The 72,089-nt window shown below is 43.8% G+C and overlaps 1 protein-coding gene across 2 annotated transcripts; it reads left to right on the top strand.

Annotated features, from left to right (window-relative positions):
- The first annotated feature begins 779 nt into the window (after positions 1–779).
- SMIM29 (small integral membrane protein 29) lies at positions 780–37,237 on the top strand. Of its 2 annotated transcripts, none has more exons than XM_075850620.1 (5): positions 780–875; positions 22,506–22,669; positions 23,541–23,566; positions 31,125–31,224; positions 34,907–37,237. In XM_075850620.1, exons 2-5 carry the CDS (start codon positions 22,559–22,561, stop codon positions 34,973–34,975), a joined length of 306 nt encoding a protein of 101 aa, XP_075706735.1. In that variant the 5' UTR covers positions 780–875; positions 22,506–22,558; the 3' UTR covers positions 34,976–37,237. The 2 variants fall into 2 exon arrangements, with proteins under 2 accessions (XP_075706735.1, XP_075706736.1); XM_075850621.1 differs by having other exon boundaries at positions 850–871.
- The last annotated feature ends 34,852 nt before the right edge of the window (positions 37,238–72,089 follow it).

Here is a 72,089-nt window from a genome sequence, read left to right on the forward strand (position 1 = left end):
CGGCGCGTAAATAGACGCCCGCGTAGAAGAAGTGACCTGTCACTTCTTTGGCCGTAATTGGAGCCGCTATTCATTGACTCCGATGAATAGCAGCGCTAATTACGGCCGTAATTGACGCGGCGTTCAAGCGCCTGCACATGCCGGTACGGCTGAAATTACGGGGATGTTTTCAGGCTGAAACATCCCCGTAATTTCAGCCGTTACGGACCCCCGCCGTGTGAACATACCCTAAATGTTTTTTTTTTGCTTCTTGTTTTGTTCATATATCTGCGTCAGGGGCTCTGTTAAGAGCATGCAATGCTATTTTGTCCAGCAATATGACGGAAACCATGACATAAAACCTGACGGAATCCATTAACTTCAAATGATTCTGTTGGGCGCTGTTGGAGTCTGTCATGTGACAGATGACAGAACATAAAAATGGAAATATTGACGCAAGTGTGAACAGGGCCTTATTTGAATAGATATTTAGGCTCCATATTGTTGTATAGTATATTTGGATTCATTTTCCGCAGCCCTCAGGGACCCCACATGCACATCTTTGTCAGCCTAGTAGCTTGAACCTGTGAAATCTGAATCCAACCCCACCCGCATTTGATCTATTGGGAACATTGTGCTGCATATAAAAATGCAACACAATGACTCTCTACGGTCTACTGGTATTTGCCGCGTAGCCTACCCTTTCTATAACACATCTGGCCCTTATAGTTAGATTTTATACCGTCACATACTGGATGGCACCTCTATCTGGGGCAACGTCACTCCCGCCACCGAGCGACCAGCAATAAGCCCCGCCCCCTGCCGCTTATTGGCTGCCGTTTGTGACATAGTCTTCCGGGTACAAAGGCACGGGCTGAGAGGAGAGCTGAGTGTGGGTGAGGCTGCCGTGACTGCATGCTTTGTGTCCTTATGCCATTGCTGTTGTGTTTCCTCCATGATGTTTATATTTGTGATGCTTTGTTTCCGGACTGACGGACCTTCACGACTCTAGTTCTCGGTTTCTGACATTTATCAGTCATGTCGAATTCTTGCTGTCCATTGCTGCTTGCCTTTCTCCCTCTGCTGGCCTGGCCCCTAAATGTTTGTGTTTTATTGTCTCCCCATCAGAAGGGTCGTGCTGTGGAAATAGACCTGCTTTGAGAGAGATATATATATATATATATATATTTTTTTTTTTTAATTCTACTGGGAAGGAGGGATCCTGTAAAGAATTGTCTGCTTTCCAGAAAGTCCCATAAACCATAGGATGTGTAATGTCAACCAAGTTATATGGGATCTTCTCGTTTCTACCTGCACTTTGACCAATGTCATAAAATTACTAGCACACTTAGTAAACCTGTCATACTGATCACCGTAAAGATCTCCTCTACCATTGTTTATGCAGCCAATATGGCGCTGTGCACTTATACATGGATTTCCTAGCTCTGGCGTACACCTATAGCTGCTTAAAGAGGCTCTGTCACCAGGTTATAAGTGCCCTATCTCCTACCTAATCTGATCAGCGCTGTAATGTAAAACCATAGTGTAAATGTTAATAAGTTGACCTGCGGTGCGAAATTAAATTCCGAGGCATGTCCCTTTATGCTGCTGCATTTTTTTTGTTGTGGTTTTCCCCACTGAATTCAATGGGGATGCAACACCCGCAACTGAAAGTCAAGTGTTGCAACTTAGATTACGTCGCAATTCTGCATAAAAAAAAATACCCAGAACGCACTTTTTCCTGCAGCACGGCCTCCTGGGATGACATTTCATTCCATGTGACTGCTGCAGCCAATCACGTGGCCTGCAACGTCATTGGAGGGGGTAAGTATGAGCGCTTTTTTACACAGCGGAAATTCCGTCCGAAAAACCGCACCACAGTGCGCTTGCTCTGCTGTAAGTCCCACAGAAACATTACCGAAGTGTCGGGATTGTGAATAGACATCCTGTTCTGGCTGGAAGGAATGTCTATTCACTGTTTGAACACTTTAGTAATGTTAATATGTCAGTATAAGACAGCACATAGTGATCTAGCAGGATCCCTATGCGCTGAGGAAATGAATGGAGAGGAGTGCATGACGCTGATTGGTCACTCCTCTGTACAACGGCCACTTGGTCTAAAGTAAAAACACGCCCACTTAAGTTATTATCATAAAGTGAAAATAGCTAATAACGTGGTAAAAATAGATAGTTTTTCTAAATAAAAAGCACTGCTGTCACCTACATTACTGCGCCCATCTCCTTATGTAGGCGATAGGGCACTTATAATGTGGTGACAGAGCCTCTTTAAAAATGATAGTTTTTCAAAATAAATACCACTGCTGTTCTCTACATTACAGCGCTGATCAGATTATGTAGGAGATAGGGCATTTATAATCTGGTGACAGAGCCTCTGTACGGTCATGAACTTGAACATTTTACATGCTAATGGAGGCCTGTAGAGTCTGAGATGTAGCTCTTGAGCATTGCACGGTCTGACCTTGGGTTGAATTTGCTGGATGTCCATCCACTCTTGGGAAGATTGTCAACTGCCTTGAATGTTTTCCACTTGTGAATAATCTTTCTCACTGTAGAATAATGGACTTAAATTGTTTGGAAATGGTCTTACAACCCTTCCCTGAATGATGGGCAGCAACAATTTCTTCTCCAAGACCATTGTCTTTCCTTCTTGGCATTGTGTGAACACACGCCTGAATTCTCCAGACCGGCGATCTGCCAAAACGTCTGCTTTTATAGAGGTGGTCACACTTACTGATGATCATTTAATTAACTGGCTGCTACTTACTGCTTCCATAGGAATTAAGAGGGTAAGGCTGGGTTCACACAACCTATTTTCAGACGTAAACGAGGCGTATTATGCCTCGTTTTACGTCTGAAAATAGGGCTACAATACGTCGGCAAACATCTGCCCATTCATCTGAATGGGTTTGCCGACGTACTGTGCAGATGACCTGTCATTTATGCGTCGTCGTTTGATAGCTGTCAAACGACGACGCGTAAAAATACAGCCTCGTCAAAAGAAGTGCAGGACACTTCTTTCAGACGTAATTTGAGCCATTCTTCATTGAACTCAATGAAGAGCAGCTCAAAATTTACGGCTGTCAGAGAAGCCTCGCAAAATGCGAGGAGGAGCATTTACGTCTGAAACGAGGCAGCTGTTTTCTCCTGAAAACAGTCTGTCTTTTCAGCCGTAAAAGCCTGCTATCGTGTGCACATACCCTAAGGGTGTACTTAGTTTTTCAACACATGGCTTTTCCATTTTGGCCTAGTTTTTGTTAAATAATGAGATGCTGTAATTTGTCATGTGAGAAACTCAACCGAGAAACTAATTTTAAGACCTAGATATAATTGAATTTTGGCTAATAATGGCAACCTCTCTAACCCCTTCCGACGTTTGATGTACAGTCATGCCATATCCGGGGAGGGTGAGTACAGAGTGGGTTTACGGGCTGAACTCTCAGCAGGTGTTGGCTGTATGTTACAGCCAACCCCTCACCGCAACTGCCGGGATCGGAGATAACTCCAATGCGTGCGTTTAGCCACTTAGATTCCATGTTCAATAGCGTCTGTGGCATCTAAGTCGATGGAAAGAAGGGGACACCCCCTCTGTCATGCCATCAACTGCCTCACAACGTGATGGTAGGGTGCCAATGGTTGTTATAAAGCCCCAGGTTTGGGGCTACCATCTTTGTGCTCCTATTAAGCTGTGCCAGAGGCAGGGCTTAATAGGAGATGGTAAAAAACACGACATTCTACAATACATTAGTATTGCAGTATATTATGGAAGCGATCCAAGGATCGCTTGTTCAATTCCCCTAGTGCGACTATTAAAAAAAAAAAAAATGTAAAATCAGTTAGGCCCCATGCACACGAACGTAAAAACGCCCGTAATCACGGGCCGTAATTACGGGCCCATAGAATTCTATTGGCCACGGGTATCTCCCCGTATGCTTACGAGAAGGTGCCCGTGCCGTTGAAAAATATAGAACTTGTCCTATTTCAGGCCGTAATTACGGCACGGGCAGGCCCATAGAATTCTATGGGGCTCCCGTAATTACGGGTGACTACGTGTGTGCACCCGTAATTACGGGAGGGTTGCTAGGCGACGTCAGGGGATAGTCCCTGTCCAGGGTGCTGAAAGAGTTAAACGATCGGCAGTAACTCTTTCAGCACCCTGGACAGTGACTTCCGATCACAATATAGATCAGCGTGTAAAAAAAATAAATAGAAGTTCATCCTTACCCAGAACTCCCTGCTCCTTCCTCCAGTCCGGCCTCCCGGGATGACGTTTCAGCCCATGTGACCGCTGCAGCCAATCACGGGCTGTAGCGGTCAGATGGACTGCCGCGTCATCCAGGGAGGTCGGGCTGGATGTCGAAAGAGGGACGCATCACCAAGACAACGGCCGGGTAAGTATGAATTTCTTTTACTTTTTACTACGGAAAGGGCTGCCCCTTCTCTTTATACTGCACTGATAGAGAGAAGGGGCTGCCGATTAGTGCAGTGCAATTTTTGCAGCGAAAACGTGCCCGTAAATACGGGTGGAATACTGGTGACACCGGACCCGTATTTACGGGCACGGGTCCGTAAATACTGGTGCAATACGGGTCGAACACGTGTGACCAAGGACCCGTATTTATGCCAGTATTTACGGGAGGAAAAAAATAAGTTTGTGTGCATGAGGCCTTAAATTAAGTTTATATAAAAAAAAAATATAAGTTTAACCCCTTGGAGTCACAACCAGTTTTGGCCTAGTGGTCACAGCCTATTTTTTTTTCAAATCTGACGTGTCATTTTATGTGGTAATAACTTGGTAATGCTTTTAACTTATCCAAGCGATTCTGAGTGTTTTCTCCTGACATACTGTACTTTATGTTAGAGAAAAAATGTAAATGATAAATTCAATATTTATTTGTGAAAAACACCAAAATGTTTCCAAAATTTGGAAAAATTAGCATTTTTCTAAATTTAAATGTATCTGCTTGTAAGACAGATAGTAATACCACACAAAATAGTTTCGTTTTATATTTCTCTCAGGTCTACTTTACGTTTGCATTGTTTTTGAAGGTCCTTTTGTTTACCTAGGATGTTACAAGGCTTAGACTTAGAACCTTGGCAGCAATTTCTCACATTTTCAAGAAAATTTCAAAAGGCTATTTTTTCAGGGACCGGTTTAGAAGTGGCTTTGAGGGCCTTATATATTAGAAAGTCTCCATAAATCACCCAATTTTAAAAATGGCACCCCTCAAAGGATTCTAAACAGCAGGAAGTGACTTAACCATTTAGGCGTTTTACAGGAAACGGAGGTGACATTTACAAATAATTTTTTTTTAATGAAATTAATTAGTAATTTCACTGTAACACAGAAGGTTTTACCAGAGAAACGCAACTCCAATATTCCCCAGATTCTCCAGTTTTTAGAAATATCCTACGTGTGGCCCTATTGTCCTAATAGATTACAACACAGGCCTCTGAAGCAAAGGACCACCTAGTGAATTTTCAGGCCTTCCTTCTATTAGAAAATATTTTAGGCACATCATGTTTGAAAAGGTATTGTGGTGCCAAAACATAGGGAAAAACCCTCAAAGAAACCATTTTGGAAGCTACACCCCAAGGAATTAATCTAGGGGTATAGTGAGCATTTTCATCCCACAGTTTTTTGTTTTATTTTTGCTAAATTTCTTTGAATTAAGCCATAAATATGAAAATCTAAATTTTTTTTATACTGAAACATACTCTGTTTTCATTTTTACAAGGGCTAAAGGAGAAAAAAAAACAATAATTGGAAAGTAATTTCTCCTGAGCACGGCAATACCCCATATGTGGTAATAAACTGCGCTTTGGACACACGGCAGGGCTCAAAAGGGAAGGAGTGACATTTGGCTTTTGAAGGTCATGTATCCTGGAATAGGTCTTGGGTGTCATGTCACAGTTGCAAAGCCCCTGAGAGACCAAGACCGTGGAAACCCCCCAAAAGTGACCCCCGTTTTGGAAATGAAAGCACTAAAGAATTTATCGAGGGTTATAGTGAGCATTTAGACCCCACAGGTTTTTTGCTGAATTTAGTGGAAATTAATATCAACATTTTTTACACTAAAACTTTGAATTTTTCAATTTCCACAAGAATAAAGGAGAAAAAGCCCCCCAACATTTGTAAATCAATTTTTCCCGATTACGGAAATACCCCACAAGTGATCATAAACTGTTGTTTGGACACACGGCAGGGTTCAGAAAGGGAAGAGCGCTATTTGGAATACTGATTGCTGATTTGATTTTTGGGCGCCATGTTGCATTTGCAAAACCCTGACGTTCCAGAGTACAGTGGAAGCCCCTAAGAAGGCATTTATCATTTGCCTGGACAAATGACAGGGCTCAGAAGTGAAGAGCACCATGCGGATTTGAGGCCTATTTTGGTGATTTTCACAGCATTGGCCCAAAATTTCAGGGCTCTGAGGTCAAATAGTAAAACAAACCCCCAAGTAGCGACCCCTATCTTGGAAACTACACCCCGTAGGGCATATTAAGGGCTGTAGTGAGCATTTTCACCCCACTTGTTTTTTCATTATAAATGATTGCGTAGCGGATGGTGCAAAGTAAAAATTGCAATTTTCCACTGAAATTCCATTTTAGTGAACAATATGTTGTGCCCAGTTTGTGCCACTGTAGACAAATACCTCCTAAAATGTTAAGTGGGTTCGCCCGGCTATGGCGATGCCATATTTGTGGACGTAAACTTCTGTTTTGGCACACTGTAGGGCTTAGAACGAAGGGAGTGCCATTTGGCCTTTGGAGCGCAGATTTAGCATGGTAGTTTTTCTGTTTGGGGTATTGCTGGTATTTCAGTTTATAATGTGGTGGCATATGTAAGCTGTGCGGAGTACATCAGGGCGTATGTAAGTTGGGCAGAGTACATCATGGCATAAGAGGGTATAATAATGGGATAAATAATAATTCATAGATATATGGCCCGTGTCTCGCTGATAAATGGTGCCCAATTTTAGCCGCTTTTGGAACACTGCACATTTTGCGTTGCCATATTCTGAGAGCCAGAACTTTTTTTTATCTTTTTCTCTCCTGGAGCTGTGTGAGGGCTTATTTCTTGTGGGATAATCTGTCATCTTCATTGGTACCATTTTGGGGTACATGCATTTTTTTTATTTTTTTTTTATTACATTCTTTTGGCAAGCAAGGTGACCAAAAACAATCAATTCTGACGTTTTTTTTGTTTTTGTTTTACAGTATTCACCGTGCGCTATAAATTACATTCTACTTTTTTCTGCCGGTTGGTACGATTACGGTGATACCATATGTATATATTTTTTTTAATATATATATTTACAGCATTTGCACAATAAAAAATAGAATTTTTCATAAAACAGCTGTGTAAGGGACGGGTTGTAGTTTTTATTGGTACTATTTTTGGGAACATTCGGCTTTTTGATCATTTTTTATTCCATGTTTTGTGAGGGGTGGGGACCAAAAAAAAGCGATTCTGGCTGTGTTTTTTTTTTTTTTTATTTATTTTATTTGCGATGTTCACTGTGCGGGAAAAATAAGATTATAGTTTTACAGTGTGGTGTTATAGGTAAGAGAATCAAAAGTAGGTTACTAGGAGGTAATTTCATAACTCCCTCTGACACAGAAGATACATCTGATTTGCATAGGAAATGCAGATCTTTGGCCATCAAAGGATGTCCACTGTCTGACAAATGTTTAATTGGCTCTTTCCTCACCAAGGTGCGAGATGTGCTGATTAAGGATTTGTCACTAGGGCTGACCAAACATCCTGACCAAACATCTAAAGCTATGCAAATGGATGCCTGTGGTGTGTCTGTCTGTGGACCAGGAGAAACATGGGAGAATGGCATGGTGTTCAAAGAAAGTATGATACATCAAGGCAAACCCCGTCATAATTTATATTTGTAATGACGCACATAGCTAGTTATGATCAGGGAAAATAGCCCTCATATATATGTCAAATTCAGATCCCTACACTCAGAGGAACTACCTGGGATTGGCTATTGGCTAAAAACATGGGCCTATTATAGTGGTGTTTGATATGCCCTGGTTGGTAAATGTCTGCACAGGTGAATGCAGGTAATATTATATTTCTAGAGGATTCCTGCAAGGACACATGATCACTTTTATGTTTCTCTATAGAAATACAACTGTGTAATGGGAGGAGTACCCTTCATTATCATATGAACAGCCTCCTCTCAGTGACATCACCAGCCAGTGAACTGGAGGGAAAAAACTGGGTTTAAAATGCCATGAGGAGTGAGGGTCAGTGTCAGTTGTTGGGGATCCATATCTCGGTTGGAGTGACTGCCCATATTTTCAGCTGTCCCCACAGCCAGGATATCGCCGCTGTACATCAGTAAGGTTTTGTTCTGTTTCTTTTATCCCTTTTATTTTCATAAACTGTTTGATTGCATTGTAACTGTATGTATATTTTTTATCTTTTATTCTGACAACTATTTTATGTATTGCACTGCACTATTGTGTATTAAATCTGAAATATTTATAAGTCTCTTCCTTGTAGTCTTACAGAACTTAATCTTCCGAAGGTGAGGAACGTTACCTGTATTTTATGTTCAATTTAGATAACCTGTGTTATAGGAACTGGTGTTAAGGGAACATAGAGACTTAGGCCCCTATTGCCTAGATAAGTATAGGTGGTGGTAGCATACTGTGGTATAAATTATTGGGGTGTTGGAAACTACGGGAGTAATTTAGCATAATCCTGTCATCTAGAGTAGGTGGGCGTGGATTTATGAGGTAAATTAATAAACTCAGTAGTGTAGTTCACCCCTGTGAGGTGACCTGAGATCGGCGATCGTCACATACAGTTTGAGCCGTTACAGACACGCTGATACCAAATATGTGTACTTTTTTAAACGGTTTCATTTTTTCCCCTATAATATAAGGACTTCTAGGAAAAAAGGCAGTGTTTGTTTTTTTTTTAACTCGAAACTTTTATGTTTACATTTTTATTCAACATTTTAATTTACTTTTTTTTTTGTCCCACTAGGGGACTTGAATACCTGCACCTCTGATCTTTACTCTTATGCCTTATTCACACGACAGGGTCCCGCCCGAGTGTCGGCCGATAAAATCGGCCGGTTTGCGTTAGTTTTGCATCCATTCCGGGCCGGGCAGATCTGGACAGTGACATCAGGGGCAACTCCTGAAGGGGAATCCCCATGTGGCCAGTGATTCCACTTCAGGAAAAGCGCCTGTCGTCTGTGTCCATATATGCCTGGTGTGGAATCCCCGGTCACAGAGTGTTCGGGGATTCCGCTTCAGGAGTTTCCCCTGATGTCACTGCCCAGATATGGACAGAGACATCAAGCGCTCTGTCCAGGAGCGGAATCCCCGAACACACGGGGATTCTGTTCCTTCAGGGAACTAAAGTGGGGCTAGCACATAGCAGTGCAGGGAGATACCTCCCAGCTCTGCTATAGTGGCGTCGCTACAGCAGTAGCAGCAGCTGCTAGCGGCGCCATCAGCCATGGACGCCGGGCCAGGGCGCTTTTAAAACAAGCAGGGGAAGGGAGCCAGCGCAGTGCTCCCTTCCACCTGCTGTACATCCCGGCCCTGCCACACAGTGTATAAACTTACCTCCAGCGTACAGCCATTCGTCCAAATGGCATAAACTCCTCCTCCTCACATGCACTCTGCGCTGTGAGGAGGGAGCGAGCGACTGAATACATGGCCATCACTCGGGACACATTCCGGTGATGGCTGTGTATTACCCGGCCCCATAGACTTCTATGGGAGCCGGGCGGCCAGGTAAACGGCCGAAAATAGGGCATGTCCCATTTTTTGACGGCCAGGTTTCCCGGGCCGTCAAAAAATCGGTCGTGTAAATAGCCCCATTAGGGGTCTATTGTTCCAACTGCAGGGCTTAGGCCTCATTTACACGACAGGGTCCGAGTGTCGGCCGATAAAAACGGCTGATTTTCCCGGCCGGTTTGCATCTGTTCCGGGCCGTGTTGCAGTTTTCCCGGCGGGTTTGCATCCGTTCCGGGCCGTGTTGCCGTTTTTAATGGGCAATTTTGCATCTGTTTTTTTCCCTGTCCATTTTAAAAACCGGATGAATTTCATTTAAATTTGTTGCCACACACAGCCCCCTGGTAGGTAATGCCACCCTGCCCCCCTGTATGTAATGCCACCCTGCCCCCTGTATGTAATGCCACCCTGCCCCCTGTATGTAATGCCACCCTGCCCCCTGTATGTAATGCCACCCAGCCCCCTGTAGGTTGCACCCATCCCCCCTTCCAGGAGAAGTCACTAACGTCAATGTCCATATATGGGTAATGCCACCCAGCTCCCTGCAGGTAATGCCACACAGCCCCCCGGTAGGTTGCACCCATCCCCCCCCTTCCAGGAGAAGTCACTGACTTCAATGTCCATGTATGGACAGTGTAGTCACTGACTTCTGGAGAGGAATTCCTTGCCACAGGTCGGGGATTCCGCTTCAGAAGTGAGTGACGTCGCTGTGTCCATATATGGACAGTGTAGTCATTCACTTCTCCTGTAGCGGAATCTCGGCCGGGGATTCCAACTCCTACTGGGAGCAAAAAAAGACCCTCCTCCTCCTCCTCCTCACATGCACTCTGCACTGTGAGAAGGAGGAGGAGAGAGAGAGCGCGAGCGACGGAATACATGGCCATCACTCGGGACACATTCCGGTGATGGCCGTGTATTACCCGGCCCCATAGACTTCTATGGGGGCCGGGTAAACGGCATGTCCCATTTTGTGACGGCCAGGTTTCCCGCGCCGTCAAAAAATCGGTTGTGTAAATAGCCCCATTAGGGGTTTATTGTTCCTAATGCAGACGTGTGACTGATGATTTATGAACGGCCGTCACCCGGCCGGGAAACCCTGTCGTGTGAATAAGGGCTAATACATTGCACTACCCACATAGTGCAATGCATTAGAGCTACCAGTTATTCACGGTCAGTTAGGTCCCTCCGGGCGGGGCCTAGTGGGCTTCCACATGTTGCAGACCCACAGGCCATTGTTAGTCCTCCGGTTGCCGTAGCAACTATCAGCAACCCTGCGATCACATCGAAGAGATGCCGATCGGCTTCAAACCACCAAGATGCCGCCATCACTTTTGATCGTGGCATCTAAGCGGTTAATGGCAGGGATCGGAGCTAGCTCCATTCCCTGCCGTTACAGCATGGTGTCAGCTGTAACATACAGCTGACACCGGCAGTTGATGTCGCAGGCTCCGCTTCTGAGCCTGCGCGATCTTGTTTCCTCGGACGGAAGCCCTTTAGTCCCCACCTCAGAGTGGGACCTAACCGGCTCCCGTACTTGGCAGACAGGAGGCCATTGTTAGCTGCTTTGGCAGACCGGAGGCCTATCGGAACCCCGTGATTACATCGCTGGGTTCCGATCTGCTGGTAAAACCCTATAGATGCAGCGCTCGCTTTTGAGTGCTGCATTTAAGGGGTTAATCGGCCGGATCGGAGGCTAGCTCCAGTCCTGGCCATACAGCAGGGTGTCAGCTGTAATATACTGGCGATGGCTTCTGAGCCCGCACCATCAACATCGCGTACTATTATGTTGCTTTGCCTTAAGACATTGGGGACAGCAACGTAATAAACCTGTATTACAATAAACAAGTCGCAAGTAAACCTGTATCAGAATATGGCGACACCAACTTTTTAATTTTTTTTAGCAATTCGTTATATCTTTGCAAAAGTAGAAAAACATAAAAAACTTTATTTGGTTTTGCCATAATTCACCTGCAAAATAAAGTTCACATGTAGTTTTACCGCATGGTGAGCGAAATAAAAGCTGCATGTGGAGCGCCGTAAAAATGACTCCATAACATGCAGTCAGCATGTTAAAGAGCAGGAAAAACTGAGAAAGATTGACATCTAGTAGGAAGATAATCTAGTAGTTTTTTAACTTTTTAAACCTCTTCTCTTTTGGAGTCTGTTGGGCGGTGTCACTCAATGATTGATTTCTCATGCATTCTTCTATATGGAGGGCTGTCAATCATTGACTGAGAACCGCTTACAGACTCAGTGTAAGGCTTCATTCAGACGAACGGGAATTACGTCCGTGCAACGAGCGTGATTTTCACGAGCGTCGCACGGACCTATATTAGTCTATGGGGCCGTGCGGACATGTGCGTGATTTTTACTCAGCATGAGTCCGCTGAAAAAAAAAGTCACGACATGTCCGTTCTTTCTGCGTTTTGCGCGAATCACGCACCCATTGAAGTCAATGGGTGCGTGAAAACCATGCATGCCGCACAGAAGCACTTCCGTGCGAACTGCGTGATTCGCGCAACAGCTGTCAAAAGGATGAATGTAAACAGAAAAGCACCACGTGCTTTTCTGTTTACAAACATCCAAATGGAGTGTCATAATGATGGCGGCTGCACGAAAAGCACGCAGCCGTGCATCATATGCTGTTGCCACATGGAGCTGTTTAGTGGTTTTTGCGCACGCAAAACGGCACGCTCGTGTGAACCCAGCCTAAGTTAGGATTAAAATCCATAAATTACAAGTTAGGCTATGCTCACACTGCCATCAGAGACTCTGTTTGAAATATCCAGCAGCAGTCTTGGCAGATTTGATGAGGAGCATAATAGCGCTTTATACCCATCAAAATGACAGACACTGACAGACCTCATTGACCCCCATCTTACCTGCTGTCTGGGTTTTTCAGTAGCAGCCAAGTGCGCTTTGTTACGGTGTTTTTGGAACTCCCATAGTAGTGAAAGGAAGTTATGGAAATCACTTAATACAGCGAGCTATGCTGTTTTCGGAACTTAGGAGCTACGTAAACAGTGTAGCTTTCAGTGTTACGCTGTTTGCGGAACTATTCGCTTCTATAGGAGTTTCGGACGGTGTAGTCAAATGTGCTCGGCTGTTTCCGGAAAACTTGACCACCTCAAAAGGCAGTGAATGGAACGCAGTGGCAGAAGGTAGGATGGGAGTCAAAGGGCCTTGTTTTAGAGATAGGTACAAGCCCAGCGGGGGGAACTGCATCTATCAGACATTGGTATATCCTGTGGATATGCCATGAATGTCCAAGATGGGAATACCCCTTTAAGTTATCAGGATGTATGCTAAATAGCTTTAATATAGTTCTGAATAAGCGTATCGTAAAGGGTATTCTCAATTTAGACACTTATGGCATATCCACAGGATATGGGATGGGGCCTGCACCCATATTGCGAACGGGGCTCAGCTGACGCCCGTTTCAACTGGTCATGCGACCACGAGCTGATAGAACCCATGTCTATTAGACATGGATGGCATATGCTGTGGATACACCATAAATGTCCCTAAGTTAGGAATACCCCTAATGTGCCTTATTTAGGCCTTGTTCACACAATACAGATTGTGCGTGTATTTTTAAAGCTAAAACCATGAATCGAATCTAAACACAAGAAATGTATATAGGAAGGCCTTAAGTGTCTGCTCTTCCGGATCCGATCCTGGTTTTGGCTTTAAAAATACAGGCAAAATCTGCAACTCTGCACTGCCTGAACAAGACCTTAGGCTGCAGTCACATGGGGCAGATTTTGTTGCAGAAATCCATGAACCTGCTGCAGAAACAACCCCATTCAGACTAATAAATTGACAAAATCTGCCGCATGTGACTGCATTCTTACAACCATTTTGTTTCCCTGAAGCAAATTTGTAAAAGCCATACATTTTTTTTCAACATAACGTAACGTATTTATTTATTTATGTATTTTTTTTGCAGGCTGAGTTGCAGTTTTTAATGGCTCAATTTAATTTACCTATTAATGTACTGAATATCTTTTACAAATTATTTTTGTTTATTTTGTTTTTGTCTTTATGATGTTCTCTGAGCGGTAAAAATGACATGTTAACTTTACTCTGCAGGTCCATAAAATTAGGGTAAGTTCACAAGTAGCATAAATACTGCAGATTTTCCGCAACTTATTTTGTTGCAGAAAATCCACTTCATAATATTGTAGCAGCGTACTGGATGAGATTTGAAAAAAAATCTCATCCACACGCTGCGTAAATGATGAGCGCAAAAAGAGCCGCTCCGAAATAGCATGCAGTGCTGGTTTTTCCGCAGCGTGTCAGTTGTATTTGCGTAATTGTTGATTTATTTTTTTTTGCTGCGAGTTTTCCCCATTGAATTCAACGGGGAGGTAAAATCCGCAACAAATAGCAGATGCTGCGATTTCTGCGACCGAACAGCTGTGATTCTGCCGCAAAAATCACAACTCAGAAAAAAATCTTATACTTACACGGAATTCTGTTCTTCTTCGTTCACGCCAGCCTCCTGGGATGATGTTTCATACCATGTGACCGCTGTAGCCAATCACAGGCTGCAGCGATCACATTGGATGATACGTCATCCCAGGAGGCCGGGCTGCAGGATGGCAGAGGGTAAGGCCTCATTCACACGGCAGGGTTTCCCGGCCGGGTGCCGGCCGTTCATAAATCGGCCGGCACCCGGCTGCATTAGGAATAATAGACCCCTACTGGGGCTATTCACACGACCGATTTTTTTGACGGCCGGGAAATCCGGCTGTCAAAAAATAGGACATGCTCTATCTTCGCCCAGGTACCCGGCCGCCCGGCTCCCATAGAAGTCTATGGGGCCGGGTATTACACGGCCATCACCGGAATGTGTTCCGAGTGATGGCCGGGTTTCCCGGCGCTTGCGCTCTATCTCCTCCTCCTCACAGCGCAGAATGCATGTGAGGAGGAGGAGTTGATGCCATTCTGACGAATGGCATCGCTGTACACTGTGTGGCAGGGCCGGGGTGTACAGCAGGTGGAAGGGAGCGCTGCGCTGGCTCCCTTCCCCTGCTTGTTTTCCTGGCCCGGCGACACCTTCGATGGCGCCGCTATTAGCAGCAGCTGCTGCTGCTGCGGCTGCTACTACCGTAGCGACGCCACTATAGCAGAGCGGGGAGGTATCTTCCGGCTCTGCTATGTGCTAGCCGCACTTTAGCTCCTTGAAGGAGCGGAATCCCCGTGTTTTCGGGGATTCCGCTCCTGGACAGAGCGCTTGATGTCTCTGTCCATATCTGGGCAGTGACATCAGGGGAAACTCCTGAAGCGGAATCCCCGAACACATGGGGATTCCCCTTCAGGAGTTGCCGCTGATGTCACTGTCCGGATCTGCCTGGCCCGGCACGGATGCAAAACTTTATGCAAACCGGCCGAGCAGAATGGCCGATTTTACCGGCCGGCACTCGGGCTCGGGAACGACCCGTTCGTGTGAATCCCGCCTAAGTGTATGGTAATAGTACATGGCTTAGGATAAGGGTATGTTTACCCGGCCTATTTTCGGGCCGTAAACACCCGAAAAACGCCCAAAAAATCGGAAGCAGAACGCCTCCAAACATCTGCCCATTGATTTCAATGGGAAAACGGCGTTCTGTTCGGATGGGCCATTTATTTTATGCAGCTGTTTTGAAAAATGGCCGCGTAAAAAAAACAGCCGCGAAAAAGTAGTGACTGACACTTCTTGGGATGTTATTGGAGCTGTTTTTCATTGACTATTGAAAAAAGCTCCAAAAAGGTCCGTAAAAAACGCAGCGAAAATCACGAGGGGCTTAAAAAACGTCTGAAAATCAGGAGCCGTTTTCGCTTGAAAGAAGTTTTTAGTCTAGTGTATGCACATACACGAAGTATAAAACTTTTTTTTTTTCTACTTGCAGTTTTCCATAGTGGACATTCTGACCTAAAAACTCCACAATTTGGTGCGTTTTTTTTTTTTGGTCCGTATTCCCTTTGGCGACCAGGGCGGATACACGATGTGCTTTTACGCAGCGTATCCGCCCTGTGTGAACATGGTTTTGGTTTGTTTTTTTAAAGTTTTACTATTACAAAACAAAAAGCTATTTGTTTAAAAAAAATATATATTGTTTTGTGTGGCCGTATTCTGAGACAACAATAATGATCTGCAACTCCTCTATTTCAAATACTAGTGTGAAGCAGCTTCGCTCTGCTGCCTAAGTGCCTGTACATATCAGCGTTTGATTTTTGTTCCGTCTGAGGTTTCCGTCGGGTGAACCCCGCAACGGAAAGTTAAACTGAAACCACAGCTTCCGTTTCCGTCATCCTTGATATCAATGGTGACGGAAACCTTGCTAATGGTTTCCGTTTGTCACCATTCCGGCAGGTTTCCGTTTTTCCGACGGAATCAATAGCGCAGTCGACTGCGTTATTGATTCCGTCGTTAAAACGGAAACCTGCCGGGAAACCTGTAGGGAGTGCCGCACAGCCCCCTGGTAGGGAGTGCCGCACAGCCCCCTGGTAGGGAGTGCCGCACAGCCCCCTGGTAGGGAGTGCCGCACAGCCCCCTGGATTGGACTTTTATATATTTTGTACTGTTGACATAATGGATTCATCTTTCTGAAAAATAAATATAAAAACAAAATAAAAAAAACAATATTGCATGTTACATAGTATATATAGTTACATAGTTAGTACGGCTGAAAAAAGACACATGTCCATCAAGTTCAACCAAGGGAAGGGAAAAGGGAAGGAAAAATTTCTACACATAGGAGCTAATATTTTTTTGTTCTAGGAAATTATCTAACCCTTTTTTTAAAGCCATCTACTGTCCCTGTGTTATGCTTTTTTTTTTTTTTTTTTTTTGTTAGTGCCATAATCTGAGACCCATGACTTTTTATTTTTTATTTTTTTCTGTCGGTGCTGTGTGAGGGCATGATTGCAGAGTGAGCTGTAGTTTTAAGTAATACCATTTTGGGGGACACGCGACTTTTTGATCACTTTAAAGCCCTGTTCACATCGTGTAGTTGACATGTTTTTTGGCGCGTTTTACGTGGCAAAAAATTCATGATTTAAGTTTGTAATTGACATCAATGGGAAAGCGCATTGCTAGTTCATACAACGCGCTTTTTTTTTGTGCAAGTCTATTTTAAAAAAACGCATCGTGTAAAAAAAGGATCAGATGTGTTTTGGGTGCCAAAGAATTGCTCTAATTCCCATAGTCAATGGGAGTCCTAATTGCGCGCCAAAAAAGTGCAGAAAGCACACACAAAACGTGACGAAAATACTAAAAAACGCCTGTATCTTAAAAAGCACTTTACAAAAACGCTACAATTTTTGACATGTTTACATGTCTGTGTTTTTTGAGCGCTGTCTGAACAAGGCCTAAAATCCATTTTCTTTTGGGAGTAAGGCCGGATTCACACGAGCGTGTGCGTTTTGCGCACGCAAAAATCATGGTGTTTTGGGTGTGCAAAAGGCACTTAACAGCTCCGTGTGTCATGATCATATGGTGCCCGGCTGCGTGATTTTTCGCGCAGCCGCCATCATTATGACACTCCGTTTGGATGTTTGTAAACAGTGTTTGTTTTCATTCATACTTTTCACTGCTGTTGCGCGAATCACGCGCGTCCCACGGAAGTGCTTCCGTGGGGTGCGCGTGATTTTCATGCACACATTGACTTCAATGGGTGCGTGATGCGCGAAATACGCACAAAGAATGGACATATCGTGAGTTTTACGCAGCGGACTCACACTGCGTAAAAATCACGGGCTGTCTGCACGGCCCCATAGACTAATATAGGTCCGTGCGAAACACGTGAAAATCACGTGCGTTTAACGGACGTATATCCCGTTCGTCTGAATAAGCCCTAAAGGTGAGAAAAAAAAAGCAACACTTTGGAGAACTATGAAACGTGTTTTCTTTAAGGCCCCATGCACGTGACCGTAATTTTGATTCGCAATTCTAGATCCGTAATTGTGGATCAAAGTACTGATCCATTCATTTCTATGGCCCACTGACACCTTCCCATATAATTACGGGCAAGTGTCCGTGCCATATAAATGACCTAAAAAAATAGGACATGTCTGTTTTTTTATTTTGCGTACAGTGCTCCTATACTTTACTTTATAATGGGAGCATGGCCCGCAAGTGCGGGTAACAGTCTGCAGCCATCCGTACCCGTAATCACAGACCGTGCACGCAGCTACGGCCCTGTGCAGGGGGCCTAAGCAATGGCTTTTTTCTGGCCACTCTTCCGTAAACTCGCTCTGTGGAGTGTACAGCTTATAGTGGTCCTATGGACATATACTTCCATCTCGGATGTGGATATTTTGGATCTCCTTCAGTGTTAGGGTATGTTCACACACCTTATTTATGGACGTAATTCGGTCGTTTTAGCCCCGAATTACGTCCGAAAATACGGCTCCAAAGCGGCAGCAAACATCTGCCCATTCATTTGAATGGGTTTGGCGATGTTCTGTGCCAACGGTCATTTTTTAAAAAAGACGCCCGCGTCAAAGAAGTACCTGTCACTTCTTGAGACGTAATTGGAGCCGTTTTCCCTTGACTCCATGGAAAAACAGCTCCAATTACGTCCGCAATGGACGCAGCGAAAAGCGCCTGCACATGCCATTACGTCTGAAATTCCGGAGCTGTTTTCTCCTGAAAACAGCTCCGTAATTTCAGGCGTAACGGAGGCTGCCGTGTGAACATACCCTGCTTATTTTTGGGCGTTTTTCGGGCCGAAAAATCAGAAGCAGAACGCCTCCAAACATCTGTCCATTGATTTCAATCGGAAAAACGGCGTTCTGTTCCGACGGGGCGCTTTTTTACGCTGCCGTTTTAAAATACGGTCACGTTAAAAAAATAAAAAGACGCCTGCGAAAAAGTGCATGTCACTTCTTCAGCCGTTTTTCATTGACTATAGAAAAAACGCTCCAAAAACGGCTTTGAAAAAACGCGAGTTTGAATAAAAAACTGCTGAAAATCAGGAGCTATTTTCCCTTGATAACAGCTCTGTATTTTAAGAAGTTTTTTAGTAAGTGTGTGAACATACCCTTAGGGCAAAGCCCCACGTGGCGGAAATGCTCTTGAATTCCGCTGCGGACACTCCGCAGCGTTAATCCGCAGCGGAGCCGTTTCTCCATTGCCTTCCACTTCTTTTTAGTAGGCTTCGTTTAGACGTGGCTGAAAATTCCACTGCGGAGCATAGGCTGCGGTGCGGAATTTGGTGTCCGCAGCATACAATGGATGTTGCGGACTGGTTGCGGACTCATTGCGGAAGTTCTCCATTGACTTCAATGTGTGCTGCGGATGCGTCTTGCTTTTTTGACATGACATTTCTTCATTCTGTCTGGACCTATGTATTTCTAGGTCTACAGCCAGACTGAGGAAGTCAATGGGGCTCCCGTAATTACGGGAGCATTGCTAGGAGACGTCAGTAAATAGTCACTGTCCAGGGTGCTGAAAGAGTTAAAGGATCGGCAGTAACTGTTTCTGCACCCTGGACAGTGACTACCGATCACAATATACAGCAACCTGTCAAAAAAATAGAAGTTCATACTTACCGAGAACTCCCTGCTTCTGTCTCCAGTCCGGCTTCCCAGGATGACGTTTCAGTCTAAGTGACGACTGCAGCGGTCACATGGACTGCCGCGTCATCCAGGGAGGTCGGGCTGGATGCCGAAAGAGGGACGCGTCACCAAGACAATGGCCGGTACCGGTAAGTATGAAATTAGTTTACTTTTACTAGGGAAAGTGCTGTCCCTTCTCTCTATCCTGCACTGATAGAGAGAAGGGAAGCACTTTTACCGCAGTCCGCAGCAGCTAGTCCGCATCAGTTTACTGCACGTTTTGGGCAGATCCGCCGCAGAATCTGCAACACAGATTCTGTGCGGCATTGATGCGGACAGCTGCGGAGGAAAACCGCCACGTGGGGCCATGCCCTTATAGTTGGTGTCTTTGTTGAATCTCTGATTAATGCCCTTCTTGCCCGTATGTGAATTTTGGTGGGTGGCCTTCTTCTGTTTTTTCCATTTTGTTATAATGGATTTAATGGTGCTCCATGGGAAGATCAAAGTTTGGGATATTTTTTAGTTTTTTGTATCCTAACCATGATCTATACTTCTCCGCAACTTTGTCTCTAACCTCTTTGGAAAGCTCCTTGGTCTTCATGTTGGTTGCTCAGTAGTGTGTTAGGCCTCATTCACACAACAGGGTCCGAGTGTCGACCGATAAAAATGGCTGTTTTGGGAAGTTTTTCCTGGCCAGCTTGCATCCGTTCCGGGCCGTTTTTCCCGGCCGATTTTGACCCCTTTTGCATCCGTTTGTTTCCCTGTCCATTTTAAAATCGGATGAATTTCATTTAAATTTGTTGCGACACACAGCCCTCTGTAGGTAATGCCACCCAGCCCCCCTGGTAGGTAATGCCAACCAGCCCCCCTGTAGGTTGCACTCATCCCCCCCCCTTCCAGAAGAAGTCACTGACTTCAATGTCCATATATGGACAGTGTAGTCACTGACTTCTCCTGGAGAGGAATTCCCTGCCACAGGTCGGGAATTCCGCTTCAGAAGTGAGTGACGTCACTGTGTCCATATATGGACAGTTTGGTCACTCGCTTCTTCTGTAGCAGAATCCCCGGCCACAGGGTCGGTGATTCCGCTTCAGAAGTGAGTGACGTCACTGTGTCCATATATGGGCAGCGACGTCACTCACTTCTCCTGTAGCGCAATCCCCGGCCACGGGGTCGGGGATTCCGCTTCAGAAGTGAGTGACGTCGCTGTGTCCATATATGGACAGTGTAGTCACTCACTTCTCCTGTAGCGGAATCCCCAATCCCCAGCCGGCCCCATAGACTTCTATTACCCGGCCCCATAGACTTCTATGGGAGCCGGGCGGCCGGGTAAACGGCCGAAAATAGGGCATGTCCCATTTTTTGACGGCCAGGTTTCCCAGGCCGTCAAAAAAACGGTCGTGTGAATAGCCCCATTAGGGGTCTATTGCTCCTAATGCAGACGTGTGACAGACTATTTATGAACGGCCGTCACCCGGCCGGGAAACCCTGTCGTGTGAATAAGGGCTTACAGACTCGGGATCTTTCAGGACTGGTGTATTTATAGCAACATCATGTGACATTTTGACTGTACACAAGGGACTTTCTTTCACTAATTTTGTGACTTCTGAAGTTAATTGGTGTGACCAGACCTTAGGCTGGGTTCACATGGTGTGTTTGTTGTGTATTTAGCATGCATTTCTTTTATTTATTTTTTGGTTGATAAACTCCCATGTCTCAATGGGAGTTGATCTACTAAAACAAAAAAGAAAGCATGATAAAAAATTCACCATGTGAACCCAGCCTTATCGAGGGTTTTTATTTCAAACTGGGTGAATACATATGCACTCACAGCTTTTTCATTTTTTTTTTTATTTCACTAAGAATTTGGACTATTTTGTTAGGTCTATTATGTAAAATCTATTTGAAATCCAGGTTCTAATGCAACAAAATAGGGCGAATGCTAAGGGGATAATTACTTTCGCAAGACACCGTATAATGCAGTTTAGTAGCACCCAGTTCTTTTAGTAAATTAAGTTCTCTGTTTTGTACATTTTATGGGAACAGTATGGCATGTCTGGGTAAAAACAGCTTTTCTATTGCTATTCTCTGCTGTATTTATTTTTTTATTTTATTTATGTTTCTTAATTGTTTTTCACATTATCTAAGTCCATGTTTTCTGCTGTGGATTTTTAGAAATTCTGTGGCTGACATTTATATTTCTTCCATGGATTGGCCACTGGATCCGCAAGCTGATTGGTTTCGTTGTAAGGCTATGTTCACACGCTAAGGCCTTATTTACACGAGTGTATTTCACGTCCGTGATACGCGCGTGAAAATCACTGGGGCCCATTCAGACATTCTGTGTTTTTCACGTAGCGTGTGTCCGTTGCGTGAAACTCACTGCATGTTCTATACTTGAGCGTTTTTTGCGCATCATGCACCCATTGAAGTCAATGGGTGCGTGAAAATCCCGGACAACACACGGACGTACAGCCGTGTGCTGTGTGTGATTCGCGCAACAGTTGCTCAAGAAATGAGGGGAAAAAGAAAACCACCTCCTTCATTTCACTTTGTAAACGTCAAAACCGCATAACATAAGGATGCCATAATAAAATCACCAAACACTGATGACACACGGAACTGCAACAAGCGTTTTTTACGGCTGTTTTTGGAGCGGTTTCTCTAAATAGTCAATAAAAAAAAACTGCTCAGGAAGTGACATGCACTTCTTTTTTGCGGCCTTTTTTTTTACGCAGCTGTTTTTCAAAACGGCTGCATAAAAAAAACACCCCGTTGGAACAGATCGCCGTTTTTTCCTGTGAAATCAATGGGCAGATGTTTGGAGGAGTTCTACTTCCGATTTTTCGGCTATTTACGGCCCGAAAAAGTCAGAAAATAAGCCGTGTGAACATACCCTAATTCAGTTTGGTTTTTCAGTGTAAAATCCTCACCAAATGTAAATGATTCTAAAATCCTCAGCACATTCATTACTCTGCGCAGATCTATTGTTGGGCGTGTGAATGGGGTATAAAATCCCCTATTTACATGCATTGCAGGCAGAATGGAGACGAATCCACACCTAAATCTTGGTAGAATCTTGAATGTGTGAACATCGCCTAATAATCCCTGTATGTTGCCTGCAGCCATATGCCCTTTATTACACTGTATTCTGTTTGTTAATTCTTCTCCCTCTGTTTATACTACAGTTTTGTCTGCTGCACTTCCTCCTTATCACCCTCATGCTCCCCTCACTGCCACGATGAGTAACTCTACGGACCCTGGATCAAGTAATATGAATGCTGACTCTATGGGAGGAATTGTTTTGGTACCTTTCTTCCTTATCACTGTGATTGGTGTTGTTGTGGCTGTGGTGAGTGTTCATTGCGTACTCATTATTTTATAGCCCTGAACAAATCTTAGCCATGTCTAGCCGCCAGCTCAAAGTTAGAAGCCAGCAATAACTTGCTGGGGGATCCCCGTTGAGGAGCTTTTGCTGTACATTTAGGCTGGGTTCACACGAGCATGTTCGGTCCGTAATGGACGGAACGTATTTCGGCCGCAAGTCCCGGACCGAACACACTGCAGGGAGCCGGGCTCCTAGCATCATAGTTATGTACGATGCTAGGAGTCCCTGCCTCGCTGCAGGACAACTGTCCCATACTGTAATCATGTTTTCAGTACGGGACAGTAGTTCCACTGAGATGAAGGGACTCCTAGCATCGTACATAAGTATGATGCTAGGAGCCCGGCTCTCTGCAGTGTGTTTGGTCCGGGACTTGCGGCCGAAATACGTTCCGTCCATTACGGACGTAATGTGCTCGTGTGAATCAAGCCTTAAAATATAAAACCAACGCGTGATGTGAACATGGCCTAAACTACGTAAAAGCAGCTCTGCCTAGGAGGAGCGGTCTTTTAATTGCTCCTTCCTTCAGACAGAGTTGGATTCCCTCCGTGATTACATCCAGTTTCGTGCAATTGGCACTGGGTGGAATCGCCCGGCCACCAAATGTATAAAGTAAGGATTTAGTCCAGCCGTGTTTATATTACAGATCACACCTCTTCTGTAAGAATTTCCATGTACAAATCTTATTTTTGCGTTTTGTATCATGAATCTGGTACTCTGTACTGTTTTTACAAGCACTGCTATGAAAATCACTAATATTCTGCTTAGAATAAGTCTCTTGATTCTATTTTGCATTTTGTTGATCACCGTGTACTATTTCTTCTTTCTTACTTTACAGATCATGTATGTAAAGAAGAGGAAAAGGTAATAACAATAAATAAAGAAAACAAAGTTCTGGGATCCCTTAACCCATTAATGACTGGCCTATTTTGGCCCTTACAGGCTATGTACACCTTTTTGAAAACGTGTGTTTTTTTCCACCTGTTATCGATCACCTCTAAGTTACAAACTTAGATGTGATCGGTAACGGCTCGATGACCCGCTGACACGGAACCAGTCAGTCCTGCTGACCTGACGGATACAGGTTTCAGCGCTAGATAAAGCTGCTCTGTATACAGGATACAAAGTAGCTGTATCTCAAAGTACAAATTATTTTCAATAATTTATTACATTTATTATTTTTACACCAAACACACTGATACACATTTTTATTAAAAGCTAAATTTTAAAAGGTGTACATAGCCTTTAACCCCTTCACGACAGTCATACGGCTACATACATTCCAACTGCCGATGCCCTGTGGCAGCCTGGAACGGGGGGATTAATGTGTACAGTGCTGCTTCAGTGTAAGCAGTGCTGCACTTTCATGTCTGCCGGGGCTTTGAGATGCCTGGAATACACCCCCCCCCTGTAGATATCGCACACCCACCTGTAGATCGTGCCACACACAACCCACCTGTAGTTAGCGCACCCCCCCCCCTCTGTAAATCGTGCAATACACCACCCCCACCCTGTGCAAACCCGGCTGTAGATAGCGTCACCTAAGCTCCCTTTGACTATCGGCGCGCTCTGGCCGGGGATTCTGCTCCTAAAGGGAGCTTAGGTGGTGCTATCTACAGGGCGGGATGGTGCTATCTACGTGAGCGGTGTTTCACTATATGGGCAGGACCTACAGGGGACAATGTCTGCTCATAATGAAAATTAAAAACATAGAATTTATTAAGTTAATCTAGAAAATGAAAGCCTCATAAATCTTGTTAAAAAAAAATATAAGTAAAAATAGTTATGATATTCAATGCGGTTTCAAAGACCTTGTTTAAAGAAGTGCATATCAGAAATGGAAAATTTGACATGGACACCAGGGCATCAATGACGCTTGGTCATGAAAGGGTTAATGACAAAGCAATTTTTTCCTGTGTTTTTTTATTTATTTTTTTATCGTCTCATTTAAAGAGCCATAACTTTTTTTTATTTTTCCATCAGCATAGCTGTATGAGGGCTTGTTTTTTGTGGGATGATTTGTATTTTTTAGTGTCACAATTTTGAGGTACATGTTGTTTCACTGTTAACTTTTTTTGGGGGGATTAAAAAAACCAAAACAGCAATTCTGTCATTTTTTTGCATTTTAAATGTGTGCCATTCACTGTGCACCGTAAATAGCATGTCACTTTTAATCTATGGATCGATACATTTACGTCGGTTAAATATGTATCTTTTTTTTTTTTTTTTTTTATGTTTTACTACTTTTGCACAATAAAACCTAAAAACACTTTTAACCCCTTTTTGACATTTGACGTATGATTACGTCATAGCTGGCAAGGTGAATTATGAAGCGGTCTTACGGGCTGAGCCTGCTCCACACTAAGCATTGTCTGCTGTTTGTTACAGCTGACACTTCACCTCAACCAACGGGATCCCAATAGTTTAACCAATCAATATGGTAAATGAGTCAATTAATGTGCCATGAAAAATTACAACTCTTCCCTGCAAAAATCTAGCCCTCATACAGCTTTATGGACTGAAAAATAAAAAAGTTATGGCTTCTTGAAGATGGGAAGAAAAAAAACAAAAATTACAAATGGCCGGTTAACCCCTTAGTGACCAGCCCATTTTAGGCGCTAATGACCAAGCTATTTTATTCGTTTTTCTATAGTCGCATTCAAAGAGCTATAACGTTTTTATTTTTTCGTCTACATAGCTGTATGAGGACTTGTTTTTTGCGGGATTAGTTGTGCTTTTTAATAGCACCATTTTTGGGTACATATAATTTTTATATTAACTTTTATTAACCTTTTTGGGGGGGATTATAAAAAAAAACTGAAATTCCGCCATTGTTCTATGCGTTTTTAAATTGACTCCGTTCACTATGCAACGTAAATAACATGTTACCTTTATTCTATGGGTCGGTACGATTACGGCGATACCACATATGTAGAGGTTTTTTTATGTTTTACGACTTTTGCACAATAAAAACACTTTTGAACTAAAATTATTTGCTTTTGCATCGTCGCTTTCCAAGAGCCGTAATTTTTTTTATTTTTCCATCAATGTAGTGATTTTTTGGGCTGGTTTTCTGCGGGACAAGACGTAGTTTTGAATGGTACTATTTTGGGGTACATGGGACTTATTGATTCATTTTTATTATGACTTTTTTGGGGGGCAATGGAAAAAAATTGCAATTTCGCCATGGTTTTTTGCGTTTTTTTTTTACGGTGTTCACTTTGCGGTTTAAATTACATATTAACTTTATTAATGGAGTCATTACGGTCGCGGCGATACCACATATGTGTACTTTTTTTTTTTTTTTTTTTTTACACTTTTACTAAATAAAACCACTTTTTATGGAAAAAAAATGGTTTGATTTATTTTTTTACTGTACTTTTTATTAATAATCTTTATTTCACTTTGATGACTTATTTTATTAGTCCCACTAGGGGACTTTACTGTGCGATATTCCGATCGCTGCTATAATGCTCTGGTATACTTCGTATACCAGAGCATTATTGCCTGTCAGTGTAAATCTGACAGGCAATCTGTTAGGACGTGCCTCCGGCGCGTCCTAACAGGAATATGTCCATGGCAGACCTGGGGGCTTTTATCAAGCCTCCGGCTGCCATGACACCCCATCGGAGACCCGCGATTTCATTCGCGGGCCGCCGATGGGTGACAGAGGGAGCGCACTCCCTCTGTAAACAAAGTTAAATGCCGCGGTCGCTATTGACGGCGGCATTTAACGGGTTAAACGGCCGCGATTGAAGTAAACTTCGGGCGTTGGGGCAGGAGCTCAGCTGTCATCAGACAGCAGAGCCCCGGCTCCTGCCTGCACGGGAGACCCGTGCAGGACTTAGACTAGGCTGACGTGAAAAGGCGTCAGCCTAGCCTAAAGCCCATTAGTGACTCACGTGAAAAGGCGTATTAGTGGTCACTAAGGGGTTAAAGATAATAATTTGTTTTTGCATCGCCACTTTCCAAGAGCCATAACTTTTTTTTTTTTTTTTTTTGTTGACCTAGCCATATGTTGGCTTGTTTTTTGCGAGACAAGATGTTTTCATTGGCACCATTTTGCAGTACCGAGGACTTGTTGATTACATTTTCTTAAATTTTTGGGGGAATGGGGATGAAAAAAAAATCAAAGACCGTTCAGTCATGTGTTTTTTCTTTTGCCGTTCGCCATGTGGTTGACATTTAGTGTTCACTTTATTGTGCGGCAATACCATATATGTATATGGTTGTTTTCTTGTGTTTTTATATATTGATAAAATAAAACTTCTTTATATGGAAAAAAAACGTTTTGCTTTTTCTTTGTTTTTTTACCGTTCACTTTTTTTTTTCAATTATTTTTACTTGACTTTTTTTTTTTTTTAGTCCCACTAGTTGGCTGCCTGTTGGTATAAAACTGATATTGCACGTCTTATGGGCCTCTGCTAGGCCTCAAGCTGCCATGGCTACCCATCAGCGGTCCGCGATCACATTCATGGGGTACCAATGGGTGACAGAGGGAGCCCCCTCATTCTGTAAAACCACTTAGCTGCCACGGTCATTGACTTACTTAACCTCTAGACCTAGAGGATACCCCCTTGTTAAAGTTATAGTCTTGGGTATAAATAGAGCATGAGAGAGATCTCTGTATTGACCTTTTAGATTTTATTTTTGCATAGTTTTTTAGGTCAGCCGTCTCTTTTCCTCTAAATAAGTGGTAGAACTACAATGCAAGTAGAGAGGAAAAAAAGCCGCACTCACCCGGTCTGACGTAGAAAATTCTTTAATACTTGTAAAAAGGTGTGTGGGGGGGGGGGGGGGGGACTAAGACATTGTCAGGCAACAGCAGTTTCGCGTACAATGCTTTCTCAAGCCCTAAGTGGTAGAACTATGTTCTCTTCATGTGCATCTATTCCCCTTTTGATCCCCGCTGATCCTTCATAGCCGCTTATCAGCGGTTTTGAAGAATCACACCCCACACAAACATACACACACACATTCCCCCCAAACATGCAAAATCAAGCAGTTTTTTTATGTGGTTTTTGGCACATAAAATGTGCAAAAAAAAGGTGTTCTACACGCCGTGTGAACCTGTCAACTGAAAAGTCATTCACTTCACTTTCATCATTCTAAGGGTATGTTCACGCGCAGTGTTTTCAGCCGTAAACGTCCCGAAAAACGGCTGAAAAATCGGAAGCAGAACGCCTACAAACCTCTGCCCATTGGTTTCAATGGGAAATACGTCGTTCTGTTCGGACGGGGCGTTTTTCACACTGCTGTTTTCCAAAAACGGCACGTAAAAAGACGCCCGCCAAAAAGAAGTTCATATCACTTCTTGAGACGTTTTTGGAGCCGTTTTTCATTTTCTCTATAGAAAAACGACCGTTAAAAACGCCGCCAAAAATGCGAGTTTGATTAAAAAAAATGGCTGAAAATCAGGAGCTGTTTTCACATTGTTTAGTAAGCGTGTGAACATACCCTTAGCCTTTTGGTGTAACCTATAGCTTCTGCGAGCTGCATTTGTACAATCACACCCAAAATGGCAGCCGGACACGGCTTAGCAATTTGAAGACCTCTTTTCCTGGCTTGTAGGAGGGGGGGATGAGATTCCCTCCCACATTTACGGCAGCTGTGAGCCAGGTTGCTTTGCCTTATTCACCTTGCTGTAATTCTGGGAAATGCTCCCTCTGGTGGCTAACATAGGAAAACATGTCAAATTATTATTTCATTTTTAGTACTTTCCACCATGTGGAAGAAAAAAAAAATACAGCAACACGACACATTCCCTTTAAGTTTACTGTCAACTGATATGCAGAAGTGGATTTTTTTCCTATGTCTGTCTAAGCCAATATTTCCCCATTATGTATGTAATGGTGTCATGTATTTTCTCTTCCCAAGTACCTTACATTGATCAGTCTTAAAGCGGTTGTCTGGGCATGCGGCCGTTTTTCATCCTGATGACTTATCCACAGGATAGGTCATCCGTATATGATCGGTGGGGGTCTGACACCCGCACAGAAATGGCCCATGCCCAGACAGCCCCTTTAAACCCCCTTTTCCACTTCTCTCCGTCCAACTTCTCTAGATCCATGTGTAATAGAATACTGTCCTTTGTGTTAATTAATTTACACAGTTTAGTATTGTCTGCAAAGATTTTAATTTTGCTGTGCATTTTCAGCTTAGATCCCAATAATGACTCCGGTGGTACCCCACTAGTAACTGTGACCCAATCTGAGTATGTACCATCAATAACCACCTCTGTTTTCTATCACGGTGCCATTTACTTATCCACTTACACACATTTTCCCCCATTCCTAGAATTCTCATTTTATGTACCAATCTTCTATGTGGCACAGTATTTAATACTTGGGAAAAATGAAGATTTATGACAGAAGTTGGTCAGATTAGTTTGACAGGACCAATCCCTCATAAACCCATGCTTATATAGCTTTATACCTTTTTTGCTGATTGAGATACTCCAGTATAACATCTCCTAAATAACCTTCAAATATGTTACACACAATAGAGGTTAAATTTACAGGCCTATAGTTTCCGGGTTCACTCTTTGACCACTCTTTAAGTGTCATACCAATATTCACTTTGTGAAACAGACCCTATTTGCACAATAAAATTGTTTGCGGTTTTAAGCCAAGTCTGACAAAAAGTGGGTAGGGTTCCATTAGGTGGGGGCACCCATGGCCTGATTGATTTACTATTATTTATGCAGTAACTGGCATAAATTATAGTGGTAACCTACGCCAGCTTGTGGCGCACGGATAGCCCAAGATGTTAAAAATATATTGAGGTGTGCGCCTTTGTTGCATTTTGCTCTACCAGCCTTCAGTCTAGGACTGGTGAATGAAACTCCAGTGTTAGTAAATCTTGGCCAAAAATATGCAGAGAATGAATAACAAATATCTTATTGTGAGATTTAGCACTGGGCGTTTGCACGTTAAAGCACTCATATTCACAGAGGGTTGGCTGCTTTCTCTTATTTGATTAGATGAAGTGAGAGAAGCGATACAAGTGGTACAAGATGCTTTCGGCAGTACAGAGTAAGCAAAGTTGGTCGATGACCACTATCTTGTCAATGTGGATGTTTTGGTATAGCATCAGGAATTTTCTAGCAGTTGCAGTAGAGTGTATGTGCCAGTCAGAGGCAGATTAAGTAGACCATAGGCCCTGGGCTGTTACCCAAACTTGGGGCCCCCTGTCTCCACCGCTGCCATGCCATAACTTTTCCAACGTTTTCACACCTATAAATGAAGATAAAATTCTCATGGTGCCACGCACTGTGCCCCTAAATATAATAACATACACTGCGCATAAATGAATAAAATTGTACCAAACACTGTGCCCCCTGAATATAATTGCCCCCTGTACATAGCATCACACAGTCCCCCTGTAGATACGACGCACAGTCCCCCTATAGATGGCAGCACCCTCCTCATAGATAGCGCCACACAACCTCCCTGTAGATATGACGCACAGCCCGACTGTAACATGCGCCACCCCCCTGTAGTTAGTGTCACACTTACTTTTCCTCTTCTTCGACGATGCAGGCCTGGTCTCTGCTGAAAAGGCGGCATCCAGCGGAACAACGCAAGTGGCGCGATGAAAAAAAAAAACGAATGATGGGGAAGGGAACAGACTGTTCCCTTACCTTGCCAGCGATGTCAATTATATCCGCGTCCAAAGGATATAATTGAGTCCAGGGGCCTTCAGTTTTGTCGTGGTTTTTGCCACAATTCGTGGAAAAAACGTGACAAAACTGCGATGTGGTCTTTGGGCGGCCATGGGCCCCCCGGGCAGCTGCCTTAACTGACTTATGGGGATCCACCACTGGTGCTAGTGTTAGATGATGTGTGCTACAAGGGCCAAGGGGATATTGGCACTTTTGCGGTACACATGTTGTGTAGTGGATCATAAGTAAATGTAAAGGGATTTTTCAGCCACTAAAAATGTATGACCAATCCTCAGGATAGGCCAATAACTGATGGGTTGGGGGGCCCCGCTGATCAGCTGTTTCTTTTTGCTCACTGTGAATCTTCAACACGCATTTAGTGGCGATTCACAGGTATTGCAGCCTTCTCCTCCCATTCACTTTAATGGGAGAAAAGGCTGCAATACCTGTGAATCGCCGCTAAATGTGTGTCGCCGATTGACAGTGAGCAAGAAGAAATTAAGGGGAAGGAGCGCTCATACAAGCACTGTGGCCCCTTCAAAACAGCTGATCGGCAGGGGTCCCGGGATTGGGACCCCAACCCATCAGCAATTGATGGCCTATCCTGAGGATAGGCCATCAATTTTTAGTGGCTGAAAAATCCCTTTTAATAAGAAAATGTATCACTCTTTTGAGTGGAACCTTATCGAATAATTGTAAAGAATTTAACTTGCTGTTTCGTTTGCCTTATACCATTGTTTCTTTTGTTTTCTTTATTAGAGTGGACAGACTTCGACATCATCTACTACCCCTGTACAGCTATGATCCTACTGAAGAGATACATGAAGCGGAACAGGAACTACTAGGGCAAGAGACAAAGGTACATTGTTTGACTCCCTGTTTTAATATTTAGCGCAATACTAAGTAACCACTTTTTAAGGAATATTAAACTAGATAAATTTTCCATGGCTTATTGTTCTCCGGGATATTTGAGGTTACTTAGGAAGCGATTAGAAATAGGAAATCTGTATTCACTATTATCTAGCTATTTTGCAGAGTTACAGAAATCAACATGTGCATGCTGTGGAGTTGTAATCCTGTGTGCTTCAAGATTTGAATGGGAATAGTACAATGAATCATTACAAGTGTAAGATTAAGGAAGCACTCCAGTAAAAAAATGTTTGCACATATAATGCTTAACTCACCAGCAATATTCTAGCATTGTCATTTTTTTTCCCCAGCTCCGTTGCGTCCATCTATTTTGAACCCTTTCGTTATGGGCAGCTGTGTCAGTTTATCTCAGTCTGACCACCAGAATAGACCATGCTCTCATGTAGACAGGAGGTAATTTCTCCTGTGTGGCTGACCTCCTGTGAACTACAGGATTACATCATCACCAATCTAATCTCTCCTGGATACTCTGAGACCCACCCTCCGCACCTATCTCCATCCTCTTTGTACACACCCCTCCCCCCCCCCCATGTACACAGTGCAGCTAAAGAGATAATTTCTACCCTGTCTAAGAGAGGAGGGCAGTGATCTAATAAGTCATTCCTTACAATGATTAGCTGACAAGTTAGAAAACTCCCCTGGCTTACACTACCTGTCTATACTATCTGTTTTTGGAGAAAGTGCAATGTATTTCATTGCGTCTCACTGTCTCCTGCTTGTGAAGACTGACATGGAGAAATATATCACAAGGAGACAGACTGAAGCTGCATCACATAAGAATACACTGAGACTCTACAGTCTGAGTATAGAAGTTCTATGTCACTGATCTATCACTTGCTGCACTTAGATAGGACTCCGAGCAGCTCTAGTGCAGTGTGATGAGACTCCGCCCCCCTCTGTTTATGCAAAGCAAGGGGCGTCAATGAAACTATAGTCTATGGGGAAGAAGAAGCCAAGATGGCAGACAACCGATAATTGGCACATCAACTAAGACAGATGTTCACAAGGCATACACAGGAGCATCTACATTTTTCTTTAATAGCAGCCTATGCTGCACTATAGAGGCAAAAATAGTAATTTGCTGAAGCTTCTTTAATCTAAAGCAAAGTTGTCAATAGAGAAAATGCAGTATTTGCAATATTTCCAAACAACTAAAAATGTCTCTTAACCCCTTAAGGACACGGCCAATTTTAGCCTTGAGGACAGAGCAATTCTTTTTAAATTTCCCTCTTTGCATCCCGACGCTCATAACGCTTTTATTTTTTGTACGACGTAGTTGTATGAGACTTTGTTTTTTGCGGGACGAGTTGTACTTTATGTACGTACCATTTTTTGGTACAAATACATTATCGTTTAATTTCTATAAATTTTTTATTAGATTAAAATGCAGAAAAAAAGCAGTTCTGCTGCAGTTTTAATATTTATTTTTTTACACCATACACCGATCATGATAAATAATGATATACATTTGTTGTACAGGTTGTTACGGTCGTGGCGATACCAAATATGTCTATATTATTTCATGTTTTGGGACATATATTTTAAAAAGTTTATTTATTATAAAATATTTGTGTTTCTGTGTATTTTATTTACTTTTTATTTATTTATTTACCATTATTATTTTTTTACATTCATTTAACTTTTTTTTTTAATCCCATAAAGGGATTTATCATTTTGATTTTGATTTTGTAACTGTAATGTACTGGCATAGATCTATATGCCAGTACATTAGCCTGTTACTGATCGTACACAGGCAGTTGTTAGGGCATACCGAAGTATGCCCTAACAACAGGAAATATGTTCAGACAGCCCTGGGGTCCTTCACTGGACCCTGGGCTGTCTGACCATACGAGTTGTTGGCTTTGATCGCGTCACAGTTATTTTCTGTGACGCGATCAATGTGCAGTCCCCTCTCCTTGAACGCCGCGATCAGCTGTCATCGCGGCGTTCAAAGGGTTAACAGCGGAGAGAAGATGTTTCTCTCCTCTCCGCTGTCAGAGCGGGGCCGTGGCTGTGTATTACAGCCGTTGCCCCGCTCTCGATCGCGCGCACAGAGACGGCAGAGACTGCTGTCACACAGGACGAGTATGCTCGTCCTAATGCGCGAAGTGCTCGCCGCTCAGGACGAGCATACTCGTCCTGTGTCGGCAACCAGTTAAAGAGACTCTGTCACCACATTATAAGTGCCCTATCGCCTACATAAGGAGATGGGCACTGTAATATAGGTGACAGCAGTGCTTTTTATTTAGAAAAACAATCTAACCTGTAGGCCTTCTGCTTAGATTCTATAGGTACCATTAGGGATGCACGGTGCATCGAAACTTCGATACTGTTTCGATACTGTGCATCCCTAAACGGTTTGATACCGCTATTTCCTGTATTTCGATACTGAGCTGCGCAGCAGCACAGCTCAGTATAGTAATACATGAATGTATGGGAGCGCGGCTGCGGCTGTGTAATTCAGCCACAGCCCCGCTCCTGAGTCATGATAAGTTCGCGGGGTCAGGATGATGCGATGCGGCCAGCGCTGCACTAATGAGCGGCGGCACTGGAGACAGAACATGGCGAGCTCACTGCAAAACACCCCCATGTTCTGTCCTCAGTGCCTGAACTGCCGCTCATTAGTGCAGCGCCGGCCGCATCACCTCATGCTGACCGTGCACGCACTTCCTGTCAGGAGCGGGGCAATGGCTGTATTACACAGCCGCAGCCCCGCTCTATAACGGCGGAGATCAGAGAAACCTCATCTCCGCCGTTATTCCCCTGAATGCTGCGATCACAGCGGAGTGCAGCATTCAGGAGAAAATGAGCAGGGGGGATGCCCCTGGATCGCGTCACAGGAAATTCCTGTGACGCGATCGAGGGCCATACCATATATGGGCAGACAGTCCAGGGTCTATTGACGGATCCCAGGGCTGTCTTACCAAATTTCTTGTTGTTAGGGCATACTGAGATATGTCCTAACAACTGCCTGAGTGCTATCCGTCCACAGGCTAATGTACTGGCACATATCTAATATGTCAGTACATTAAAGTTTAAAAATAAAGTAAAAACAAAGTAATGTTAAATTTGAAAAAAAATACACATTCACCTTTTTTACAATAAACATTAAAATCTCAATACATAAAATATACACATTCAGTAATGGCGCGCGCAACAATTTTTTTGCATCATTTCATTCACTTATTAATGCGAGGTGCGATGAATTTAACCTCCATGTTCCTCACATTAATAGTAATTAACCCCATTATGTACCTCGCACATTAACCCATTATGACTGAGAAACATGATGGGATTAATTACTATTAATGTGAGGCGCGTTCAAAATTCATCACACGTCGCGCCTCACCTCAGAAAACGGAAGAATTTTTTTTTATTACTGTTGGCAAAAGTATCGAAATTGGTATCTAAATCGCAATACTAAACAAAGTATCGGTATCGAAGTCCAAATTATGGTATCTTGACATCCCTAGGTACCATATTTTGGATCTGTAACACGCAGACCCACAATGCGGTCATATGTGTGGGGCAAAGTGCAATAGTGGTTGTAGAGTAATTAAATATACATGTATAATTCATATTTTATTCTTGCATTATGTCATCTGTAACAGGTTGTACATGGCTGGACAAGTGGATATCATCAGTACAAAAGGGCATCATTAAGGGATGTGACCGCCTAAACCCCCCTTACTGAGGAAGCAGTCTGAACATGGGTTGGAAGAGCACAGGATCCTACCCTGTTAGAGACCTACTACAGTCCTTTATTTACAGCCATTTTATTAATGTTTTATTTTAAAGACACCTATTGTCTTTATGTATGTACATATGTAATATTGCAGTGTGAAGTTTGCATGGGAATATAGAATTAGAGTATGCTTGTCTGCATACACCGTTTTATATGGGGCATATATGGATGGTTTCAGTATCCTCTGACTTCTATTAATGCTAAATTGACACTCTGGTCTCAGGGATCTGCATTCCAAAGACCGGAACAGATCCCAGCCAAGGAAAGAAGGAAAACTTTTTTTTTTTCTTTGAGTCCCTTCCAACCTAGAATGGGAACCCTCCTTGATTTTTCATGGAAATAACAGATCTTAAGCATGTCTGCGATGAACCTTAGGCTGCATTTACATGGTGTATTTGTTGTTTGTGTGCAAAATGGAATGTGATCCCATTGGAAGGAAGTACTAAATCTTTTACTGAATAAAAGGCATTCCTGTTTTCATGGAACGGGATCCAATTCTGTTTATAGCACTTAATAGTTGGACCCCGCACATCTCACAAATACAGCTCTGTAACTGCACCCTTAAATGTGCGTTTACATGCAGCAGATTTTGCTGCAGAAACTTCTGCAAGTTCCATTCAGATGAATGGAACTGATCTTCTACAAAATCTGCCGTGTGTGAATGCACCCTATACTTCATTCACATAGGCGTATGAATGGTCCATGGGAGTGCTGTAAGTTTTGTACCAAGGCGCCTCTTCGGGTATGTTCACACGGCCTATTTACGGACGTAATTCGGGCGTTTTTGCCCCGAATTACGTCTGAAAATAGCGCCTCAATAGCGCTGACAAACATCTGCCCATTGAAAGCAATGGGCAGATGTTTGTCTGTTCACACGAGGCGTATATTTACGCGCCGCTGTCAAATGACGGCGCGTAAATTGACGCCCGCGTAGAAGAAGTGACCTGTCACTTCTTTGGCCGTAATTGGAGCCGTTATTCATTGACTCCAATGAATAGCAGCGCTAATTACGGCCGTAATTGACGCGGCGTTCAAGCGCCTGCACATGCCGGTACGGCTGAAATTACGGGGATGTTTTCAGGCTGAAACATCCCCGTAATTTCAGCCGTTACGGACCCCCGCCGTGTGAACATACCCTTCTTTTTCTCTCATGGACTCCAATCCCATTTTTGGCACAAACCATGCGGCTGTGTGAATGAATTCTAACACTGTTATGTGAATTTAATGGGTTATGTATAATAACAAATTTATAATTGTTTTATTCTATTCTGCACTGGTTGAATTACTATTCTGTGTACGTTATGGCATACGTGTAGGCGAATTCCCAAAGCCCTGTTTCCCACATTTTTACTTGATAATGGTACTTTTGCTCACTGTTGCATTTTTTCCATTTTATGTTTTTCCTTTTTATTTGTCAGATTTTTCTTGCTTCTGGCTTACAAGTTGGTACACTTACAAGTGCCTTATAACAGGGGCAGGCTTTTTCACAGATTACATCCTATCATTTCCGTTCTATATGTTATATATGCAAACATGCAACAAATCTTGTCCTATGGCCATGTTTAGAAAAATCAAGACTTTAATATTGATCATATTTTGCCATCATGAATATATACTTAAAATATATTGCTCAGTCCTGAAGTTTAGCTGCGCTTTTGCTGATTGCCCTCACACTAACAAAGTGTCTATAGTCTGTAGCAACTGAGAGAATTTGACATGCAGCGACAGAAGACTCAGAGCGGAGCTGCTCTTTGAATTTCTTCAAATTTGGCTTTTTAATAGAGAGATTAGAGGGATATTGCCATATTACACAGGACAGGACACGTCACAGATGCCTGATAAGTGCATACCACCTCTGGTGACTTCAATCCATTGATTTTAATGGAGAATGCCAATCGAGAGCAGATGCTAACGGACGTCACGGGTAACAGATCCACACCTGTCAGGCGTTTATGGCATATGTAAATGGGAATACCGCTTTTAATAGTTACATGTTTTTCTTTATCTAAAGTGTGGGTCTTAATACTGGTTTGTAGGATAGAATATATTTCCCTAACTTAATTTGCTGACTGATGTCAATATTTTGTAATTATGAAAAAACTTAAATTAATGACTTGTATGAATGATCTTGAATGTATTGTGAAGAAAGTGAAATCCCTTGTCCTGCAAAAGTAAAGCTTACTGTTTTGTCAAGAAACACATTGATCTAGTACTATATATACTCCATGTATAGTGTCCTGGCATAGGTGGATAAAGTATTCTCAATGACTGATGATATTTTTGGCTATTTAAGTGGAACAGTTCCCTCTCGCTGCTTGGCATCACCTTGCAGCTTCTGTGCTGGATGACTAAAAAAAAAAGGGAGGTGGTGAATAAAAACTGTGCAGATCTGGAGTAGAAAATGGCACCCTCATGCACCAAGTTTATATTGAAGTCAATCCAAGGAAAAAAAAACTAGCAAATCTGTATGTCAAATATGCTGCAAGTTCAGCATGTTCTAAAATTCTGTAAAAAAATGTCCTGTCCTCATATTGCATTTGGCCCTTAATTTTGTGAGCTTTCATAAATACAGCACACCATATATGCACAGTCTTTTTAAAATATTGTATATGTTATAAGATATGGTCCCAAAAAGCTGAAAATATCATGCAATGTTCATGTCCAAGCTGTTGTCAAAATTAAGTGAATGACCTGTGGGAAAAGTTAGGCTGGTTTTATACCCAGTTTTATACAGTGTTTTTTAGTAGTGTTTTTCACAGCAAATCATGTTCATTTTTTTTTCCTGCTAAAATGCCACAGCATTAACATTACCTTTCACTGAAATAAGGGGCCTAGCCAAAACCATAAAAAAACAACCCCATAGCATTAGTCCTTCCCCACCAATAGGCACTATGCATTCTGGTAGATGGTGTTCTCCTGGCATGCCCCAAACCCAGATTTGTCCATCACACTGCAAGATAGAGAAAAGTGATTCACACTACTCCAGCTGAGGCTTGGCATTGCGTATGGTGATCTGTGCAGCTACTTGACTATAGAAATCCATTTCATGAAGCTCCCGACAGAGTCCTAGTGCTGAAGTTTAAAAAGATCAACAGCACACTCCAACGCCTCAATTACAAAAGTCACCAGACTGGAAGAAGAAAGAATATCATGGTTATACCAAACAAATGTGTACACCACTTCACCGCAATCCCTGTGTTCTTGTGCTGATGACACATCCGGAGGTAGGTTGGTCACAAACTGACTTGTGGCAAAGCTGACATCCCATGATGGTGCCATGTTTAAGGTCACGAAACTCTTCAGTATGACACAAACTACTACCAATGCTTGTCTTTAGAGATTTTATTGTACTGTATAGAAAATCGTAGTCTACTACGCTTTCCTATACAGAGGCATCCCGCAAAAAAGTATACTACGTGGTATACATATTTAATTTTATAAAAGGAGCCTATGGGTGACACATGCCACTATGTCTATACAGTGGCATATGTCAGAGCCTTCCGTTCGAGGTATACAATGAGCAATACTTCAGATGTATGTGTCTAACAGAAGGCTCAGACCTGATGTGAAGGGAGCCAAACCAGCATTTGTCAAGTAGAATTGGAAAGGACTGCTCTTCTGGCTGCCAATTTAACTGATTCATGAATTGTGGAAATGGTATCCCGATCTACAACTTCACCTTTATCAAAGGGGTATCTACTCTTAGGAACTTTAACCCCTTAAAGACCACCCACCGTCCCTTGATGGCAGGTGCTTAGTCTACAGTGATTTCTTTTGGCATCACTGTAGAAGAGGCTGATGAGTGTTCCTGTGAGCGCTCATCCTCTAAGCAGGAGCTGTAACTTACAGCGCCTGATCTTGGAGAAGCCTGCTGAATACAGCTGGGGTCGGAAAACATTCGGACCCCAGCTGTTTTACCCTTTGATCGCCGTGGTCCCTGACCGTGGCAAGATCAAAAGGAACTCCCCACTTTGATCGCATCGCTGGAAATCCGGTGACGTGATCAAAGAGCAGGGAATCCCTCTGCAGTCAGCCCTGGGGACCTAGAAAGGACCCCAGGGCTGTCTTTTCAGTTTGCCTGCTGTTAGGGCAGCACGTAGTGTGCCCTAACAGCAGCCTATGTCATAGTGACACAGTATGATGTATTAGCATACAAGAGTAAGCTAATACATTCCAAGTAAAAAATAGAGTTATAAATAAAGTTATCCCTTAATGGGATTTAAAAAAAAGTACCAAAAATATAAATAAATAAATAAATAAAAAGTCCTTATATGCATAAAACATATTTTATTGCCCCTACACTAAATAAAAACAAAAAACCCACCCATTAAGTATTGAAACGACCGTAATAACCTGAAGAATTAATGTAACGGGTTATTTAGCATTGAACGTGAACGGGATTAGAAATAAGAAAAACTATATTCACGCTGTAAAAATAATTTTTTTGTACCTCCAAACTGAAAAAAAATTATATAATTTCTCCCGCATAAAACAAGGCCTCATACAGCCACGTCAATGATAAAATAAAAGAAGTTATGGTTGCTGAAATGAAGAGAGGTAAAAAACGAAAAATGGGGCTGGTCATTAAGACCTTTTCAGGCCTGGTCATTAACGGGTTAAAGGAAAGTTGTCATGAATTTGTTTTTTTTTTGTGTGCTTTTATTTAAATGTTATATTTATTTTTTTTAATTTGTTTTTATTAATTTTCCGTATAAACAACAAAATAACAACATAAAGTCATCTCAGGCGACTTACTGCATTTGAAAAGCATATACTGACTTGCAAGTCAGGCAGATAAGTACATTAAAATAATACATTCTCTGTGCCTCTATACAGAACGAGAATTTATACATGTCATTACCACGTCTCCATTGTGCTTATCTCGTCTCAGCAAGGGAATAATCGTGCACTCTAGCCCCCTTCTCGGCCACACAACCGTGGCCCATACTGCTCGGACACATAACCAAACATAGAAACCAAAATACTATCAGAAAATAAAACCTTCATTGCCCGCCGCCGCTCTTGTTTACCACGTGTCATCCCCCCAGTCCTCCATTCAGAAGTCTGTTGCATCCATTTCCTGTCCCCAGCTGTCTACACTCCCCCCTTCTACACCCTATCCCAGGCATGAATGGAAGTCCTACTGCAGAATATCCCCAGCCAACCTCCTCCTCTGATACCATGTAGTGGGTTGGAAGCAGGTATGTATTTTATCTTTTACTCGTTGGGGTAGTAGAGAAATAAAGCCCTCCCAGATCTGAAAGAAAGTCTTGACCCTTTTTTCCTTCTGGTGCGAAGCCTCCACCCAATCCATCTTCATCATAAAGGATAATTTTTCCAGGAAAACCTGAAGGTGTGGGGCCTGGGTGTGGTTCCACACTTGCAGTATCGCCTTCCTGCCTGCTGCTGCCAATAAATGTAGGATGCAAAGTTCGAGTCGGGTATGATCCTGTGTGCCTGTTTCCACATACCCCAGTATTGCCCATTGGGAGGTCAAAGCGAACTGACCCGTCATGTTAGTCTTTGCAAAGTCTCTAACCCTCTCCCAGAACTCCCGAATGCGAGGGCACGCCCATAGGCAGTGGTATAAGTTTGCCTCCGTCTCACCACATTTTAAACAGTCCGAGGTCTCATACAGTCCCATCCTGTGGCCCCTTTGGGGTGTAATATATGCTCGATGGGCCACCTTGAGCCACATTTCCACATATCTTGCTGAGGGCAAGAATTTGTGCGCAATGAGTGTGGCCTGAAGTATAACTGAAGGGGTTAAAGTCGCATCCTCTGCCTCCCATTTCGCTAGGCCTGAGCCAGGAGTACTATAGTCTATGGAGGGATGGAGAAATTTGTACAATCTAGATATTCGCGTAAGATGTGTTCCTGGCTCTAGTATCAATGATTTAAAAGGGGAAGTCCATTCCTCGGGTGAAATGTGACCCAGCACCACCTGCGCATAACTCTGGGCCTGTATATAGTTAAAGAAGGGGAGAGAGATGTGTGGATATTTAATTTGTAAGTCCTGTAGGGAGAGGATTGTATGGAGCGTGGGATGCAAGAGGGCCCCCAAGGAATTAAAACCATTATCATGCCAGGAGGTAAAAATACGGTGTGAGGTACCCTACTGAAACCGCAGGTTCCTGACCAGGGTCAGTCCTGGAAAAATTGGGTGTCTAGGTGTAGCATGTGGCGGATCTTATGCCAGGTCCTCCAAATTGTAATTATGAGCGGGTTGACCCTAGAGTCAGTAGGCAACATGTCATATGGGAGATGTAGAAGGGATATCCCCGGGGTAAAAGACTGATCCACCTGGGGGGTGGTATAGTATGAGGTGCCTTGTGCCCAGTCCGATATAACCCTGGCCAACGCCGCCAAGTTATAAGTCCTAATGTTGGGGAAGTTCAGACCGCCGTTAAACCTGTGTTGTTGCAAGACATGAAATGGGATTCTCGGCCGACCCCCCGCCCAGATAAATTCCCTGTAGAGTTTATTTATAAGCTTTTCATCCTTCGGTCTCAAATACACAGGCAGGGATTGAAAAAGATAAAGAAGTTTAGGGAATTCCACCATTTTCAGTAAATTTGCCCTGCCCATGAATGAGAGAGAGAAGTGTTGCCATGATTTCAATGTGGATTCTAAGGCTACAAGATATTTAGAAATATTGCAGTTATAAAGGGTAGAAGGCGCTCTAGTGATCTCAATTCCCAGGTATTTTATAGAGGAAATGCACCATTTTAGGGAGAACTGCGATGACCATAGGGGCGTGCAAGGGCCTTTTAGAATTAGGGCTTCACTTTTATCCACGTTCAGGGTGTAGCCAGAAAGTTTCCCCAGCGTTTGTAGCTCCTCCAGGGCCCGGGACAAAGTGTGCCTGGGGTCCTTGAGCACAAGAAGAAGATCATCCGCATATGTCGTCATCTTCAATTCGTATCTCCCCAGATGTATACCCCTGAACGTGGATGACATGGAAATGTGGTATAATAGGGGGTCTAATGACATGTTGAATAGGATGGGGGAGAGGGGACAGCCCTGTTTCGTGCCCCTGAATAAATCTATCGTTTGAGAAAGGTGTCCGTTAATAAATAGGTTCGTAGTGGCCTGCGTCTGTAAGGAGTGCAGATACGTCAGAAAGGTCTGACCAAAATTCCTAGCACGCAGCGTCTCGTTTAAAAAGGGCCAAGAGACCTTATCAAAAGCTTTTTCAGCATCTAGACTGAGTAGCATGGTCGGAAGTTGGTCAGCCTCCTGGGCCCGCACTGTCGCAGCAATCACCGCCCGAATGCTTTTAGAGGAGTATCTGCCAGAGACGAACCCCATCTGGGAAGGGTGGGCGATTGCGGGAAGGAATGTCTGTATACGATTAGCTAAAATTTTGGATAGGAGTTTCTAGTCCTGATTAAGCAGGGAGATAGGTCTGTAGGACTGGGGTAAGACTGGGTCCTTATTTGGTTTAGGGATAATTATGGTTCGAGAGTCAAAAAACGAGTCTACTACCAGGTTGTTACGATAAATGTCGTTGAGTAAGCGAGTTAGATGTGGGACTATGTCTGGGGATAGCATCTTGTAGTACTCTATCGGAAAACCGTCCGGCCCTGTGGATTTGTGGTTGTGTGAAGAGGAGATAGCTAGGCGGACTTCCTCTTCCGAGATGTCCACCTCTAAAAGCGTGTTTTGTTCCTCCGAGACCCTAGGCATGGAAAGAGTTTCCAAAAAGGCCTTCACTTTTGACATATCAGTGGGAGCTGCCCTGTAGAGGTCTTCATAGTACTCCGCAAATATTGCTTCAATTTTCTCAGTTTCCGAGTGTAGTGCCCCTGAGCGTGTGTCCCTTGCCAAAAGCACACGGCCCGTATTGTGTGGGGGTCGCGTGAGATATGCCATTAGGGATCCTACCCTCTTCCCCCACCTGTAAAATTTGTTTTGGGAGGTCTTCACCTGCCACATTGCGTGTCCCTGTAAGAAAGTGTTCAGCAGGCCCTGCGCATCTAAGAATTCTTTTTTAGAGTCAGGGGTGGGGTTGCCCGCGTGTATGGATTGTGCTCTAAGGAGATTAGATTGTAAATCGAGAAGTTGGGCCTGTGTTTGTTTACGTTTTAAGTTTACATAATTTATTATATGCACCCTCATCACTTCTTTAGAGGCCAGCCATATCAAGGCTACGTCATCTAGCTGCTGGATATGATCGTGGATATAGTTATTCCAGTGTGTTTTTAGATAGCTTCTGAAGTCCTCTGACTCATAAAGGTACGATGGGAATCTCCACAGATTCGTCCGGGGCATTGGGGGCAGCCCCTCTAAGGTTAGGGACACAAGGGCGTGATCTGATATGGCGATGGGTCGGATATCAGTCCGTGTCACTCTTGAGAACAAGTCTGTAGTGAGCATTATGTAATCGATTCTAGAAAAAGAGTCGTGTACTGCAGAGTAGAAAGTATAATCTCTCACTTGCGGATTATGGAGTCTCCAGGGGTCACATAAGGAGAGATGTTCCATGAAGAAGGCCATTTGCGAACTGGGAGGAGAGTCAGCATGGTCTAAACCCGATCTATCGAGGGGAGGGTAAGAAGCTAAATTATAGTCTCCAGCCACAATCAGGTCCGAGCATTCCCTTTGCAACAAGAATTCCAGTAGTTTAGGGTAAAAACCGTCAGTCGTCAGGTTGGGGGAGTAAATGTTAAGAAGAGTGTAAGATTTGTCAGCTACAATAAGTCGGATGTACACAAAACGGCCATCAGGGTCAGAATACCTATCCTGGATGGAGTATGGCAGGCCTTTCCTGAAATATACAGCGACCCCACGTGTCTTGGTGGAGTACGTGGAGACCACTGGCGTATCCAACCAGGAGGCCCGGATAGGAACATAGTGGTCCGTTCTCCAGTGAGTTTCCTGCAAACAGATGATATCTGCGCGTTGGCGCTTTATATGTGCAAGCACTTTGCGTCATTTTTCAGGGGTATGCAGACCTGCCACATTCCATGACACTATGTGTAGGGTACTCATCCTGTGTCTTATTAGGGTACTCATCCTGTGTCTAGACGTATGACTTCTGTCAATATGATCCAAACGCTATTACGACGCCACTTCCCGTCCCAGCGAGCGCGAAGTGTAGTCAGCATACAAGAACGGGGGGACCGTTTCCGGTCCCGAGAGGCTACAGGTAACCTAAAAGAGAGAGGCGGCAAGCATGAAAACCTAACCAAAAAACAAAATAACATCATCATACAAGTAAATACATTACATTGAGTAAGATGGGTGCTATAAACACTCCCCCATCTACAGGCGGAAAAACACAGATAGCTTCCATAGAGCAAACCAAGGATCTCACAACCCATTTAACCAACAAGAAACCAATAGGCCAGAAAGTGAACAGACTCCGCCACAGTATAATGAATATATATCAGTCCGCCAGCGCTGGAGGATATCTTCTGGCAGCTTCCTCTGGGGAGTCGTACAGCCGGGCCCGACCATTCTCCACCACACGTAATTTTGCCGGATATAGCAGCTGAAAACGGATATTGTGGTCATGGAGATGTTTACAGATTGGTGTGAAAGCTTTACGCTTCTGGGACACTTCAATGGAAAAGTCCTGAAACATTAGGATTTTGTGGCCTTGAACCCGAAGCTCTGGGGCCTGTCTGTACGCCCTGAGGATCCGTTCTTTAACTGTCCAGTTATGGTAGCGGGCTATGACAGCTCTCGGCCTGCCAACTCCACCCTGGTCTGTCCTCTGCCCCAGGCGGTGGGCCCGCTCAATGGACAGGGGATCTTCCGGCGTTTGAACTCCAAGAGCCCTGGCCAGATCAGTAGACAAATACCTGGCAAGTGTTTCCGCCTTAACATCCTCCGGGATACGGACGAATCGCAGATTATTGCGCCTTTCTCGATTTTCCAAATCATCCAATTTTTCTTGGTGGGTGGTTAGACCCTCCAGACAAGTCACTTCCGTCTCACAGGACATGGTTGCGGTCACCTGAGCCAGCACCGTGTTAATAGAGGATTGTAGAAGGTCCAATCTTTTGTCAAAGATAGGGATGATAAGGCGGGATACCTCTTGTGCCACTTCAGCGGCCTGTGTGTGCATTAACGATACTTGGGAGGACGGACTCGGAGGCCCTGAAAGATTTGGCGGTGTTATGTCTCCAGACACTGACTCGCCGGAAGGCGTCTCCTGGTGTGATTGTGCGGCCGCCATGGCCAGGCCCTTTGATGAGCCCTTTCCATTTTTCCACTGTGTAGACTGCATCGTGGAGGCTGTCGCGGCAGAAGGAAGCGCCGTCGAGGAGGATCGGGTGGCTCTAGCTTGCCCAGATTTATGCAAGTACTTGTCCATCCAGCAGACGGTAAAGGCCAGGCAGGCCGAGAGCTTTTATATACGGGATAAGTGCACTGTGGGGGAGGGCCACTCAACTCACATATATAGCGGCATGAAGATCATCAAAAGCAGGAGAGGGTCCCTCAGAAGACCAAACATACGTCCCAGGTGGGATTTGCTATGGATATTCCCACCGCTCTTCGCAGGTCTCACCCCAGGATGTCTAGGCAGTAGGTGAGATAGTGGCTATGTCAGCAGAAAGATGTAAATTAGGCGTCCATACAGCGTTGCAGGGTATGGTTTGCCACAAAGACTTTGTCCCCTCCCAGTGGGGAGTGGGTGCAGAGATATAGAGCAGTCCTACCGTTATGTGGGGTGTTATGGGGTCCTCAGCAGCCTGCAGTGTGTATTCACTGTGTGGCAGGGTCTCCTAGCAAGGGGATAGGGAGATATGCGCCTCCCACCCCCCCCCCCCCCCCCGTTTCACTTATCTGTGCCGGTCCGGATCGGCTTGCCCACCGACTCCCTTCTCTCCTCTGTGTGTCCTCTCCGGTGCGGCAGCGTCCTCACAGCTAAGCCCTGCTATGGGCCGGGAAGCAGGCGTTCAGGTCCGAGGGCCGCCCGTGTTCCGTGCTCTCCGATCTCCCGCCTGCAGGGGAAGTGCCACGTGGTCCGCTCTCCAAGGTGGCGGGGTCCAGCCTCACCACCGCGCGCGGCGTCTCTGTGCCCGCTCTCCGGGCCGACTTCCAGTGCCCTTATGTCGCTTCCGCGACTCAGCAGACCGGGCTCCTCTGCTCCTGCCCGAAATCCGCCCTGTGCAGCTCTGGTATCCCGTCAGCCGGGCCGTGTTCTTAACAGCCTGCGGGAGCTCAGCTAAAATGCCTAAATGTTATATTTAATGTATTTTTTCCTGTCAAATATTTCTGTTTTAATAACACTTTTTTACATTACTGTGGGCTGCAATTTTTTTTATTGCATCTCTGTATGTCTCTCTTCATGACACATACACAGATGCTATGCAGCAGCTACTGGGCATAGAAGAGAAGCATGCGCAATTTTGCCGTTTTAGATCGATGAGCATAAAGATTACACTGTGCATGCGCCGATTAGGATACGGCGCATGCGCAGTACAACCTTTAACCCCTTCAGGACTGAGCCTGTTTTGGCCTTCAGGACGAAGCCTATTTTTCAAATCGGACATGTGTCACTTTATGTGGTAATAACTCCGGAATGCTTTTGCCTATCCAAGTGATTCTGGGACTGTTTTCTCGTGACATGTTGTACTTTATGTTAGGGAAAAAATTTGGTCGATAAATTCAATATTTATTTGTAAAAAACACCAAGATTTAGAGAAAATTGGCAAAAATGTGCATTTTTCTAAATTTAAATGCATCTACTTGTAAAACAGATTGTAGTACCACACAAAATAGTTACTAGTTTATATTTCCCATATGTCTACTTTATATTTGCATCATTTTTTGAACATTCTTTTATTTTTCTAGGACGTTACAAGGCTTAGAACTTTAGCAGCAATTTCTCATATTTTCAAGAAAATTTCAAAAGCCTATTTTTTCATGGACCAGTTCAGTTCTGAAGTGGCTTTGAGGGCCTTATATATTAGAAAGTCCCCATAAATCACCCCATTTTGAAAACTGCACCCCTCAAATTATTCAAAACAGCATTCAGAAAGTGTTTTAACCCTTTAGGCGTTTCACAGGAATGAAAGCAAAGTAGAGGTGAAATTTACAAATTTCATTTTTTTTTCCGAAAATTAATTTGTAATACATTTTTTCTCTACCACAGAAGGTTTTACCAGAGAAACGCAACTCAATATTTATTGCCCAGATTCTGCAGTTTTTAGAAATATCCCACATGTGGTCCTAGTGCGTTAATGGACTGAAACACAGGCCTCAGAAGTAAAGGAGCACCTCGTGGATTTTGGGGCCTCCTTTTTTTAGAATATATTTTAGGCACCATGTCAGGTTTGAATAGGTCTTGTGGTACCAAAACAGTAAAGACCCCCCAAAAGTGACCCCATTTTGGAAACTATACCCCTCAAGGAATTTATTTATGGGTATAGATAGCATTTTGAACCCACAGTTTTTTTACTAAATTTATTTGAATTAGTATGTGAAGATGAAAATCTACTTTTTTTGTGAAAAAACTAAAAAATTTTACATTTTTACAAGGAATAAAGTAGAAAAAACACCCAAACATATGTAAAGCAATTTCTTACGATTATAGCAATACCCCATATGTGGTAATAAACTGCTGTTTGGACCCACAGCAGGCCTTAGAAGAGAAGGAGCACCATTTGGATTTTGGATTTCTGATTTTGCTGGAATAGTTTTCAGTGCCGTGTCACGTTTGCAATGCACTGGATGGATGAAAACCGTGGAAACCCCCTAATAGTGACCCCATTTTGGAAACTACACCCCTCAAGGAATTTTTCTAGGGGTAAAGTTAGCATTTTGACCCCACAGTTGTTTTGCTGAAGTCATTGGAATTAGTCTGTAAAGGTAAAAATCGACTTTTTTTCTGTAAGAACTCAGAAATTTTTACAAGGAATAAAGGAGAAAAAGCACCCCAACATTTGTAAAACAATTTCTCCTGATTACGTAAACACCCCATATCTGGTAATAAACTGCTGTTTGGACCCACACCGGGGCTTAGAAGGGAAGGGGCACCATTTGGCTTTTGGAGCTCAAATTTAGCTGGAATAGTTTTTGGGTGTCATGTCGAATTTGCAAAGCCCCTGAGAGACCGAAACAGTGGAAGCCCCCCAAAAGTAACCCCATTTGGGAAACGACACCACTTAAGGAATCTATCTAGGGGTATAGTGAGCATTTAGGCCCCACACGTCTTTTGCAGAATTTATTAGAATTAGGCCGTGAAAATTAATATCAACATTATTTCCACTAAAATGTTGCATTTTTTAAATTTCACAAAGGATAAAGGAGAAAATGCACCCCAACATTTGTAAAGCAATTTCTCCTGAGTACGACTATACCCCACATGTGGTCATAAATGTTTTTTCATTGGAAAATAATTAACCCTTTCCGGACTGATCCATGTTTTGCTTTTTCTTTTTCGTTTTTCCTCCCTGCTTTCCGAGAGCCACAACTTCTTTATTTTTCCGTCAATAGAGCGGTGTGGGGGCTTATTTTTTGCGGGCCGAGCAGTAGTTTTTATTAGTACCATTTTTTGTTACATAAGACTTTTTGAGCACTTTTTATTACATTTTTTGGTAGAGCCAAGGTGTCCAAAAAACTGTGATTTTGCCATTTAAAATTCTTTATTTTTCACAGCGTTCACCGTGCGAGTTCAATAATAGCATATTGTAATGGCTTGGACTTTTACGGACGTAGCGATACAAATTTTGTATATTTTTTTTTATTTTTTTACATTACTTTAGAAAAAATATGAAAAGGGTTTCTTTTTGGACTTTAAATATTTATTTAATTTTTTCCACCAATAATAACTATTTACTTTTGTTTTTACAGATTTTATTAGTCCCCATAGGAGACTTGAACCAGCAATCGTTAGATCACTGGTAGAATACACTGCAATACTAATGTATTGCAGTATATTGTCATTTTTAAATGATCCTGTAACAGCGCGATAGCTGTTTCTGTCCGTTAGTCCCGGGTGTCAGCTGTAATACACAGCTGACACCCGCAGCGTATGGCACGGACTCAGCGCGTGAGACGCTCCATATATCACCCCCCACACCACGACATGTTATTAAGTCATGGTGCGCGAAGGGTTTAATGCGCAGCTGATGGTGGAAAGTGAAAATTTAAATTTTCCACTGTGCCATTTTAGTGCACTATATATTGTGCCCAGTTTGTGCCACAAATAAAATATTAACCGGGTTCTCCCGGGTATGGCGATGCCATATCGGTGGACGTAAATGGCTATTTGGGCACCCTGTAGGGCTCAGAAGGGAGGGACGCCATTTGGCTTTTGGAGCGCAGATTTTGCTTAGTAGTAGCTCTGGCGTTATGCTGGTATTTCAGTTTATAATGTGGGGGCAAATGTAGACTGGGCAGAGTACATCAGGGGCATAATAAGAGGGTATAATAATGGGGTAAATAAATAATAATCCGCAGATATGTGGCCAGTGTTGCACTTATATTATAAATGGCGCCTGATCTTATCCGCTTTTGGAACGCTCTGCACATTTTGCATCGCCATAATCTGGGAGCCGGAACTTTTTTTATTTTTTCACCACCGGAGCTGCGTGAGGGCTTATTTGTTGCAGGACAATCTGTAATTTTCATTGGTACCATTTTGGGGTACGTGCGATTTTGTTGATCACTTTTTATTCCATTTTTCGGCAAGCATGGTGACAAAGACCATCAATTCTGACAATGATTTTTATTTATTTTTGACGCCGTGTACCCTGGGCTATAAATGACATTTTACTTTATTCTGCAGGTCGATACGATTACGGCGATACCAGATGTATATAGGTTTTTTTATGTTTTGCAGCGTTTGCGCAATGAAATAACTTATTTAGAAAATAATTTATTTTCTGTGTCACCATATTCTGAGAGCCATAACTTTTTTATTTTTCGTTCAAAAAAGCTGTGTAAGGGCTTGTTTTTTGCGGGACGGGTTGTAGTTTGTATCGGTACAATTTTAGCGTACATGCGACTTTTTGATCACTTTTTATTGTATATTTTGGGAGGGGTGGTGACCAAAAAATAGTGATTCTCGCTTTGTTTTTCATTTCTTTTTTTTGTGGTGTTCACCGTGCGGGAAAAATAATATTATAGTTGGGGTCGTTACGAACGCGGTGATACCAAACATGTGTACTTTTTTTTACGTGTTCATTTTTTTTTCCTATAATAAAAGACTTATTATAGGAAAAAAAGCAGTTCATGTTTATTTCACTTATAACTTTTATTTTTACACTTTTTTTGAACACATTTTTATTCTTTTTTTTACTTTTTTCACTTGTCCCACTAGGGGACACTTAGACTTGCAGCTCTGATCGCTGCTGGAATACATTACACTACACACGTAGTGTAATGCATTCCAACTGTTATTGTGACGTAACAGTCACACTGACAGGAAGCCTACGACGACCACCCTCGGGGTGTTCCTCATAGGCTTCTGTACATGGCAACCTGGAAGCCATTGTCTGGCGTCCGGTTGCCATGGGTATGATTGCCAGCCCCCGTGATTTCACATGGGGGCTGCCGATCGGCGCTAAACACCTTAATTGTGGCGTTCAAATCGAACGCCGCAATTAAGGGGTTAACTGCCGAAATCAGCGGCGATAAGCTGCTGATCGGCAACGGGGAATGCAGGGCAGACACCCTGCACAGTTAACCGCCGCTGCGGTGTAGCGCCGCGCGGCGGTTAACTGTTAAAGCACAGACGTAACTGCACGTCAAGGTGCGCGAACTTACTGCACACATTGACGTGCAGTTACGTCAAGGTGAGGGAGGGGTTAAGTCACTGTTCTAATCGGCACTGCTGCGCATGTGCCGATTGGGATGTACGGATGCGTGTGCATTCACTATACTACGGGGCCAGGCGTGAACTCGCCTAGTACGCTGCTTGGCCCCTGTCAATCAAAGGAAGCAGGGAGGGAGTGGGGTTGAACTGGGGAACGACGAGAGCATTTTGAAGCAATGGGGACGCCCTCGTTCCTCCAAAATGCTAATTTGCATAAATATAATAAAAGCTTTTTCTCTTTAAAGGAGGCACTCTGGGGAAAGACATAATACACGTCAGAATCAGGTTAGCCCAATCTATGATAGTCTGTTGGTTGTTCAATATGGACATCTGGTGACAGACTCCCTTTAACGAATGTCTTGTGGGGATGTTTTTATTTCAATAAAAATGTTGAGCCTATGGCTCTATTTTTTTTTTATGAATCAAGTAATTTTTTATTTTCAGCAAAAACAATACATTTGCAATACATCATCGCAATACATACAAAACTCCCCCCATCCCCCCTTCTTCCATAGTATGCATACTAATGAATACATAATAACATCACATAACGTTGTGTCAAATAGATAATGTATCATCCACAATTCCAGTGCACATTGGAGAAAGCATAAACAAACCCCCCCAATGCCAATCAGAGGACTCTACACCTCACATATTTTCGACCTGCCTATCGCAGTCTAGTTCCAAACTGCCTCCCAACCGCAACATCTGACGATGAACTCAGGCATCTGCTTTCCACCCATGGAGACCATATTCTATCAAATGTATGCTGAACATTCCTAGCTGTGTATATATGTTTTTCCATGCGCGTCAACCAAGTGACTTTGTTACAGAATTCCGTTAACGTAGGTGGATCTTCATCCAGCCAATGTTGAGTGATAAGTTTCCGAGCCACATATAGCATACGAGCAACAGCCAAATGAACGTGTTCATAAATAGAAATATCCTCCACATACCCTAGGACACATACAAACGGAGTGAAATCTATCGACACTATAGATAGAAGAGATAGTATCCACCGCCTCAGACCAGAACTGTCGCAGCTGCACACATTGCCACATCATGTGTATCAACGTGCCAGGTTCCCCACCACACCTAGGACAGTCGGGAGAGTCCCGAACACCAATTTTAGTCAGAAATTCTGGCGTTCTATACACCCGATGTATCAGATATAAATGAGATATACGATGTTACTCATTCATAGAAAGTTTAGGTATCCGTGACAATATATCTCCCCACTGACTTTCTTCTGTGGGCCCCAGATCTCTTTCCCATTTACTCCTCAATATGGAAGGAGAATCTTCTAGGAATCTCATTAGAAGACTTTTGTACAGAAGGGATATGAGACCAGAAGTATGGCCAGTCTTGCTAATGACTCCTATCAGGACATTATCCATTATTGTAACAGTATTACTCCTATTCTCCACTCCGTATGCATGACAAACCTGAAGATATTTATAAAATTGTGTGTGAGGAAGACCGAACTCACTCTGTAAAACATGAGAATAACTTAAATTCCTGATTATCCAACAATTGGTCTATTCTACGAACCCCCTTGTCCTTCCACAAAGCAAAATCTGTTAGGGTATGTGCACACACACTAATTACGTCCGTAATTGACGGACGTATTTCGGCCGCAAGTCCCGGACCGAACACAGTGCAAGGAGCCGGGCTCCTAGCATCATACTTATGTACGACGCTAGGAGTCCCTGCCTTGCTGCAGGACAACTGTCCCGTAGTATAATCATGTTTACAGTACGGGACAGTTGTCCTGCAGCGAGGCAGGGACTTCTAGCATCGTACATAAGTATAATGCTAGGAGCCCGGCTCCTTGCACTGTGTTCGGTCCGGGACTTGCGGCCGAAATACGTCCGTCATTTACGGACGTAATTAGTGTGTGTGCACATACCCTTAGTGTTCATATGTTGCAACCAAGGTGTATCCCAAATAGCCGTATATTGTGTACAACCCATGATACCTTGAACAGTTCGAACACTCCACCATATTTTGTGCATCAGATACAGCGTTGGATAGTTTTTAGTATGCTGTTTAAATTTATGGGCCTCTAGTGCCTCGTATAAAGAGTCGAACATAGGAAATGTTGTAAAAGCAGTCTATTAGAATCCCCTGAGTCATCGATATCCCATCCTCTGAGATGCTGCAGCTGAGAAGCCAGATAATAAAGTCGGGGGTTAGGAACCGCCAGACCTCCGTCTGTCTTATCTCTCTGTAAAGTCTCCAATTTTATGTGTGCATGCCCTGTATTCCATATAAGAGACCTAAACCACCTATTAACCTTCTAAAAGAACTGCTGAGGTAACTATATAGGTGCATTGTGTAAAAGATATAGCCATTGAGGCATCCATATCATTTTAATTAAATTACATCTGCCAATGACAGAGAGATATAATTTCCGCCACACATCCAACTTAAGGTTAAATCGGGCCAGTAAAGGGGTTAAATTCAATCGTTCAAATTCCTCCACTTTCATAGATATTGCTATTCCAAGATATTTAAAGACGGTGACACATTTAATTGGGATATCTGTGTATGGCTCCTGCGTGTGTGAATCATCCACCTTCATCAAGACCGATTTGGACCAGTTAATGGTCAAGCCTGAGAACCGGCCAAACTCTCCAATAGCTGCATCCAAGGAGGCAGCATCATCCTCCAGAAACAGTAGCATCTCATCAGCGTATAACGCCAGTTTATCCTCCTGCTCTCCATGACAGAACCCAACAATGTCGACAGAACCCTAATTAATACTGCTAACGGCTCGATGGCAAACCGTAATGGAGAAAGCGGGCAGCCCTGCCGTGTACCTCTACCCAACGGAAATGCATCAGTCAGAAAGTTGTTTACTGTAATTCTAGCCACAGGTCTATCATATAGCATCCGAATCCAGGAGATAAACGAGTCCCCAAAGCCCATTTTCTGAAGTACTGCCCATAAGTATGCCCATTCCACACTATCGCAGGCCTTTGCTGCGTCTAGAGAGCAAAATACCCTCCTACCTGAGTTGTCTGCTGGGAGTTGTAAGTTCAAAAAACAACCGTCGAAGGTTAATAGCTGTAGATTATATGTGTATTATTGACGTAATAATCCTGGACAGACGGATGGCTATAGCTTTAGCAATAATTTTAATGTCCACAGGCAACAGGGATATTGGTCTATAAGAGTCCGCCAACAAAGGATCTTTACCAGGTTTCAAAAGAACCACTATCACTGCCTCTCTCATAGTGTCAGGTAGCCCCTGGTCCCTAACAGCAGACGTAAAAACATCCAAAATATGTGGCAGGAGTATGTCACCTAATTTTTTGAAAATTTCCGCCAGCAGGCCATCCGATCCCGGGGCCTTACCATTAGCTCCTGCAACTCTTCCAATTTTAAAGGAGTCTCCAAAAATTCTCTATCACTAGAAGCTACACATGGCAACGAGATACCCGATAGATATGTATCTAATTGTGCCTCCGACACATGAACATGCAAACTGTATAAAGAGGTGTAATAAGATTTAAATATCTCTGTATTTCCATATACCAGGACCTCATCAGCATTCTGTATTGCTGCAATGAATGTTTGCCCATACTGCGCCCTTGCCACCATTGCAAGCATATGTCCCGCCTTCTCCCCTTCTGCATAAGAGCGCTGTTTCTGAAACATCCTCTTATTTGCCGCCATCTCTAGCAGATGCTTCTGCAGTAGTTCCTGAGCTTCACGCCAATCCACCAGAGACTGGATGGTGTTATCCAAAACATGCGTCACTTCAGTCTGATGCAACCTACTCCGGAGAGCATCACCCAGCTTTCTGGTCTTCATCTTAACCCGACTTATTAATTGAATCAAACGCCCTCTCAGCGTAGCTTTCATAGCGTTCCATACCCATGCCCGCTGTACCCATATTGTCCGAAAAATAGTCCTCCAACATCATAGATACCTCCGACACATCAATAATAGTTAACCAAAATGCATTCAACCTCCACAGCGTTCTAGTAGTTGTAGGTCCCTGAGATATTGAGATACCAGTAACAGGGGAGAGTGGTCAGAAAGCGCCCTAGGTAGGTAATCAATATGCACAACCACTCTGGCCACAGTGTCAGGGCCTAAGCCAAGATCTATTCGGGACAAGCTGTTATGTGCGCTAGAAAAGCAGGAATACTGCTTATCGTGCGTATGTTTCAATCTCCATAGATCCAGCAGTTGCACCTCCTGAAGAAAAGACCCAAAAGCTGTAACAGGACCATCTACATTTACGCCCGCATTGCTAAATTTATCCCAATAAGGATGTATACAGTGGAGGAAATAAGTATTTAATACTTGGTGGCATAACCCTTGTTGGCAAGCACAGCAGTCAGAAATTTTTAGTAGTTGATGATGAGGTTTGCACACATGTTAGATGGAATTTTGGCCCACTCCTCTTTGCAGATCATCTGTAAATCATTAAGATTTCGAGGCTGTCGCTTTGCAACTCGGATCTTCAGCTCCCTCCATAAGTTTTCGATGGGATTAAGGTCTGGAGACTGGCTAGGCCACTCCATGACCTTAATGTGCTTCTTTTTGAGCCACTCCTTTGTTGCCTTGGCTGTATGTTTCGGGTAATTGTCGTGCTGGAAGACCCAGCCACGAGCAATTTTTAATGTCCTGGTGGAGGGAAGGAGGTTGTCACTCAGGATTTGACGGTACATGGCTCCATCCATTCTCCCATTGATGCGGTGAAGTAGTCCTGTGCCCTTAGCAGAGAAACACCCCCAAAACATAATGTTTCCACCTCCATGCTTGACAGTGGGGACGGTGTTCTTTGGGTCATAGGCAGCATTTCTCTTCCTCCAAAAACGGCGAGTTGAGTTAATGCCAAAGAGCTCAATTTTAGTCTCATCTGACCACAGCACCTTCTCCCAATCACTCTCAGAATCATCCAGATGTTCATTTGCAAACTTCAGATGGGCCTGTACATGTGCCTTCTTGAGCAGGGGGACCTTGCGGGCACTGCAGGATTTTAATCCATTACGGCGTAATATGTTACCAATGGTTTTCTTGGTGACTGTGGTCCCAGCTGCCTTGAGATCATTAACAAGTTCCCCCCGTGTAGTTTTCGGCTGAGCTCTCACCTTCCTCAGGATCAAGGATACCCCACGAGGTGAGATTTTGCATGGAGCCCCAGATCGATGTCAATTGACAGTCATTTTGTATGTCTTCCATTTTCTTACTATTGCACCAACAGTTGTCTCCTTCTCACCCAGCGTCTTACTTATGGTTTTGTAGCCCATTCCAGCCTTGTGCAGGTCTATGATCTTGTCCCTGACATCCTTAGAAAGCTCTTTGGTCTTGCCCATGTTGTAGAGGTTAGAGTCAGACTGATTAATTGAGTCTGTGGACAGGAGTCTTTTATACAGGTGACCATTTAAGACAGCTGTCTTTAATGCATTCACCAAGTTGATTTGGAGCGTGTAACTGGTCTGGAGGAGGCTGAACTCTTAATGGTTGGTAGGGGATCAAATACTTATTTCTCTGTGCACAATGCAAATAAATATATATAATTTTGACAAAGTGATTTTCTTTTTTTTTTTTATATATAATCTATCTCTCACTGGTAAAATTAACCTAGCCTAAAAATTCTAGACTGTTCATGACTTTGACAGTGGGCAAACTTACAAAATCAGCAAGGGATCAAATACTTATTTCCTCCACTGTATAGTTATTAAAATCTCCCAGCACGACAAATGGTACACCCGGCCAGGCTCTGTTTTTTTTTAAATGTTGTTAGCGCCTTAGTAATGGCAGTTGTCTGTTTGACAGCGACCCTTACTAAGGCGGGGCTTAGTGTTAGCCAGTAAAAAGACTAGCAGTAACCCCCCATTATTACCCTGATACCCACTGCCACCAGGGGTACCGGGAAGATCTGGGTACCATCCAGTACCCGACCATCTGTAGTGATGGTAAGGCACTGTGGCAGCAGCAGGCTGGTATTATTAGGCTGGAAAGGGCCAAAAACAGTGGCTCTTCCCACCCTGGTAATGCTAGACTGCGGCTGCTTTATTATATCTGACTGGTTATGAAAAATGGGGGGCCCCCACGGTGTTTTTTTTTTTTAAATAACAAAAGCTACGTGGGGTTCCCCCCATTTTCATAACCAACCAGATAAAATAAAGCAGCCTAGCATTACCAGGGTGGGAAGGGCCTCACAATACCAGTCTGTGGCCAACCCAGTGCCAGACCATCACTCTAGATAGTCGGGTACTGGATTGTACTCGGCTCTTCCCGGTACCCCCGGGTAATAATGGGGTTACTGCGAGCCTTTTTACTGGCCAACACTAAGCCCCACCTTAATAATGGACGTCGTCAAACAGACAACCGCCATTACTAAGGCGCTAAATAAAGTATTAAAAAAACATAGCAATAATTTATTTTTTAATCTTATGCCTATCTCTGCACGTAACCCTATTTCACCATTTTATTTAAAAAAACATCAAAAAAACAAAAACGTAGATCTTCGAAGTACTCCACTGAATCTACAACGTAGTCCAATAGGTCCATCGGAACATTGAAAACAAAAAAATATAAAGTTAGTAGTATGAAAAATAAAAAAAAATTATACTCACCTACACCAGTCTTCTCCCGTCCACGGCAATAGAAACTAGAGGTCGATGAAAAATAATTCCCTTAGGGCATTTTCACACCGCGCTCAACCCGTAAACGTGTCAAATACACTAGTGTTTCTTGTGAACCGCTTTTTAAAATGCAGCCGTTTTTAATGTTTTTTTTTACTGGTTTTGTGCGTGCTTTTTGCACGTTTTTTGCCGCGTAATTAGGACCCCCATTGACTATAGGAACATTTGGCACGTTTTAAACACCAAAAAATGTACCCAAAGCTTATTTTTTTACTTAATGCGTTTCTTTAAAATACTCGCATAAAAAAGTATGTTGTATGTTTTAACTACTCGCTTTCCAATTGATGTGAATAGTTTTTTTTACACATTTTGTGCGCGCTTTTTGCATGTTTTTTGTCGCGTAGTGAGGACTCCCATTGACTATGGGAAAATTTGGCGCATTTTACCTGCCAAAGAAATAACTCGACGCTTCTTTTTTTACGAAAAGTGTTTTTTAAAAACGCTTGTGAAAAAAAGTGTGTTGTATATACTAACGACTCGCTTTTCCATTGATTTAAATGAGAAGCTTAATCAAGCATTTTTTTAACGCGTTTTACGAGGGAGTTAAATGCATCAAACGCCGTGTGAACCTATCAACTGAAAAGTTATTCACCAGAGGGTCTTTCCTCTTGACTTTCATTGTTCTTAGCCTTTTGGTGTGTATATTTGCTGTGATTAGCACATTCTACAATTGTAGAATTACTCCCAAAATGGAGCTGAACAATGTTTGGCAATTTGAAGACCCCTCTTCCTGGCTTGTTGCCAAAAATAGGAAGGGGGGGGGGGGTGAGTCTCCCTCCCGCATTTACAGCAGTTGTGAGTCCGGTTACTTTGCCTGATTCAGCTTGTGGTAATTCTGGGAAGTGCTCACTCTGGTGGCCAACATAGGAAAACGTAAAATTATTATTTAATTGTTAATACTTACTACAACATGGCACTAGTTTGGTCAGTTTTTCACATCAGTATTTATAAGCCAAAACCAGGAGTGAGTCCAAAACATGGAAGGAACCAATCTTTACATTATACATTTCCTCTTCATAGGTGCCACTTCTGATTTTGACTTAAAAATACTGATGCAAAATACTAGGGCCCTAAGAAGCCATCCAGAGGAGTAGAATTTGAATATTTCCCTCGAATCTCTTGTCATCACAGGACTTCCGAAGCTATTTGCAAACCTATTGGAGTAATTTCATTGATGACTACATTGAAGAAATGGAGGCTGTCCCTCTACTCTGGGTGACTTCCAAAGCGGTCATGCGGGGATACATAATCGGCTATGTTGCTTATCGATTATTACTATGAGGTGCTCGGACATGAGTTGTGTAGTTTTTTTTTACACTAGACAACTCATTTCCAAGTACTTCATAGTGACCTTTTAACTGCCCAGAAAACACACTTAGATACTCCATTAGAGAAACACAAACGCCGATATGAGGATGCATGCTCCTTACTTAATACAGTCTCTACTGGGTCAGGCACCGTGGCATTGTATTGCCTCACAGAACAGATACGATCTTTGGGGAAACAAATCACAACATACCATATTTAAGTTAAAGGACCCTTATACCGACACCAGGGGCGTAACTAGGAAAGACTGGTCCCCCCTATAGAGCCCTCTGCTGTCAGTAAAATGCCCCCCCCCCTGCAGTATACTCCTGGCTTTGTAGCTTTCCTGTGCTTAATTAGCGTGGGAAAGCTACAATCAGGGCTGTGACTGGTGAGTCTCACAGTCACTCACAGTGCACACTGCATGCAGCAGCTGCGGCAGCCAGTCTGACTGTGAGTCTCTGACCAGTCACCACCCACACGCAGCAGAGAGACTAATAGTAAACCCTCAACTACTACAGTTTCACAGGCAATGACTATGACAGCTTCTATAGAGTAGTGGTTAGCTTGTCTGCCTTACACATGGGGAAGGTTGCTGGTTCAAATCCCTGCTAGTTTTTTTTTTTTTTTAAATAATATCTTGTATTGGGCTTTGTTCACACTAGCATTAATATACGTTTACCTCTCTTCCGTCAGAGGGAGAGGATCGATACGTTAAACGGAAAGCAACGGTTCCATTAGAATTACCATTGCTTTCAATGATAATTCTTTTGTATCAGTTGCTATTCGTTTGTCTCCGTTCGCTAGGTTTACGTTCTTTTGAACGGAAATAAAAGTTCTGCAGACTGCACTTTTGTTTCCTTTAAAAAAAAACGGAAACTTAGCGAACGGAGACAAACGGAAAGCAACTGATACAAAAGAATTACCATTGAAAGCAATGGTAATTCTAATGGAACCGTTGCTTTCCGTTTAACGTATCGATCCTCTCTTCCTCTGACGGAAGAGAGGTAAACGTATATTAATGCTATTTTGAAAGAAGCCTTAGGGCCTGTTCACATCAGCGTTGGCTTTCCGTTCTGGGGTTCCGTTGGAGGTAACCCCGCAACGGAAAGTCAAACTGAAACCACAGCTTCCGTTTCCGTCACCATTAGTGCAGTCAACTGCGCTATTGATTCCGTCACAAAAACGGAAACCTGCCGGAATGGTGACGAACGGAAACCATTAGCAATGTTTCCGTCACCATTGATTTCAATGGTGACTGAAACGGAAGCTGTGGTTTCAGTTTGACTTTCCGTTGCGGGGTTCACCCGACGGAAACCTCCCACGGAACCCTGGAAAGGAAAGCCAACGCTGATCTGAACAGGCCCTAATCCTTCCCCATAAACCTGCCCCCGCTAATTAAAATAAATATATTATATAATGTATATAGCGCTCTATCCTGTATCCGTCAGGTCAGCGGGATTGACTGATTCAGTGTCAGCGAGTCCTGAAGGATCGAGCTGTTACCGATCACATCTAAGTTCATAACTTAGATGTGATCGGTAATAGGCGACCTAATGGATTCAGGTCTCAGCGCAATATACAGCTGCTCTGTATACAGGATACAAAGCAGCTGTATCTCAAAAAGTGCAAATAATTTTCAATAAAAAGTAATTAAAACTTGCACCAATCGCATTAATAGATATCTTTATATATCATACTGACATGTCCGAAGTTTTCATCGGTGGGGGACCGAGCACTGTGGCCCCCACCAATCGCTAAAACGAAGCAGCAGAAGTGCTCGGGTGAGCGCTGTGCCGCTTCATTTATGATCGACTTTCAGCCGAGTGAGCGGTGTACGGACTCCTAGACTTTCTATTGAGCCCGTACACTGCTCCAAGGAAAGCCAAACAGAATTGAAGCGGCACACCGTTCACCCGAGCACTTCTGCTGCTTCGTTTTAGCGACTAGTGGGGGGGTCTCAGTGTTCGGACCCCACTGATCAAAACTTCTGACATGTCAAAAGTTTTTAAAAAAGTTGTTACACTTTAAAGAGAATCTTTCACCTGCCCACAGATTTGCATTTGAGTGCAGCATGTAATGGTCAGGGCTGCACAAACTCTGGCGCACTTTACATTTTTTTTTCCTACCCTCTTTCCTTACTTAAATATCTATGCCGTAATGTTTGGCGCCGATATTTAAATAACCCCATGAACTGCCAATGGGGCGGTAATTGGCAAGGGGGCGTGTAACATCACTGTGACACTGTCCAATCAGCTACGGACAATGTCAACAGCAAGAGCTGGAGAGAGGAGATCATGTGTGCGCGCACACGCTCTCACTCTTCAGCTCTCGGCAGGCAAGTACAAGACTGTGATCTCAGGTGAGAGATCAGTCTTGTCGTCCTTGTCTGCCGAGAGCTTAAGGGGGGATTCACACGAGCGTGTATTCGGTCCGTGCGGGCTGCGTGGTTTTCACGCGGCACGCATGGACCAATACAAGTCTATGGGGCAGTACAGACAGTCCGTGCTTTTTGCGCAGCGTTTGTCTGCTGCGCAAAAAGCGCGACAGGTTCAATAACTCTGCGTATTTCGCGCATCACGCACCCATTGAAGTCAATGGGTGCGTGAAAATCACGCGCACCACACGGAAGCACTTCCGTGGGACGAGCGTGATTCGCGCAACAGCAGTGAAAAGGATGAATGAAAACAGAAAAGCACCACGTGCTTTTCTGTTTCCAAGCATCCAAACGGAGTGTCTTTGCGAGGAGCGAACCCCGACAACCGAGGCAAACTTCACCGGGTTCGGCCAAACTCGTTTTGGCCGAACCCGGCAAAAAAATTTCCGGTCCGCGACGTCGGGAGAGATTCACTGTGCATGGTGCTGAAAGAGTTAAACTGTTTCAGCACCATGGACAGTGACTTGCGATCCCAAAATACATGAACCTGTAAAAAAACGAAGTTCTAACTTACCGATTACTCCTGTCTCCTTCCTGCAGTCCGACCTCCCGGGATGACACTTCAGTTCAAGTGACAGCTCCAGCCAATCACAGGCCAAGCACAGGCTGCAGCCAATCACAGGCTGCAGCGGTCACTTGGACTGCCGCGTCATCCAGGGAGGTGGGGCCCGATGTCAAGAGAGGCGCGTCACCAAGGACGCGTCACCAAGGACGCGTCACCAAGGCAACGGCCGGGAAGTTCTCGGTAAGTAGGAACTTTATCTTTTTTTTTTACAGGTTTTTCGCTGTTGTGTTCGGCATTCACTGTCGAGGGTGCTGAAAGAGTTAGCTCTTTCAGCACCTTGGACAGTGACGGGCGTCGACAAGCCTCATCTCTATGATGCCGGCTGCGCGAAAATCACGCAGCCGCGCATCAGACACGCATGACACACGCAGCTGTCAAATGGTTTTTGCGCTCGCAAAACGCCGCGTTGTTTGCGCGCGCAAAAACGCAACGCTCGTGTGAATCTCCCCTAAGAGTGAGAGCGTGCGTGCGTGCACAGCTCCGATGCCATGGAACAGAAGAAGAAGAATTCACACTCTTCTTCTGTTCCTTAGTGGTGGCGGAGCTGCGTGCACGCGCTCTCTCTCCAGCTCTTGCTCTGAAACTGTCTGTAGTGATTGCACAGTGTCACAACGATGTTACACACCCCCTTGCCAATTACCTCCCCATTGACAGTTCGTGGGGTTATTTAAATATCGGGCGCCAAATATTACAGCACCGATATCTAAATAACGAAGGAGGCTCGGAAAAAAATGTAAAGTGCCCCAGAGTTTGTGCAGCCCTCTCCATTACATGCTGCACTCAGCTGTACATGTATGGGGAGGTGAAAGGTTCTCTTTAAAAGAAAGGTGTTATAATTATTTTTTTTTATTTGATAGGTTTTATTTTATGGGCCTAATTTTTCTAATTATTTTAATATGTTCCCGAAGGTAGCTATTTATTCATATGTCTGTGGGGGCAGCCAACTTTATTTTTATTTTTCATACTGCTAATTTTTGTTTTGCAGGTTCCGCTGGACCATTTGGACTACGTCGTAGATTCGTTGGACTACTTCGCTGATGTAAGCTTTTTTTCTTTTTTTTTTTAATAAAATGGTTAAAGTGGGTTGTGTGGAAGAGTTGTCATTTCAATAAAATAAATGTCTTTATGTCTCTGTTTTTTAATACTTCATTACCGCCTTAGTAATGGCTGCTGTCTGATTGAGAGCGTCCATTACTAAGAAGGGGCTTAGTGTTAGCCAGTAATAAGGCCATCACTAACCCCTATTATTACCCCGGTACCCACCGCCACCAGGAGTACCGGGAAGAGCTGGGTACGATCCAGCACCCGACCATCTGAAGTGAAGGGTATTTGGGTGGCCGCAGGCTGGTACTATCAGGCTAGGAAGGGACAAAAACCATGGCCCTTCCCACCCTGGTGATGCTAGGCTGCTGCTGCTGCTTTATTGTATCTGGCTGGTTATGAAAAATGGAGGGGATCTCACGTAATTTTTTTTTCAATTTATTTTAAAAAAATGACAAGGGGTTTCCCCAATTTTTCATAACCAGCCAGATACAATAAAGCAGCTGCAGCCTAGCATCCCCAGGGTAGGAAGGGCCACTTTTTTGGCCCTTCCCAGCCTGATAATACCAGCCTGCGGCCTAACCGTCGTTTCAGATGGCCAGGTACTGAATCGTACTCGACTCTTCCCGGTATCCCTGGCGGCAGTGGGAACCGGGGTAATAATAGGGGTTAGTGATAGCCTTTTTACTGTCTAATGCTAAGCCCCAGCCTTAGTAATTGAACGCTGTCAATCAGACAGCTGCCATTACTAAGGCCATAATAAAGTATTAAAAAAAAACAGACATAAGAATTTTTTTTTATTGAAATCAAAACTCCTCCATGCAACCCTCTTTCACAATTTTTTTTTTTTTTAAAGTAGATCATTGAAGTAGTCCAATGAATCTACGACGTAGTCCAAACGGTCCAGCGGAACCCACCAAAAAAAAGTTAGCAGTACAAAATGTAAAAAAAAAATTAATTTGCCACAATAGAAACCCCTGCTCCGCCATTTGCTCTTGTAGGCCACAGCCTGGTTTAGGCCTAAGGACTACAAGAGATCGAAAGCACGCTGATGACGTCAACTGCCCGGCACGATGACGTCACTGCATCATGCGGTCCACGCCGGGCCACTGAACTCGGTTAAAAATCATAAGTCAATTAGGTAATAAAAAGGGAGCATAGAAGATGTTAAACCATTTTCAGTGTTAATGCTGCGTTGCTGATCTATGATACTAAAGTAATACAGTAAAAAGAGTTCTTTAAATCTTTTCTATACATTAAACAGCACTTTACAAATAAACAACAAATGATTTCCTATTTTAAAAAAAATGTATATATTGCGTGTTTGATGTGCTCTGCCGTAGTGTTCAGTGGCGTCCCGCTGTAGCAGCCATAGCGGCTGCTAGCGGAGCCTCCGGCCATGGTGGGGGCCCGTGCCGGCGGGCGACACGGGCCCCCTCATGCCGCGGGCCCCGTAGCAGCCGCTACGGCTGCTACGGCGGTAGTTACGCCACTGACCGACACCACCCCTAAACAAGAGGGATATAACTAATGCCCTCTATAAATACCATGAGTCAATTTATAATAACGGATATAACGGTCATTTATTCTTTCTTGGAATCCTTCCCTCTTCCTGGCCTAACGGACGATCGGCGGGAGACCTTAGAGCAAGACATAACAGAGGAGGACAAATTGATAGTTTTTTACCGCTCAGATGGTTGTGGATGTAAAGTCTGAAGTGTCCATCAAGTGTTTGACCTTCCCCCAGCTAGCATGCAGAAAAAACGATCCAAATTTCCACTGGTGTGTATATCTCGCTGGTACTTGTGGTACCAGAAATGAAACTGCAGAAATGCAACTGCTTGCTGTGTATATCGTCGTACTTGATGTTCTAAGTCTCCAGCAAGGAGAAAAAGGAGATAGTGCACTACCTTTGGGAAACTACAAATTCCACGACTTTATTCCATACTTACAAAAATAGATATAGATAAAAGCATAAGATAAGCTCTTGTAACACGCTAAATAATGCAACCTGACCCTGGGTTTCGCCCTTCTGGCTTCCTCTGGGGCATATGGGCGTGTACCATACATGTGTTTAAATAGCTGTCAATCTTCTTAACATACAACCGTTTTAAATTGCTTATGTATATAAAACAACCAATTTTAAAAACATAATATATAAATAACATATGAAAAATAAAAAATGTAATTATTCACACAATAAGTGTAGTTATGAATGAATTGAATAAAAAAAAAAATCATTATTTGTTGTGAAACTGCGCTGCGGCATAATGAGATCTAATTTCATGACTCATCTATGCTACTTAACTAAAAGCTATGTGAATAAGGTTCAATCTCTCCAAGACATATATAAAAAACATATATAGAAGTATAACCAATATGATGTATTTTTTATGATGAACCCCAGAGGAGGAGGTTAGACAAGCTATAAAGTTCTCTCCAATAATAAGACCCCAGGCCCGGATGGGTTCTGCAACGAATATTACAAGCTCCTCTTCTTAGGACTTGTCCCTTACCTTACTAGATCGTGTAAGGCTTCGTTCACATCTGCGTCAGGGTCCCGTTCTGACGTTCCGTCGGAGCTTCCCGTCAGAATGGTTTCCGTTTGCATCACCATTGATTTCAATGGTGAAGGATCCGGTGCCAATGGTTTCCGTCTGTCTCAGTTGTGCAAGAGATCCGTAGTTTTGATGGAATCAATACCGTAGTACGACGGAACCCTTGCACAACTGGGATAAATGGAAACCATTGGCACCGGATCCGTCACCACTGAAATCAATGGTCATGCAAATGGAAACCTATGCTTTTCGTTTGTTTCAGTCAAGGCTCCATTCTGATGGAAAGCTCAGACAGAACGTCAGAATGGAGCCCTGACGCAGATGTGAACGAAGCCTAACCTAGTATCTAAGGACTTAAAGAGGCTCTGTCACCACATTATAAGTGTCCTATCTTCTACATAATGTGATCTGCGCTGTAATGTAGATTACAGCAGTGTTTTTTATTTAGAAAACCGATAATTTTTGACTGAGTTTTGACCTATTTTAGCTTTATGCTAATGACTTTCTTAATGCCCAACTGGGCGTGTTTTACTAGATCACTATGTGCAGCCACATACACACACACTAACGTTACTCAAGTGTCCTGACAATGAATAGACATTACCTCCAGCCAGGACGGGATGTGTATTCAGAATCCTGACACTTCGCTAACGTTTGTGGCTGATTTACAGCACAGCAGGCGTAGTCTCGCGAGTTTATGCTGTAATGTGTCATCTACAGCGAGACTACGCCTGCTGTGCTGTAAATCAACCGCAAACGTTAGCGAAGTGTCAGGATTCTGAGTACACATCCCGTCCTGGCTGGAGGTAATAACTATTCATTGTCAGGACACTTGAGTAATGTTAATGTGTGTGTATGTGGCTGCACATAGTGAACAACGCAGGATCACTATGTGCAGAATAAATGAATGGAGAGAAGTGTATGAAGTCATACACTTCACTCCACAACGCCAACTTGGTCAAAAAGTAAAACACGCCCAGTTGTCTATTAAGAAACTCATTAGCATAAAGCTAAAATAGGTAGTAACTTCGTCAAAAATGATAGTTTTTCTAAATAAAAAAACACTGCTGTAATCTACATTACAACACCGATCACATTATGTACAAGATAGGGCATTTATAATGTTGGAACAGAGCCTCTTTAACAATGCCACCTGACTTTGCGGATGCTTGCACAATATTACTCCTTAAGGCTGGATTCACACGAACGTGGCGTTTGTGCGCGCGTGAAAAACGCTGCGTTTTGGTCGCGTTGGAGTTGCGTGTGGCATCCGTTTGGCCAGCGTGATAACGTATTTTACGCGCGTATGGCATGCGTTTTTTACGCGCGTCAAAACAACGGAGGGTGGAGTAATGGAGAGGTCAGCCTACAAAAATACACCTTCTCCAACACCTGCTTGATGTGAGCACATGGTCGCATCAAGATTTCAGGTTTCCTCTAACTTTGGGCTGTGTTTGTTGGTTTTTTGGTTGTTTTACACGTAAAAAACTACAATATGCCCTTGACTCCGCTGGGCCGTGTGCTGCTAGCATGGATGGTTTCTAGGAGATTTGGTGAACGGCGACCCATGCTTCAGGAGGGAACCCGGAGAAGAGGGAGGATTTGGGTTCATCCACTTGTGGCCCAGCGCACCTCCAAAGGGCATTTTCATACTCTATATGAGGAACTTCGCAGCCACCCCGAGAAATTCAGGTCGTTTTGCCGCATGTCTGTGGCGACTTTTGATATTCTACTGGACCAGATTCGCACAGGAATAACCTACAAGGACACAAATATGCGGCGCTGCATTTCCCCCGAGGAGCGACTGCTTGTGACGTTGAGGTATGTGTGTTTAAAACTATTGCAGCTTACAGGCTGGTGTGTGGTTGCCATGTCCTACAGCACGCTTATTTGTGTGTTGTGTTTTTGCATCTCGCCCATGTAGATTTCTAGCTACCGGAAACAGCTATCATTCGATACATTTCGAATTCCTTCTTGGAGTGAGCACTATTTCGGCCATTGTCACAGGCACCTGTGTTGTGTTGTGGCTGCGATTGAAGACCACAGTGATGCCGCAGCCGACGACAGACCACTGGCTTTCGATTGCATCAGACTTTAACACCACCACCCAATTTCCTAATTGTATTGGTGCCCTAGACGGGAAGCATATTAGGGTCAAGAAGCCCCCCCACTCAGGATCCCGATTCTATAACTACAAACAGTTTTTTTCTATCGTCTTGTTGGCCTTGTCCGACAGCAATTATTGTTTTACCATTGTACATATAGGGTCCTATGGAAGCTCAGCTGATGCCCGCATCTTTCGTACATCCCGGATGGGCCATCGTCTGATGTGCAATCTGCTCTCAGTGCCGGTGCCGAACCACCTGCCTGGCTCGCAAGGACCACCAGTCCCTTATGTGATCGTGGCAGATGAGGGTTTTGGACTCACAAGTCAAGTAATGCGGCCATTTGCTAGAAGAGGCTTTGATGACCGCCGGCGCATATTCAATTACCGGCTTAGCAGAGCACGCCGATGTGTGGAATGTGCATTTGGCATCATGTCCTCCAAATGGCGTGTTTTCCTCACCACCATGCAACTGACGCCGCAAAATGTCACCCGGGTCATACAAGCGTGTGTAGTGCTTCATAATTTTTGTCGTATACATGATGCAGGTTGTGATGCCGAATATATTCGACAAAATGTTACCTCAACAACCATTCCGCTGCCACTTCCACTTGGAAGGGCGCAAACTTCTGGAATTAGAGTACGCGACATATTTGCACAATATTTTGATAGCCCCGATGGAGCTGTGCCATGGCAGGAGGATGTTCTGTGAGGCCTGTCCTAGTGTAGAATAGTGGGCCACTGCAGCATTTGTTATGTAAATTTGGGGTTCTTTGGGGAGGGGATATTTTGCTTCGGCACTCGCAAGACATGAGGACCCTTGACGTGGGTTGCGAGCTTATATCTTTGGTGGTTTACCTTTTTACGTTACATCTCCTCTATACGAAATAGCTTGGGAGGCCGGTTGGCTTAGCCCTTGTTCACTATTTGCAAGATAAAAATCATTTGTTCCCCATTTCTCACACGACTGCAATGCAGGCGAGGGCAATATGATGAATGGAGGTAAACCACCAAAGACAAACTAATACCTCAATCATGGCATGCTACAATCTTGCCCCACCGTCCTAATGTGGGAACATTACATAAAAGAATGTTTGGGGGAACCTGGGTTCCAACACATAAATGGAGGCAAACACATATAATCAAACTTGCAAACAGCATAACCATTTAATCTGGTAGTTCGAAAGTAAACTGTGACCAGCAACCAGCAGTCATAAAAACATATACAACGCACCAACATGATGCTACATAAAGAAACAGTGACTTCCATGTTTACATCAGCACATAGAAACAGCCGTCATCGCCCTACACACTTCTATAAATCGTGATACCTGTGTGAGGGAGACTGGTGGCTCTGCATTTCAGCACCACTATACTGTCCCTGGGACTGCTGAGGATGTTCCTCAACAGCATAGTGGTGCTGATACTGAGGGTTGAGCCCTGCCGGGGGGCCCTGGACAAAGGGAGGCTGGGGTCTGACGTAGGGGGGGAAACTGCGCTTGCGAGGCACCACAGGACTTGGTGACATTACACTCACCATCGGCCGTTGGTACTGTGGCCGTGGAAAGGTGTGAGCAGGCTGGGAAGGGAGAGGAGCAGTAGAGCTCAGGCAATCTTCAGGCAATCCACGCCATTGCTCTACTACCTGGAAGCATTACCGTGGATTGTTAGGAGGAGTGGCAGAGTCAATTATAGCAAGGATTGCCCCTTGGACGTGTGCCATCCGGTAGTCCGGTACTCGCCGGAGTAGTGGCGCTATGGTACGGCCAAAAGCGTCACATCCATCCTCCTCCGAACATCGCCTAAGGTACTCCAGGACTCTCGAGTCCACGTTGGCACCTGCTGGGGCAACCTGGGTGCGCCGGCGTCTGGCTGGTGGCGTCCGTGGATTGTCCAGGCCCGGTGGCAGCTGGGGTTGGCTGCTTATCTGTGTGGCTGCTTGGGTTTGCGTACGGTCGGGGGTCAAGGGCAGCACGGGATGTTGTTCCGTGAGCTGCTGCGCCACCACATGGCCAGCCTCCTCCTCCGTGTCATTGAGATTATCACTGCATCTGCCAGAAACATTAATCGTTACTCCTTTGACCATGTCCACATGGGCCATACAGCTTTTTATACAGGCTATGCAGTGAACACACACATGTCATCAATGTAATGTCAGTACTTACGGTCGCATCTCCATAATGTCCTTGAGAAACATCAGCTGTTTCATATATATATAGGGGCGTTTTTTGGACGCCCCATCCCCACTTCGCCCTTTGTTTCCGTATTCCCTCCTGAACTGATCCCGACAGCTCCTCCACCGTGTTTTGACATCATCAACTGGACATAGGAACAGGAGACAGACAACAAAATGAGACCATATGACCTTACGGACAACTTCACTTGTCACAAACGTTGCTATACGTAAAACACACATTAAACACTGGCCTATAAATAATGCAGTGCCACACGCGCGACCAAGCACTGTACAGAACATGTGAAACACAAGGCTATACACTACAGCATGGCCGATTGCATTAGCATCAATTTAGATCAGCGCTTACCTATGGTTTTGCGGTCTCTTGTGGTACTTTTTTCCCACTCCTGGCCAAATAGGCTATGCGCCACCTCATCCCAGGCTACCTCCTTGCCCGTGCGGTCGAGGTAGGCCTCAGCGTTCGTGTTCCACAACTGGGGTCTGTCATGGACCAAGCAAATAAGTTTCTCCACATCGCACGCACGTGGCATTGCTGCAGATGTGTGTTTAAACTGTGCGCATGTGCTCAGAATTGAAAAGGCACTTCCTGGTTTGTAGTTGTTTTGTCTAGTCTGCTCAACTCATTTACATAGACTTAACAAGTGTTGCGTGAAAAACGCTGTGCGTATGGAGGTGCTTGCGTGTGCCCTGCGTTGTTTTCACGCACCCATTGACTTCAATGGGTGCGTGATGCGTTGAAAACGCTGAATCAACGGACATGTCGTGGCTTTTTGGCAACGGAGCAACGCTGCGCAAAAACCACGCACATGTCTGGACGGCCCCATTGACTAATATAGGTCCGGTCAACGCACGTGAAAATCACGCGCGTTGTACGCGCGTATTTTACGTTCGTCTGAATAAAGCCTAAGCCTGAGAGAAACCCGATTCTACACCAGTGCTATCGTCCAATTTCACGTTTACATCAGGATTATAAACTCTTATAAAAAATACTGGCAGCCAGACCTCAGCTGGTTTTACCCTCAATTCTCAGCAGGGCTACCTAATAACAGACACTCAAAATTATCAGAAAAGCGGTGGTGGTCACGGTTTTAGCCCTTGACAGGTCTCGGCCTCCCTCCATGCTTCTCAGCTTGGATGTGGAAAAGGCCTTTGATAAGGTCTACTGGCCTTTCCTTTATGCATCCCTGTCCAGGTGAAACTTAAAGAGGCTCTGTCACCACATTATAAGTGCCCTGTCTCCTATATAAGGAGATTGGCGCTGTAATGTAGGTGACAGTAATGCTTGTTATTTTAAAAAACGATCTTTTTTCACAAAGTTAGGAGCGATTTAAGTTTATGCTAATGAGCTTTCTTAATGCCCAAGTGGGCGTACTTTTACTTTCGACCAAGTGGGTTGTACAGAGGAGTGCATGACGCTGACCAATTGGCATCATGCACTCCTCTCCATTCATTTACACTGCACTAGCGATATAGTTATATCACTATGTGCAGCCTCATACACAAACCCTAACATTACTACAGTGTCCTGATAATGAATACACATGAAATCCAGCCTGGACGTCATGTGTACTCAGAATCCTGACACTTCTGAATCTTTTCTGTGAGATTCCAGCAACGGATACGAAATCTCGCGAGATCTCGGAGCTAAACGAGATTTGGTTTCACTTGCCGGAATGTCACAAAAAAAGAGTCAGAAGTGTCAGGATTCTGAGTACACATGACATCCAGGCTGGATGGTCATGTGTATTCATTATCAGGACACTGTAGTAATGTTAGGGTTTGTGTATGAGGCTGCACATAGTGATATAACTATATCGCTAGTGCAGTGTAAATGAATGGAGAGGAGTGCATGATGCCGATTGGTCAGCGTCATGCACTCCTCTGTACAACGCCCACTTGGTCGAAAGTAAAAGTACGCCCACTTGGACATTAAGAAAGCTCATTAGCATAAACTTAAATCGCTCCTAACTTTGTGAAAAAAGATAGTTTTTTTAAATAAAAAGCATTACTGTCACCTACATTATAGCGCCCATCTCCTTATATAGGAGACAGGGCACTTATAATGTGGTGACAGAGTCTCTTTAAGCACCCTATTCATTTCCTATATACTGTCACTTAACGAATGAGCTAACATTGTGTTAACTGTCAATGGCAAGAAAACCCTCCCAATTGATCTACAGTATTCAGAGTTACACGCCAGGGCTGTCCCCTTTCTCCCCTCCTTTTCAATATATCTATCGAACCACTGCTTCGCTATGTAATAGGTTCGCCACTGTATCAGGGATAGGGGTGGGAAATCGGGAACTAAAAGTCATGGCATTTGCAGATGACATTTTGCTAATACTCTCTAATCCCAGGGACACATTACCAGCCATTCTAACTGAGCTTCCGAAAATAGG

Source organism: Rhinoderma darwinii, chromosome 2 (genome assembly GCF_050947455.1).
Source record: "Rhinoderma darwinii isolate aRhiDar2 chromosome 2, aRhiDar2.hap1, whole genome shotgun sequence".
Classification (NCBI taxonomy): domain Eukaryota; kingdom Metazoa; phylum Chordata; class Amphibia; order Anura; family Rhinodermatidae; genus Rhinoderma; species Rhinoderma darwinii.

Coding starts and splice junctions, on each gene's coding strand:
- SMIM29 (XM_075850620.1), top strand. CDS start 22,559: ATGAGTAACTCTACGGACCCTGGATCAAGTAATATGAATGCTGACTCT. Junction 23,567..31,124: donor TATGTAAAGAAGAGGAAAAG/GTAATAACAATA, acceptor TTTCTTTATTAG/AGTGGACAGACTTCGACATC. Junction 31,225..34,906: donor TACTAGGGCAAGAGACAAAG/GTACATTGTTTG, acceptor CATCTGTAACAG/GTTGTACATGGCTGGACAAG.